Genomic DNA, 72,089 nt, shown 5'->3' with positions numbered 1-72,089 from the left:
CTTTAAGTGGCTTCGTCTTCCTTCTTGATGCTTGAAGACAAAGGTAGTGTACACCCATGAAGAGAGTGTCCAGGTTTTGAGAAGTCAGATTGCGTGTTTGGCTTCCTTTATAATATGTGTGCACACATGTTTGTTCATGTGTGTTTGGAAACTTTTGCAATAGATTTTTTTCTTGGTGGCTAAACGATATAAATTGACAAGCGAATAGATTTTTTTATCATTCTTGTAATGTTTTACGTATGCATAAGATAAACCGATTAATTCTCACGGAAAAGTGAAACCTTTCTATTTTATTTTTGTGAGCCAAATTAGCAAGTAATTCTTTTTTTTGGTAAAGATTTTATCAAACCTACTGGAAATGTATCTCTATAGAGGAATCTTGGTAAGGCAATACCGACCCAAAGTAATGATGATGTCAAAGTGTTGAAAGTGTCTTTAGATCGATGCTTCTCTGTCTGGGCTGCTGGAGAAAATCCAGCCCAGATGAAGGTTATTGTAAATTATGTCCCTGACCACAGTGCGCCCAGAGCTGCAGGACAGTCACAGCTGGTTCACTCCTAGCTCTCCTGAGCTACACTTTGAAATGTTCTCCACTTTTCTCAAATTGTCTTTTTCTTCAGTTCAGTTCAGTCCCTCAGTCGTGTCCCATTCTTTGTGCCCCATGAACCGCAGCACGCCAGGCTTCCCTGTCCATCACGAACTCCCAGAGTCCACCCAAACCCATGTCCATCGAGTCAGTGATGTCATCCAACCATCTCATCCTCTGTCATCCCCTTCCCCTCCTGCCTTCAATCTTTCCCAGCATCAGGGTCTTTTCAAATGAGTCAGCTCTTCCCATCAGGTGGCCAAAGTATTGGAGTTTCAGCTTAACATCAGTCCTTCCAATAAACACCCAGGACTGATCTCCTTTAGGATGGACTGGTTGGATCTCCTTGCAGTCCAAGGGACTCTCAATAGTCTTCTCCAACACCACAGTTCAAAAGCATCAATTCTTTGGCATTCAGCCTTCTTTATAGTCCAACTCTCACATCCATACATGACCACTGGAAAAACCATAGCCTTGACTAGATGGACCTTTGTTGGCAAAGTAATGTCTCTGCTTTTTAATATGCCATCTAATTTGGTCATAACTGTCCTTCCAAGGAGTAAGTGTCTTTTAGTTTCATGGCTGCAATCACCATCTGCAGTGATTTTGGAGCCCAGAAAAATAAAGTCAGCCACTGTGTCCACTGTTTCCCCATCTATTTGCCATGAAGTGATGGGACCAGATGTCATGATCTTCATTTTCTGAATGTTGAGCCTTAAGCCAACTTTTTCACTCTGCTCTTTCACTTTCATCAAGAGGCTCTTTAGTTCTTCTTTGCTTTCTGCCATAGATGTGGTGTCATCTGCATATCTGATCGGTTATTGTGCTTCTTCCAGCCCAGCATTTCTCATGATGTACTCTGCATATAAGTTAAATAAGCAGGGTGACAATATACAGCCTTGACGTACTCCTTTTCCTATTTGGAACCAGTCTGTTGTTCCATGTCCAGTTCTAACTGTTGCTTCCTGACCTGTATACAAATTTCTCAAGAGGCAGGTCAGGTGGTCTGGTATTCCCATCTCTTTGAGAATTTTCCACAGTTTCTTGTGATCCACACAATCAAAGGCTTTGGCATAGTCAATAAAGCAGAAATAGATGTTTTTCTAGAACTCTCTTGCTTTTTCAATGATCCAGCAATGATGGCAATTTGATGTCTGGTTCCTCTGCATTTTCTAAATCCAGCTTGAACATCTGGAAGTTCACAGTTCACGTATTGCTGAAGCCTGGCTTGGAGAATTTTAAGCATTACTTTACTAGCGTGTGAGATGAGTGCAATTGCGTGGTAGTTTGAGCATTCTTTGGCATTGCCTTTCTTTGGGATTGGAATGAAAACTGACCTCTTCCAGTCCTGTGGCCACTGCTGAGTTTTCCAAATGTGCTGGCATATTGAGTGCAGCACTTTCACAGCGTCATCTTTCAGGATTTGAAATAGCTCAACTGGAATTCCAGCACTTCCACTGGCTTTGTTGGTAGTGATGCTTCCTAAGGCCCACTTGACTTCACATTCCAGGATGTCTGGCTCCAGGTGAGTGATCACACCATCGTGATTATCTTGGTCATGAAGATCTTTTTTGTACAGTTCTGTGTATTCTTGCCACCTCTTCTTAATATCTTCTGCTTCTGTTAGGTCCCTACCAATTCTGTCCTTTATTTAGCCCATCTTTGCATGAAATGTTCCCTTGGTATGTCTAATTTTCTTGAAGAGATCTCTAGTGTTTCCCATTCTATTGTTTTCCTCTATTTCTTTGCACTGATCGCTGAGGAAGGCTTTCTTATCTCTCTTTGCTATTCTTTGGAACTCTGCATTCAAATGGGAATATCTTTCCTTTTCTCCTTTGCTTTTCACTTCCCTTCTTTTCACTGCTATTTGTAAGGCTTCCTCAGACAGCCATTTTGCTCTTTTTCATTTCTTTTTCTTGAGGATGGTCTTGATTTCTGTCTCCTGTACCATGTCATGAACCTCCATCCATAGTTCATCAGGCACTCTGTCTATCAAATCTCGTCCCTGAAATCTATTTCTCACTTCCACTGTATAATCATAAGGGATTTGATTTAGGTCATACCTGAATGGTCTAGTGGTTTTCCCCACTTTCTTCAATTTCAGTCTGAATTTGGCAATAAGGAATTCATGATCTGAGCCACAGTCAGCTCCCGGTCTTGTTTTTGCTGACTGTATAGAGCTTCTCCATCTTTGGCTGCAAAGAATATAACCAGTCTGATTTCAGTGTCGACCATTTGGTGATGTCAAATAAAATCTCTCTATGTTAAGACTATTAAGCTCTGATCATATTATTTGCAATCTTTTCCCACGTTCATTTGCCTTCTATTTTAAAAATGTTTTAACTCGTCACAGCAATTCACATTTTCTTTGCTCTCCCCCATTGTTTTGTGTTTTCTCAATCATTCCTTCATTGAGAAAGACAGACAAGATTCTACCCTCATGGAATTTACAGCAAATATAAATGTATAGTCTTTGGTTATTGTTGCTTTAGTTGCTAAGTTGTATCCGACTCTTGTATCTGACTCTTTTATCCGACTCTTTGGGACCCCATTAACTGTAGCCTCCCGGGTCCTCTGTCCATGGAATTCCCCAGGCATGAATATTGAAGTGGGTTGCCATTTCCTTCCCCAGGGGAACCGCCCAACTCAGAGATTGAACCTGTCTCCTGCATTGGCACAGGGATTCTTTATCACTGAGCCACAAGGGAAAGATATATATATATATAAAATTATTTAAAATACTTGCATATTTATTTTTAAATTTTCTTACTGGGTTCACTGAAACCCATCTGGAATTTATTTTTTATACCATATGAAGTGTGCCTGTAACTTATGTCATTTTTTTTACATACACAGGCATTTTCCTAACCCTATTTATTAAATGTCTGTTTCCCATGTTTTTAAATTTTTCCTTTTAGATGAAAAAGTCATTAGTTAACTAAGCCTTTATGACATGGAATGTTTTCCCACATTCTTCTTCTCCTCTTCCAATAATGTGTTAGTTCTTCCTTGTTGTTTATTTTTGAAATAAATTTGGAAGGACTTTGTCAGGTGCCGTAGCAATGCCCTCTGGGATCGCGACTGCATTCGTATTCCTCTTTTAAATTAATTGGGGAAAATATACAGTTTTACTGTATTCCATCTTCCCATCAATGACCATGATCTATTTCTATAAAATGTTTTACTGTCTCTCAGGAAATATTTGTGGTTTTCCTGTTGCAAATTCTGTTCAATTCTTGCTGGGATTTGTCCTTGTATTTTATATTTTGTTTGCTATTAAGAAAGTAACTTCTCCCATTCTGGGGTTCTAATAACTTAGAAATTAATTTTTCTCTATTTAACTTGTTTTTGGCTACTTTACTTAAAACTTGAATTAATTCTAAGAGTTTCTATGCATATATTTCTTGCAAATAAAGATTTTTGTCATTTATAATAGTTCATTTTTCACACGGTACTGCATTGGGAAAAATCTATTGGAACAATAATAAAAAGAACATGGTGTTACTAGACATCTTTGCTTTATTTCTAATTTTAATGGAAATGAATTAAATATTTTTGCATAGCTTCAGTTTTATCATCTAAAATAATGATGATGATATGTACATTGTTCACATGGCTAAGAAACAGAAATAAGGAAATGACTGTCAAACAATATATAAATATAAGGTGGTAATGTGATTTATTACTGAGATAGACTGGATTACTATTCTTAACAATGGAGAAGGCATGTGTTTCTCCAGAAACCACCCACTTCCTGTTTTCACAGATAAACTGAAAACTAATACTGACTTCCCAGATGGAGTTCTTTCCTTCTCTATTAACTGTTTACAAGTGGTGGAGTCCTTCTTAGGTAGGCACAGAAAACCAGGATTAGAGCTTATTAAAGTATCCTCTGATCTTGATCAAATTCAAGTTTACCTTAGCTTCCAAGCCCAATCATCTTTGGGATGTGTATTCTACTTGGTGAGTAACAACAAAAGGAGTTCCTTAAGGTCTTATCCGGCATTCAGTTTCTGCAGAGCTCTTTGTGTGTTTGAGCTTGGGGAAATGTGGCTGGACAGGAGGGAGTGCACAGTCTCTGCTTCATGCTAGAGGATCCTGGAAGGAGAGCTCGTGTGGCTGTAAATAACCTTCTCTGCTCAGCAGTGATCCCTGGGTTGGGAAGATCCCCTCGAGGAGGGCCTGGCACAGCACACTCCAGTATTCTTGCCTGAGAAATCCTCTGGACAGAGGAGCCTGGTGGGTGTCCTCTCTGGTGTCCACAGAGTCTCTGAGAGTCAGACATGACTGAGCATGCACCCGCCCAGGGTGAAGGCCACCCTGCTCTACCAAGTGGGCCACCCCAGTGGAGGTGGGTGGGCAGCACCTCCTGCTGGGACCCACTCACACCTAGCATCCATCCACGGGCAGCTGAACGGACCTCGCCACAATTGCCTGCAACTTCGCCCGTGATTCAGCTTCTAAGCCACTTCTTAGATTGCCATGCTCTTCTTAATGCAGTTTTTCAGCAACTCACCAAATTTGTTCTTGAGCAATTCAGACACTAGTCATTGTTTGTAAAGAAAGTATTTCCAGGAAAAGTCTCTAGAGAGGCACGTAGGGTGAGACCTTCTCATGATGAAATGGGGATGTTGGCCATCAAGGGCTCATGTGTTAGCTTCCTGCCGCTCGTGCAGTCTCATCTGATGCCACTTTCTGTGGTGGTGAGCACGTTGCTCTCTGTGTAAGAACAAGGGCTGTCTCCCCCGCTTCTTAGTGGAGCCAGGAAAGCTGGGGACAATAAAATGAAACAAAGCCTAACAGTCATGGCACCGCTGTGCATCTGAAGTGGGGTCTCTTTCAAGACTTGAGCCCTAAATGGTTTTTAATCCCAAGATGCACTGATTGTGATAATGTGAGTGAGGCCAACCGGCCATCTGTTATAAAATCATTGCAAATATGAGCAGAATAAAAAATGGTTAAAGGGATCTTATTACAGATTCTGTTTATTCCATAAGGACTTGGGGAAAGCAGAGAGGCAGTGATTCTGTTTGGGGCTTGTTCTTGAAAGATTACCTTTTATGTAGGTGAGTCAAAAGGTTAAAGAAGTAAACAGTTTAAATACAGCCAGTTTTAGTAATTTTTCTATTGTTCGACTTAACTGCTTCAGAATGTCATTAAAAAAAAAAACAACCTGTGGTACCTAGCCAAGGACAAAGAATTCTTAAGATAAAAAAGCTGTAAAACCCTGCGAGGGCTTGTCTATAAAATATCATTTTGATTTTGGGTCTAGAGAAGGGCTATAGATCTCAAATTACAATAAATCTCTAAATGTCCGGCAGTGATTTCCGCCAGCTTGTGCTGTAATGGACAACATTGCACCATCTCATGACGCGATGATTAAGGAATTGGGGGGAAAGAGTGAGAGCCATTCTGGACTTTATTTTGGCACCTTGCAGAGCTCAGTGTTACCACAATTATTGGTTTTCTGAAAATATGTCCCTATGCATTATTCTGATCAGATTACTTGCATTGCACAATCCTCTGGTGAATAACAGGACAATAGCACAAAATAAATCTCTCTCTGAAATTTAATCTCCGTGTCTGTACACTGTTAAGAGGAACATCTACAGTCCTCCGATAAGGAGCCGTATATCTTCCCTAACTGGACTGGGGTTTGTTCTTCAATTATCCATAATGGAAATTCACAAACAGGCAAATGACCGCGTGGCTGATGTTTATGTTAGGAAGGCGGTGTTGAAACACAGCGGATGTTCTCACGAGCCCCGTGTGATGAAATCCTAATTTCTTTTGTAAAAATGCCACAGCAGATCGGGTTGGATGGTTCCCGCAAAGCATTACCCTTTCACCTTCAAGAAGTTTCTAGGCTAATTCTTTTGAAAATCTCCCTCCCCAGTGAAGGGTGACTGTGTGTGTGGAACTATCCCATATAATTCTGCACCTTTCCCTTTGCAGCTCCCCGCATTTCAAGGGGGAACATAGACCTGTCTTTGGGTTAGAATTTCTCCTGAGGAGTGGGGAGCACGCCAAGCAGGAGAACACAAGATCCTTGTACCTGGCGGTGACCCTGCCTCTTGTTCCTTGAGCTGGGGGTGGGGTGGGCAGTGGGGCATGGTCTTGCTGAAAATGAGTGATGAGGGTGGGAGAAGTCTGGCACAATATCCTGTCAAAATAGGACTTGTGCTCCCAGCTGAAGCCCCGGAAGCAGCCTGTCTCCAGTTGCCTTTCTTTCACCCCAGCCAGAACCCATATGGCAGGGCCCGCCCGCCAATCACAAGCCAGGAGTTCAGCTCTGGTTGCCCCTTGTTGACGAGGAAGCATCACATCTTGAAGTCATTCCCCTCCCTCCCTCTTTCTAGAAACCCTATTGTCAGAATGTTGCCAGCGCTCCTGATTTGGGTGTGGATCTGTTGGAACAGACTCATATCCTGGGGAAGTATCCAGGAAATGTTTATTCTTTATTTCAAAATTAGTTTAAAAAAAACTATAAAAGAAAGCCATGCTCATTATAAAAGGAAGCGAAGAGTACAAAATAGGCTAAATTAAAATCCGCCCCTCCCTGCCACCAACCAGCCCTTTCTCACGTGTCTGGCTCCTCTCCCCCGAGGGTGTGTGACAAGCACTTTCCTCTCTCCCGACGCAAGTGTGCTCAGGGCCCGTACATAAGAGGAACCGAGTCTTACATTCCCTGTGCCTGCTCTTCTCACCTGATGTATCTCGGACATTTTCTTTTCATTTCTACCCATACCTTCAAGCTGATGAGAATGAAGCCTGCCTCGTACTCCAGAAACAACTTTGTTTAACTTTTCCTCTACTCACAGATGTTGAAGTTGTTTCCAATTTTCCTCTTTTGCAAACAAAAGGAAAGCAAGACAAAGGATACTGCTTCTGAGCATATTTTGTATACAAAAAGACTCTGCTCGATGCTAGCTTTGTCAACAGTCACGTGACACACAGGCTTTAAACCAGTCTTCTCATCTGTAAAACTGGAATCAAAGAAACCCATGTCGGAGCAATAACAGAATCACGTATAACGTCTTCTGTCAACTGGATGAATTCACCACCTAAAAAGCATTTTATATTAAATTAAACTTCAAATATACCCTGTAAGAAACATAATGATGGGAAGTAAAAGTATGCTAACAAAAAATATTAATGATGAGTAAAGCAGCTTTCAGGGCTTCCCTGGTGGCTCAGACGGTAAAGAATCTGCCTGCAACGTGGGAGACCCAGGTTCAATTCCTGGGTTGAGAAGACCCCCTGGAGAAGGGAACGGCTAGAGACGAAGCCTGGTGTTGCGTACCAAAGCTTTCTGTTTACTAAATTGTGCTCTCCGGCAGTGCCCTTCCTCCCACCTGTTTGGCTTATTCTCTTGTTCCTATCCAACTTCTTGAGTTGGAGATTTAGATTATTCTTCTTCAGTTTTAAAACACGTATTCAAGTCTCTCTTTTATCTCCCAATACCACTGTAGCTGTATCCCCAACGATTTCATGTGTTCTTTCTTATTGGTCATTTTAAATATTTTTATAATTTATAATAAATAGTAATGAGTAAATAAAAATTTATAATTACAATTTCCTTTTTCTTTCTCATTCTTTACCTTCTATCTGATTTGTAGCATTTTTTCCTCTGCTCTCTTGGTTTGTAAACATTCATTTTCTGTTATTGTGATGATTACTTCAGCTTTTTAAACCTGTATATTTCTATCTTCCTCCAGAAAAACAGAAGCACTTAAGAACACACAAGTCATTTCTTATGCTGAATAAGTGATATTGGCTCCCAAATGTCGCCCTTAGGTATTCACTGCCTTTTGACTTGGGGGTGTGTGTGTGTGTGTGTGTGCACCATTGAAGGAGGAATATAATCTATTGTCTTTTTTAAAAAGTATTTTTGATGTGGACCGTTTTTTACATCTTTATTGAATTTGTTACAGTGTTGCTTCTATGCTTTGGTTTTTGGTTTTTGGATGTGCACACGTGGTCTTAGCTCCCTGGCCAGGGACTGAACCCACACCCCTTGCCCTGGACGCTGCAGTCTTAACCACCGGACCACCAGGAAGTCCTCTATTCAGCCTTTTTTAAATCAGAGAAGAACTTTCAATTTTATAAACTGTCTTCATGGCTCTGTTTCTCACAGCCTTCTCTTTGATCTACTGACCAAAGGCTGATAGATTTTCTTGCATCAAATCATCTAAATGGTAATTGAAATCATATCCTTTATTTATATTTTGCAAAAAATATTTCATGGGCATCATCCATGTGCTGTTCTAGGCAACAGGGATGAGGAAGACAACCCATCCACCCTCGCCCAGTTTACTTTTGTATCAATACACACCACAGACAAGAAACCACAAGTAAACAGGACGTTTGACAGTTCACCTAGGTAGAAAGCACTTTGAAGGCGGTGAGGAAGGGGGAGTGATGGAGCCCCAGGCGTTGCTGAGAGCATCCTGGGGCCATGTGCGTTCACCGTGAGGTGAAGTCTTTCAGGGTGTCTTGCTTTGAAAACTGCTTTGTTAGTCACTCAGTTGTGTCCAGCTCTCTGCGACTCCATGGACTGTAGCCCACCAGGCTCCTTTGTCCGTGGAATTCTACCAGTACTGGAGTGGGTAGCCATTCCCTTCTCCAGGGGGTCTTCTCAACCCAGGAATTGAACCTGGGTCTCCCACGTTGCAGGCAGATTCTTTACCGTCTGAGCCACCAGGGAAGCCCTGAAAGCTGCTTTACTCACCATTAATATTCTTTTTGTTAGCATACTTTTACTTCCCATCATTATGTTTCTTACAGGGTATGTTTGAAGTTTAATATAAAATGCTTTTTAGGTGGTGAATTCATCCAGTTGACATAAGAGGTTATTCGTGATTCTGCTATTGCTCCTGTTTTTATGCTTCCTTTATGTTCTGCCTTTTGCTCACACAATCTGAGTGTGTGAGAGAGACAGAGAGAAAAATCTAGATAAGAAGGAGAGTCTGTCTAGTACTTGAAAAGGTTAAGTTTCATTTTAGTTTTATGGTGGTCACTTTTGTAACTTAAAAAAAATTGCTTAGATTTCTATCTCTTGTTTGATCAATTTAAAACAATATTGATTTGTCCCAACCCAAGATACATAGGGAAATATTTCTTTGTATTTTCTTTTTCCTCCCCAGCTCTGGATTATTGTTAGTTTGTTATAATTTTGTTGATTAAAATATACCCATATGTACTTTCTCTTTTATCCCCATAATTCTTGTGATCACTTTATCTTGATTCTGTATTTAAATATATGCAATACTCACCTCCAGTTCATATCCTCACTCCTAATTTCCTTACTTGTTTTCCTAGATTTTTCCACAAAGGACTCATGTATGTTATAATCAACAGTTTTCTATGCAGTATAGACACAAACAAATTTGCTGAGTGTGAATCCTTGGAGTCATGTTTCATCCCCCTAGACTTTGGAGACCAGTGTATCTCAAAGGGTGATTTTCGGTGGGACCACCCTCCACACCGCTGGCCTTAGCAACGTCAGAAATATTTGTTTCCTATAGACCAGCAAGTTCATCCTAATGACTCAGAAGTTCCGGATATGTGGTCTTGGGAACTCTGCTTTTTAAAGAGGCCCTCTCCCCTGCAGCTGAGGCTCTGGGATCAGTGCAGCCTGAGTTGTTCTGTGGGTCGCTGGCTCTGAACCTGTGCACAATCTCGGATGGTCCAGGAACTTATCTTTATTAGTTGATTTCCTTGTTCTGATTCCTGTCCTTAAGAGTTACTTATTTATTTATTATTGAAATTTAATTACTTCCTCCAGAAACATCAGTGTTCATATTCTCGTATCATTATTTGCCCTGGATTTGGGGTTCTGGTCTTTCCTTAGTTTAGGGACGTCCCTTCCATGGTATGTTGGGATGATTATCTTCCGCTTCAGGTCCTGTCCCTTTGGGGTCCTCTCCTCCCAGTCCCTGTCTCTCTCCTTCCTCTGGTTGGTTTTGTTTATAGCAGTTGACAGTCTCTGCACTTGATTCATTTTCTTGCTTCTTCCTCCTCTTTGTTATAAACAGTTTTAGGGAGCTGGCAGCTTCCTCACTGCTTATGTCTGGGGTTGGAACGGAGTCTTCACGGAGTCAGAATTTAGTTATGCAAGGATTTTAGAAGGGACAGATGAGTAGCTACGTGGAGAATGAATGAAGCAACTGCATCTGTGTTAGAACCGAGTCTAAATTGGAACCTGATGTCTTTCACATGCGTCGCCTTCTCCTGGTGACTCTCCATCTTTCCACATCATTCTGTGAAGGTTCCACAGGCTTGGCACTGTCTGTTCAGATTCCTGCTGCTTTAGTTGAGGTTTTCACTCCTGCAACAGTCCTATTATCTTAAAGTTTATCCCCTTCTGCTATTCTTCATGCATCTCTATTTTGTGATATTCTCTTTTATCCCTTATAATTCTTCTCCCAAGTATTTCTTCCATATTCCATTTTCTCTTAAATTCATCTGAGAATATAATGCAGCATTTTCCTGGAAGATTTTTTCCCCTTGTCTTTGGAGCAATTCTTTGAAAGCGTGTCCTTTTTTGGCCTTTTCACTGACACTTCTGTTTTCACTTGGGTCATTGTCAGATCTTTATTGAAGAGCGCTGCTCATCTGTGGCTCAGACAGTGAAGAATCTGCCTGCAATGTAGGAGACCTGGGTCGATCCTTGGGTCTGAAGATCCCCTGGAGAAGGGAATGGCAACCCAGTCTAGTATTTTTGCCTGGAGAATCCCATGGACAGTGGAGCCTGGTGGGCTAGAGTCCATAGGATGGCAAAGAGTCGGACATGACTGGGCAACTATCTTCACTTTCACTTTCCCTCTTATCTTCCAGCGGGGACGATCTTGTTGGGCCCTGCTAAAGGAAACCCTGACTTTCCCCCTCTTTATTGGTGCAACTTTGAAAAAGCTGGGTGAAGTCCAGGTGACTTTGGGTGGGACCCAGTGATGGAGCTGCTCCCAGCTCAGCTGCCCCTCTTGTTTGATCCATATGTCCCTGTGTGCATATTAGATGGTTTTGTTAAAATTGGAAAGAAGTTCCAGCCAGCATGAGCATAGTGTTTTTAATGATTTGTTTTGAGTACCTCGCTGGTATTTCAGGACTCAGCAAATGCTGATAATTTGTGAGTAACTACTGGCAGAGAAAATGAACATTTAATGGATACCTACTAGGTGACAATTGCTTTACATCTGTTATCCTTCAATTTAATCTTCACAACAACCCTGTCACCTGGGTATTAGTATCTCCATTCTGTGCCCCAGGAAACTTTCTGGAGGTCGCCTTCCTACTGGGATTGGATTCTGAAGCACGCGCTAGTCCTCTCGAGCCCTGAGGTCCTCTGTGCTGAGGTGTCTCCATTCCCATTCCTTATCCTTCTTAGCAATGTTTGGCCTTATGAGGGCCTAAGTGAATGAAAAGTTTGTCACTGGGCTTATCTCTATGACATCAGGCAGATGGTGCCCAGTGGTCTTACTCATGGGTTAAGGCTGTGGAGTAGAAAGAATTGTCAGCAGTTAAACAGAACACCAGTACTCTTGCCTGGAAAATTCCATGGACTGAGGAGCCTGGTAGGCTACAGTCCATGGGGTTGCAAAGAGTCGGACACAATTGAGCGATTTCAGTTTCAAACAGATCCCCACGTGCCTGTTTCATAGCAGGCGTGGCTGCCCGGCTGTGGGTGCGCTAAGGAGCAGTGGAGGGACCTGCTGTCTGCCTGGCTCCACCTCAGGGCCAGTCCATGTTCCCTTCTCCCCACAGGCTATTGCGTGGGTGGACGACCACCCTCTTATTTGACTCTCACTCCATGGAATACCGAGTGTATCCTGCAGGTTGTGGGTGCTCAGGAGATACTGGTTGAATGAAACAATGAATCAATGACAGGGGAAGTCAGTGCAGGCTCTGATCTCACGACACTCAACCCTGAAGGCCCACCGCTCTTTTAGGACACTACCGCCATTAACTCTGGGCTTCCCTGATGGTTCAGTGGTAAAGAATCTGCCTGCCAGTGAAGGAGATGCAGATTTGATCCATAGGCCAGGAAGACCCCCTAGGAAATGGCAACTGACTCCAAGATTCTTGCCTGGGATATCCCATGGACAGAGGAGCCTGCTTGACTACAGTCCATGGGGTTGGGAAAGAGTTGTGACTTAACAACAACAACAACCCTTAACCCTACAGTTAAGGATTCATTCCTTTTGCTTAACATTTGGTTCCAAGTGTTCATCATAAACATGGTGTGAAGAGCAGATACTCCAAGAAGAGGTAATCAAACCCGCTTTGTTATGTGTTTCTTAGGTGTTAGACTTTCCCCCTGAGAATAGCTCCAGCTTGAGGTAGAGTTATGGGAGGAGGAAGACCTGAAGGAGGTGGGTAAATTCTTACTGGCAGTGTAATGGCCCCCAAAGATGGAACCCGGGAATATGCTATTGTTACATGGTGAAGGGGAATTAATGTTGCAGATGGAATTAAGGTTGCTAATCAGCTGATCTTAAAATAGGGAGAGCATCTTGGATTATCCAGGTGGGCCCAGATAACCACTTTTAAAGTAAAAGTAGAAGAGGGAGGCAGAAGAGATGGTCAGAGTGGCACAGCTTGAGAAGGACTCCATCCACTGTTGCTGACCTTGAAGACAGAGCTCAGGGCCATGAGCCAAGGAATGAAGGTGGCTTCTGGAAGCTGGTAAAGGCAAGGAAGGAGCCCAACCCTGCCGGCATCCCCATTCTAGCTAAGCAAGACCCGTGCAAGGCTTCTAACCTGATAGGACTGTAAAATGGATCCATTGTGTTGCTTGGCCCAGTGGTTTGTGTGATTAATTACAGCAGCAGTGAAACCAGCATGTAAGAGGACATGGCTGGAAAGCCTGGGACTGCAGCTGGGCGCCCACCCCCACGTGACCATGTGGGGCAAAGCATGGGCCTCCTCGCTGTGCCGGCCTGAACTGGGAGCGGGCGTGCATCCGGGTGTCACTGTGATGGCTGAACTGGGAGTGGGCGTGCATCTGGGTGTCGCTGTGCCGGCCTGAACTGGGAGCGGGCGTGCATCTGGGTGTCACTGTGATGGCTGAACTGGGAGCGGGCGTGCATCCGGGTGTCACTGTGCTGGCCTGAACTGGGAGCGGGCGTGCATCTGGGTGTCACTGTGATGGCTGAACTGGGAGCAGGCGTGCATCTGGGTGTCGCTGTGCTGGCCTGAACTGGGAGCGGGCGTGCATCCGGGTGTAGGAGGCTGCTCATTGGTGACCGCACCTGCTGGAGACGTTAAAGTGGAGTCATCAGTCCAGTAAAAGCCCCCAAGAGCAGTTTGGGTGAGTTTGACAGGCAGAAGTGGGCTAAGAGTTGAGAAAAGCCTGCCTCAGCCCTCCATTCAGAGCTTTCAGGCCGTTCAGACTCTTCTCTGAACGTGGAACACATTTTATTTAAATTCCTGACACAGCAGCAAAAGTGAATTTGCATCTTTATTTTGGTTTCAAAGTTTCTTCTTGGTGATGATAGTAGCTCAGCTGGAGAAAACTGCACACAGGCACACGTGCACACATATTCATGCACACACTCACACACACGCACACACATGCATATGCACTTGCATATGCTCACACACGTACACACTCACATGCATACATTGATACATACATGCACCACACATGCTGGTATTCACACGTGCACACACACATGCACACGCATGCACACACACTTGCATATACTCACACACGTACACACTCACATGCACACATTGATACATACATGCACAACACAAGCCTGTACTCACACATGCACAGATACATGCGTACACTCACACACATGTACACACAGAATTTCTAGCAGTTTCCCAAAGTTCTATGCAACAACAGATGGACTGGGTGTGTGTTCACACACACAGGTTTGCCTGTGCTCAGTATTTAGGAGACTGATTGGCTTGTTATAAATATCAAAACAAAATTCAAACTGTTTTTTAGCTGTTAGGTGCTACATGAAGTGTTAACCAAGTTACATGTGTATCTCATTTAATCAATAAAATTGTGCAATATAGATAATATGCCCATTTCACAGATGAGAGAGGAGGTTACAGTCTAAATGAGGTTATGCTTTGTGTCCTACAGATCTGGTCCTCCATCCTGGTCGGCGTGACCCCGAATATGAGCTTGTGGCGCTGCATTCTCCCGATGGCCAGATTGCTGGGTGTGCGCCTGGCTCTGAGGTTACTAACTGGGACCGAGGGCACATTGCTTAACATGGTTGTGTCTCAGTCCTTCATGGAAGATGGTGCAGATGACGCTGCTGGTGAAGAACTCGCCTGCCAGTGCAGAAGATGCGTAACAGACCCAGGTCTGATCCCTGAGTCGGGAAGATCCCCTGGAGGAGGGCACAGCAACCTACTCCAGTATTTTTGCTGACAGAATCCCAAGGACAGAGGAGCCTGGTGGGCTACAGTCCATGGGGTTGCAAAGAGTTGGACACGACTGAAGCCGCTTAGCAATAACATACTTCAAAGTGTTGTTTGTGGACTAAATAAGTCAGTACCAGTTAAGCACTTTGAACACTGTATGCCACCAAAGGTGTCCTCATAAAACGATAGCTATTGTCACCTTAGGGTTGATTTTTTTTTCCTCTAAAATTGTCATGCCGACTAGTGGCTTGGATTAAATATGGTAGTGAATCATTTGTGAACATTGGACAAAGCTGAGTTCACATCAGGCAAAGTTTAAATAAAAAAAAATAAGAAAAGAAATTAAGCCATTGAATATCTTAATAATCCTTCCTTTTTATTACTCAGTATGGTTCTCAGGAAAACCTCAGCGGGGCATTGGGTCTATAATTATTGTATGTTTTGTTAACATTGGGGAAATTGAAACTCAACAAAAATGACTTGATTCATGTCATATGGCGATCAAACAGGAGAGGTCCACCTGCTTCTAGAGGTGATGATGATTCTGCTTCATCTTCCTTCCTCCCTCCTTTCCTTTTCTCCTGTCCACTCATCACCCACCCATCCACCATCCAAATCCATCCACCCATCCATCCTCCCCTCCCTCCTTCTTCCTTCTATTCATCCATCCATTTATCACTTATTACTCAGAATGTACAAAGGAATGTAAGGACCAAATCCATTACAAACAAACGTGGAAATGAACATCTTTATGGAATGTTCTCTAACACGATTATAATGACTTCATTAGGTTTTCTTCTCCTGGGGTCATTTTTATCTTTGTCAGTGACCTGGCTACTCCTGAATATCATGCTTGCTCTTATTCGGAAGCATGCATATTTTAATGTAATTCTATGAGGATTTGCTGCCCACCACTGATGGTGTGAAATAGAGTTTAACATGTGAAGAGCTCAAAAGATATGTTAATAGTCCTGTGTATTGTAATGAATTTAGAAAAATTATGTAATGACCATATTTCACTGATGATGGTGTTTTAGTGATTCTCACTTAGGGTGAAGGTCTAGTAGGGCGCTCCCCTTTAGATGCCAGGAGCAGGTCTCGGTCTTCTCTCTGATCCACAGACGTGGAAAGGATGCTCTGGTGTGACGCCTCCTCCATGAAGCCCACAGGGAGACCCGGTGGGAGTGGGTACTGGAGAGGAGAGTGCAGCAAAGTCATTGAAAGTCAGTCGTGGTAAGAGGAGGCCACTGGCCAGACGGCACTGACTATAGACAACTCCTCTTTAATGCTGAGACTTCTTGGCCTTTTCTTAAAAATTCCCCACTCTATACATGTATGTCAAGAGCTTTCTGGATGAAATCTCCAAACTGTGAGATGCACGATTACAGCTGGCTTTGCAAGTTAGCATATCTCCCAGACATATTAGCTCATGTGGACAATGCACACTCATCCTGAGAAGCGCCTTAAGCCGACATCAGTATTCCACGTGTGGGACAGGAGGAGGCGCCTGTGGCCGGCGGCGGAGTCTTTTCCTGGTTCAGATGACCCGGTGGTGAACTCATCTGAAGATCCCACTAGAAGTATTTCGAATGTGATGAAGACGTACTTGAAAGACTTGTTAAAAGGTATTCATGAGTACTGTCCCCGACTCGAAGGGAGTGGTGAGTGGGACAAAGAACAAACTCTCATCACCTCCAGGATGTGGCTAATCGTTATTCAGAAGAGCAGACTCTGGAGGTCGCCTAAAACCCAAAGTTCCTTACATCATCTGGGTTAAGATTTCAATCTCGGTGTCCAACCTGACCAAGGTGAAACGGTTAACCATTTCTAAGAATGCAAAACTGGAAATTGATTGTCTTGGTACTAACTTGCATTCAGTCTGAAACTGGAATCATCTAGAAGACAGAAATTCATCTCAAAGCAGGGATTCTCAAAGTTCTTAGACCACCAGCCGCCACCACGTGTGAGAATTTATTAAAAGTGCAGCTTCTTATTGAGTCCTGCCCCAAGGTCACAGGTGTGAGGTCTTGCACCAAGGGGCCAGCAGCAGAGCCAGCTGACTGAGCCCCTCTGTAACCTTGCCAAAAGCCCCCTGATCATCACTAACAAGCTTCCTGACCCCAGAGTAGGCAAAGATGTACACTCCAGTGCTCATCCTACAGCACTCTAACCAATCACCTAATGCCAATCTTCCAGCAGGAATTATCTTTGTCTTGAGGCTATAAAAATTGGCTCCTGATCCACAAAAACTGTTGACTTTCCCTGGTCTGTAACGGGTTGTCAGTCTGCTGTGCTCTCAATGCCCACTTTATTTCTGTTCTTGATCAACTCACTCCTTTCTGCAATGCTGTATCTGGAAATTCTTTTCCAACCCATGCTCAGATTGCCTCAACACTTCTCGAACTTTGCCCCAGGCCTACAGGACTGGAAATGTGGGAGGGGGTGGCACCACTCCACACCTGTTTCCACAAGTCTCCCTGGGGGTAGGTGGGGCTGAGCCTGCCCCTTGGAGAGCCTACAGGAAGCCGAGCAGCCCATCATTTATCACTGATGGTGGAGAAGCCCACGCCTTTCACCAAGGATATTACTTTATGGTATGTTTTAGGGGCTTATTTAGATTTATCGTTACCCATATTTCATTTAAAATGTTAACCTTTTAAAATATAAACTATTTTATTTAAATCATGTTCTTATAGATGCTTTCTATTTGTGGTGAGTGATCCTTAGTGTTTCATTAGTGGTAATAATGACTTCATTCAAGAAAAAAAGGATTTTGTAAAAAAGATTGTTAGGTCAGTTTGTAACGGTACAGTTGATGTTATTTGTATCTTCCTCTTTCAATGTTTTTACAGAGAGTCTATATTACCTTTGTCATCAGAAAACATTAAGTGTTCTAAATACAAATAAATCAATAAGCTCTAGCATGTTATGCAGGGTGGTGGGAAAGATGGGATAGGACGCTGATGGGACGCGGTTGTGCTTATTGTTTTTTTTCCATTTTTGCATTTAGTGTTTGAGTGACTTACTAATGGCATTTTAGCATAAAACATGCAGCGTGTGACTACAGAGCTCTGGGATTGCGCTTCAAAACCTTGCTGGAAATGAGCATCCCAAAAGCTAAGTTGGGCTTCCCTGGTGGCTCAGCAGTAAAGAACTCGCCTGCCAATACAGAACATGTGGGTTCGATTCCTGAGTCAGGAAGATCCCCTGGAGAAGGAAATAGCAACCTGCTCCAGTGCTCTTGCCTGGGAAATCCCATGGACAGAGGAGCCTGGAGGGCTGCAGTCCACAGGGTCACAGAGGCAGGACTTGGCAACTGAGCTCACATGAAAGCTATGTTGATAGGAGTGTTTTAATGTCATATTTCTTTTTAAACTTATACACGGTAAAATTCTTTCCTGTGTTGGACCATTCTGACTTTTGACAAATGCTTGCAGTCATGGGACTACCATGATTGAGACCCAGATCTGTTCCATGGACCCCCTCAAAACTCCCTCCTGCTGCCTCTTTGTCATAAATCTCTTCTGCCCCATCCCCTGCCAGCTCCCATTCTGTTCTCTGCCCCATGGTTCTGCCTTTTCCAGAACATCGTATAAATGGAATCGTGCAGGAATGTATAAGGATGGCCTCCGGGTCTGGCTTCTTTCCCTGGCGTCTGAGATACCTCCATTGCGGTTGCATTATCAGTAGCTGTTTTATTATTATTTGGACGGATCAGTTGTTTTCCAGTTGGGAAACAACTGGAAACAACAATCATACGTTTCTCCAAGCAATCAGGGTACAGATTTTTTGTGTGTGTGTGAACATTGTTTTCATTTTTCTTGGGCAAAAACCTAGAATTGAGGCTGTTGGGTCATATGGTAAGTGCATGTTTAAATTTATCAGAAACTATGAACTTATTCTCCAAAGTGGGTGAAGTTTTGCATTCCCACGAGTGACATATCAGACTTCCAATCCCACCCATAGGTGGTATTATCAGCATTTTTTTTTTTAAATTTCGGCTATTCTAACAGCTGTATGCATGCATGCTAAGTCACTTCAGTCATGTCTGACTCTTTGCGATCCCACGGGCTGTAGCCTGCCAGGCTCCCCTGTCCATGGGATTCTCCAGACAAGAATACTAGAGTGGTTGACATGCCCTCCTCCAGGGGATCTTCCCGACCTGGGTATTGAACCTGTGTCTCTCAGGTCTCCTGCATTGGCAGGCAGGTTCTTTACCACTGGCGTGGCCTGGGAAGCCCAATAGCTGTAGAGTAGTTTTAATTTGTATTTCCCTGACAGTTAATGATGTCGAGTATCTGTTTGCCTGTTTATTTTCATTTCTATGTTGTCTTTGATGAAGCATGTGTTCACGTTTCTGGTCCATTTTTATTGAGTTATTTGTTTACTTACAGTTGAGTTTTGAGAGATCTTTGTGTATTCGGGTTAGAGGACTTTATCACATATGTAATTTGCAAACACTTCCTCTGAGTTTGGGATTTGTCCTCTCATCCTCTTAAGATAGAGAGTAAAGTGAATTATCTGAGTCCTTGCATGTCCTTTTTGGAAGTAAATGAAGACCACTCAAACAAGAACAGAGACCACACTTCGCTCTAGCAAGGGGCTCAGCCACCATCATTCGTGTTTGGCAGAGACTCACAGGAGGAGGAGCGGAAAAGCTTTATGGTGGAAAAAGGGTGGGGGCTCCACGGGGGCTCCAGGTGTGAGGCTGCTGGTCTGCGGAAACTGGAGGCAGCTCCCTGGAGACCGAGCATCCCACGGGATGTAACTGTGGCTGGTTTGGCTTCCTGGGCTGGCCACGGCTGGGGTCAGGGGTCAGAGTTCCGCTGTCGTCTGGCCCTTGTCTGTCTATATGCTCAGTCTGTCACTTTATTTAGGGCAACCAGTGTACATTCTGTTGTGAAGAGCACACAGGCCTTGAAAAAGCAGAGTGCACCCGGGCAGGTAAGTGCCATGGTCTGAGAATCACCACAGGCAGGGCTGGCCGGGGCTGTGTGGAACCTGGCTTCTCTGGGGACTATTTGGGCCTGATTATGAGTGACAGGACCCAGAGGGATCAGGGCAGAGTGAGAGCATCCCCATCAGTACTCTGGCAGCCAGAGCACCTCCTGCTGGCCCTGGGGGAGCCCGCGAGCCTTGGGGACCATCCCCTGGGCCAGCGCATGGTAGCCCCAGGCTGGTCTTGCTGCCTGAGCAGCGGGGCAGATCCTTGCCTTGTCTTCCCTGAGCCCATGTCAGCTGGGGGTGCGGTCCTGGATCTTGCTTTTGTGCTGTTGCCACAGCTTCTGTCTGAGCACCCGGGGTGAGCTCAGCCTTGCCCAGCTCAGGATGAGATCCTGGGGAGGGGTGCACAGGGACCCCCGACTCCAGCAGCCGTGGGAGGGAGACGGCGGTGCCAGCAGTGCCATGCCGTGGCCGGGATTGCCCTCCCCCCAGATGTGCAGGCACTTGCTGCTGTCCAGCAGGCGTCCAGCCTGCAGCCAGAGGCCCTGTCCCCTTGTCCACTGGGCCGTGACCGCCTGTGACTAGAGTCACTCAGTGTTTGGCCGAGGGAAGCGGACGCTGGCAGCTGGCAATCAATACTGCAGAAGTGACGGCCTTTTTGCATTTGAAACAATGTCTTTCAGCTTCAGGGGTCAGCGCAGATCCATGGGATTGGGGGCTGCCAGGGTGTGGCAGGAACACTGGAAGGTGAGCCACGCTTTCCGAGAGGGCCTGGGGCAGAGCAGAGGACCCTGTCACAGAGCCTTTTTCTTCGTCTTTGCCTCTCAGGGTCATCGCAGCCACCTCTGTGTCTCTTCTGAGTATCACTTCTTCATGGAGTTTTTGGGAGCATTTGGGTGGATTACAGGTAAATGAAGTAAAGTCTGACTTGCTTCAGTTCAGTTCAGTTCAGTTGCTCAGTCGTGTCCGACTCTGTGACCCCATGGACTACAGCATACCAGGCCTCCCTGTCCATCACCAACTCCTGGAGTTTACTCAAACTCATGCCCATTGAGTCGGTGATGCCATCCAATCATCTCATCCTCTGTCGTCCCCTTCTCCTCCTGCCTTCAATCTTTCCCAGCATCAGGGTCTTTTCCAATGAGTCAGCTCTTCGCATGAGGTGGCCAAAGTACTGGAGTTTCAGCTTCAACATCAGTTCTTCCAATGAACACCCAAGACTGATTTCCTTTAGAATGGACTGGTTGGATCTCCTTGCAGTCCAAGGGACTCTCAAGAGTCTTCTCCAACACCACAGTTCAAAAGCATCAATTCTTTGGTGCTCAGCTTTCTTTATAGTCCAACTCCCACATCCATACATGAGTACTGGAAAAACCATAGTCTTGACTAGACAGATCTTTGTTGACAAAGTAATGTCTCTGCTTTTTAATATGCATCTTGGTTGGTCATAACTTTCCTTCTAAGGAATAAGCGTCTTTTAATTTCATTGCTGCAGTCACCATCTGCAGTGATTTTGGAGCCCAAGAAAATAAAGTTAGCGACTGTTTCCCCATCTATTTGCCATGAAGTGATGGGACCGGATGCCATGATCTTAGTTTTCTGAATGTTGAGCTTTCAGCCAACTTTTTCACTCTCCTCTTTCACTTTCATCAAGAGGCTCTTTAGTTCTTCACTTTCTTTCATAAGGGTGATGTCATCTGCATATCTGAGGCTATTGATATTTCTCCCAGCAATCTTGATTCCAGCTTGTGCTTCATCCAGCCTGGCATTTTGCATGATGTACTCTGCATACTCTGTTAAATAAGCAGGGTGACAATATACAGCCTGGATGTTCTCCTGACTGTTGCCCTGAATTTTAGGGGCATACTTCTTTAGCTTAAAACTTTGCCACCCTCCAAAATGTAAATGCATTTGGGAAAATGTAAGCTATTTTCACCATAGTATGAAGGAGCTTCAAAACTTTTCCCAAGGCAGTTTTCCATGGCTAAACCCTGTGGAGGAGATCGGGAGGTGGGTTAAGGAGGGAGAAGGAGGAGGCTGGCCAGGTCTGAGACCTCAGGACATAGATTTCTCTGCCTCAGTGATTCGTCCAGGTCCCAGTGGGGCCGCGGGCCAGCCGGAGAGGACTAGGAGGGGAAACTTCAGATGTCTGGGACTCTGAGCCATCTTTAGAAAAGGGACTTTTGTTTGTTTCTTCTAACAAAACCCCGCTTTTGGGGAGAAGGATGTGAGGAGAAGGCCCACCAACTTCTGCTGCCCGGTCAGTGTGTGAAATACTGAATCTGGGAACACAGTCTCTTTTCCTTCCTTAAGTCTAAGCTTCCTTCATAGTCAGCTGTGCAGTCCTTCCACTGTTTCCTTGGCCTGCACCACTGTTCAGTGGAACATCTTCACATCCACGCTTTGTTGTTCTTATAGATGTTAATCATGGTGCAAAGAATTCAAGAGAAAACCTCACTCCTTGTGACTGAGATCTCACCTCCTTGCATTTATTGTTATTTATTTTGTGCTAAAGCCCTCTTGCTGGGAAAGACTGAGGGCAGGAGGAGAAGGGGCCGACAGAGCATGAGATGGTTGGATGGCATCATCGACTCAATGGAAATGAGTTTCAGTAAACTCTGGGAGATGGTGAAGGACAGGGAAGCCTGGCATGCTGCAGTCCATGGGGTCGCAAAGAGTCGGACATGCGTTAACTACTGAACAACAATGGCAACAAAATTTCTACAAGGGGCTTAAAGAGCAGAATCCCGTGGACACTTTGTCCTCCTGTTGTAATTCTTTTTGGGGAGTGAGTCCTGGGGCCAGAATCTGGTTAAAGCCAGCATGAGGGTGAGCATGCCTTAATTCAAGGGCAGCTGGCGGTGAGAGGCAGAGCTCTTTGCCTGCGTGTGGTGCCTCATCCGTGGTAGAGGCGATGCTGCCAGAATTCTTAGGCCAGCCGGGGCTGCAGGCGCACCCTGCTCCTTCAAAGATGACCTTGATGGAGTTTATTTGAGGGGAAAGGAAAAGATGAGTCAAGTGAAGAAAGCTCGGCCCTAAGAGACAGACCCTCTGAAATACCAGCTCTGCCAGCTTCTGACTTGCGTCTCCTGTTGGTAAATGGGGTGGACTGTCTTTCCCTGCAAAGTGGCCACTGCGCTCACCATGTTAAATATAATTAAACTCCCTGATGGCTCAGACGGTAAAGCATCTGCCTGCAATGTGGGAGACCTGGGTTCGATTCCTGGGTTGGAAAGGTCCTCTGGAGAAGCAAACGGCAACCCACTCCAGTACCCTTGCCTGGAAAATCCCATGGACCGAGGAACCTTGTATGTTACAATCCATGGGGTCGCTAAGAGCTGGACACGACTGAGCGATTTCACTTTCCTTCTGAGAAAATGTCCCTGTTGTTCCAGAATCTCTGGTTCTGGAGAGCACAGCTGGGTTTCATAAGGAAACTGTTTCGGGTGGTGTCTAAATGCTGCTCGGAAATGCCACTTAGGGGAGAAGTCTGCTCTGGAGCCTCTAATGGGGCTCCTGCTCATCGCTGGTGGCCCACGCGGGACACCAGGAGGGGCCTAGGGTCCCCAGAGAAGCAGCTCTTGGGTCATGCTTCTCTCCTGGTAGTACCCCTGAGCTGGGGGCCAGGCAGGCCCAGCGCAGGGGTCCCTGGGCACACAGCCACTGCCTCTTCAGGCCCTCAGCTTGCCTCTGCCACTGAATCCCACCTGGAGCCCTCGGGCCGGGGCCCTGGTTGTCTCATCACAGAGTCCCTTGCTGGGAACAAGCATGCACTGGGCTTGGCTCTGATGGTCCCCCTCCCATTTCCCTCCCGCTTTCCTATCCCTGCCCCTGAATGACCCTGCCTGCCAGGGTCGCTGCCCCAGGAAAGAAGTGTTAATGCCGACAGGAGGAGTCCCTGTGAGGGCTGGGGCAGGAGCCAATGGGCTGGGCCCACCTCACCCCCAGCCAGGGACCCCCATCTCAGTTTAGAAAAAGAAAGCCTCTAATAGCTCAAGGCCGGTGGGTGGTCCCTTTTTAGAACCTTGGCGGCTTCCCTGCATCCTGGCAGGAGGGCATCAGTCGTGTCCGGCTCTTTGTGACCCCATGGACTGTAGCCGACCAGGCTCCTCTGTCCATGGGATTCTCCAGGCAAGAATACAGGAGTGGGTTGCCTGCCCTCCTCCAAGGGATCTTCCTGACCCAGGGATCAAACCCGCATCTCTTACGTCTCCTGCATTGGCAGGCGGGTTCTTTACCACTAGTGCCACCTGGGAAGCCCAGCGGGAGGCACTGCCTGCCCTGGATTCACAGCTTGACCATGGGGTGGGTGGGTCGCGGGTAAAGGCCTCACATCTTCCCTTTTCTCGTCTCCTCCTTTCCTACAGACGAGGGGGTGTTTGTTGTTCTCTGTTACCCTTGCTCTTAATTGTTCACACGCTGGGGGGTCTCTATCTGGGGCCGACCCATCCCAGGACCAGCTGGGCAGGCAGAAGGTGGCTGCCTTGGTCTCTGTGCCTCTCAGAGGCCAGCACGCCGGCCGCTGGACGGGCCGGAGCTGGGAGAGCTCAGCGTGGTGCAGTAGAGACCCGGCCTCCGCTCATCCAACCCGAGACCTTGGACTTTGTGGACTCCCTGCGCATGCACACATGGTCTCCTTTCCCAGGAGCCCTTTGGTTTGGCGGGATGGCTCCTTTGACTGCCAGATTCAAGAAGGAAAGGCCCATAAAATTCACAAATGCATAGTCGCATGTGTCATTTTTGCTCAGCTGCAGCTCAGAGTGGCTGAAATGTGGGCACTGGGGCCCATCTTTGCTGTTCGATTGTTTATAGCTCGGAAGGGCCCAGATTTTCAGTGCAGGGGATCATCCCAATTCCATGATGGAGCAAAGGGGCTGGGATTTTGGTTAAAGAAAATGCACGCTTAGTCACTCATTCATGTCCAACTCTTTGCAACCCTTTGAACTGTAGCCCGCCAGGTTCCTCTGTCCAGGGGATTTTTTCAGGCCTGAATACTGGAGTGGGTTGCCGTTTCCTTCTCCAGGGCATATTCCAGACCCAGGGATCGAACCTGCAACTCCTTTGTCTTCTGCCTTGCAGGTGGATTCTTTTACCTGCTGAACCATCGGGGAATTTATAAAACGTTATGTTTTCTTTTAGCCAGGACACTTCCTCTGTGCCTATCAGTGAGGGTGGTGGTATTAACAAAGATATGTAACAAAGAGGGCTCAGCCTTCAGTAGGTGGCTGTTTCTTTAGACAGTTTCTTCTCTCAGCCTTTTATATTCTGAATTAGAAAATCTTAAATTACAATTTTGGACTTCCCTAGTGGCTCAGTGGTAAAGAACCCACCTGCTAATGCTGGTGACTTGGGTTCGATCCCTGGGTTGGCAAGATCCTTCAGAGAAGGAACTGGCAACCCACTCTAGTATTCTTGCCTGGGAAATCCCATGGACAGAGAAGCCTGGTGGGTCTGTGGGGTCCATGGTGTCACAAATAGTCAGATACGACTTAGCAACTGAGAAGGCATGCACATAACCTACAATTTCAGTTGTTGAGAATTAGCTGTTCATTGCTCCTGGTTAGGATTAGGCCATATTAATACCTTCACTTGTAACGTGGGCTTCTCTGGTGGCTCAATTGGCAGAGTCCACCTGCAATGTGGGAGACCTGGGTTTGATCCCTGGGTTAGGAAGATCCTCTAGAGAAGGGATGGCAACCCACTCCAGTATTCTTGTGTGGAGAAGCCCATGGACAGAGGAGCCTGGAGGGCTACAGTCCACAGGGTTGCAAAGAGTCAGACACGCCTGAGTGACTGGCACACTTGTAACATGGAGTAGTGATGGCAAGAGCTTCCACGATAGGTTTGTTCGTCAGGTGGAGCGTGGAACCCGACAGTTGAAGGAAAGTGAGTTTTTTCTCGCTGAGGACTCCCAGATTCTCTAGATGCTGGGTCGCTGAGCTAGTGTCTCTCCCAAGTGCAGCCGTACCTCATAGTATAATGCTTCACTTTTTTGCACTTTGCAGACATTGTGTCTTTTACAAATTGAAGATTGTAGCAATCCTGCATTGAACAAGGCCACTGGCGCCTTTTCCCTAACAGCATTATTTTAAAAGGAAAGTATGTCCATTGTTGTTTTAGACAAAAGGCTATTGCACACTTAATAGACTACAGTATGGCAGTGGGGAACCAAAAAATTTGTGTGACTCTCTTTGTTGCAATATTTGCTTTATTGTGCTGGTGTGGAACCAAATCCACAATGCCTCCGAGGTGTTCCTGTAGAAGATTAAACGCTCCAGTTTGGGGAAAAGAGTGGTGAAACCCAGTATCTGGTTGTTTTTGGATCTGAAAAGTATTTTGTCATGCTGTTTCTATATTTACACGTGGTTTTAAAATATGACCCCTAAAATATGTCATTAATTTCTTTTTCTCATAATGCAGAAAAGCATCAAGTATTTGGAAAGACTCAAATTTCTGACAAATAAACTGTTTATCCTTCAGTTTGGTCTTATTGGGAAATTTTAACTTTTTTTTTTTAATAACATGTGGAATTTTAGTTCTAAAGCAATAAGCTTGAGCTATTTAAAATACTGGATATATCCCTCTGTTTTGTTAGGTCATTTCAGTAAGCTTTTTAAAAGCAAACAGTGGTTTTTAATGGCATTTTAATATCACAAAGAAAGGTGTTTTTTTTTTTTATTTCAACCATCATTTGGAAAACGCACATGAAGAGCTTACTGTCCCCTAGTGTGGGAAAACAGGACCCTGCTGTCCATTTCTTTGCATAACACAAATGGTATGCTTCTGTGATTTGATAATATTCATGATTTTTATTATTTTCTTCAAGCTGGAATCAAGACAGAGGTCCCCAGTTTCCTAGGAGTGAACAGTGTATATAAATCAGTCTTCAGATGTGACCTCTTGTTCACCCCAGCAGAGAGGGCGTCCACACTCCTCCTCTGGTCTGTATCACTGCTCACCAGGTAATTATTGCATAAATGGAAAATCTCTTCTCCTGCTGTAAGAGTTCTCAGGATGTCCCTGCTGACTCCAAGTTGTCAATGGAGTGTGGTGTCTTCTGGGGCAGCCTGCTGTCCAGCGCATCTCTCACACGGATGCAGAGTTGGTTTGGCCCAACCATGCGGCAAGACACCTATAAAAGTGCACAGGTCGCTCAGTCATGTGCTACTCTCTGCCAGGGTCCTCTGTCCATGAGATTTTTTATGTAAGAATACTGGAGTGGGTTACCATTTTCCTCCTCCAGGGGATCTTCTGGACCTGGGGATCAGACCCGGGTCTCCTGTGTCTCCTTCACTGCATGAAGATTCTTTACCCACTAAGCCATGAGGAAAGCCCACAGGTGAGGATAATGCCCTATCAGTGACATCCCAGGGTGGTGTCACCAATTTCACTTATTGCTGCTTCTCATAATGTCTAACTAGTGGCCGGATTTACACGTTTCTCAGTAAGTGCAGCATGACCTATTTTTGTAAGGAAACCTGATTTTGAATGCTATTTCTGCAGTTTTGGTCTCTTTTCACCCCCTGATGCCTTCAGGCCACTAATTGTGATCATTTTATCAAAGACCTTGGATGGGCAGATTGGCAGATCAGTTTCAGACAATCCTCATCTTACTTTATAATAGTTCTTTGGATGCTTGCTAGCAATCATCTGTTGCAGATTCATTGTTTATAATGTGTGCTTATGTTGGAGTCTGCTCATTATCAACAATTATTGTGCTGAAATAGGTTATCATTTTCTTATTAAAAGTTTAAACAATGATAGATGTTAAAGTTACTCTTTATTTTAAAAGCAGAATAAAGTTACTTTTCATTTAGTGAATATTAACATATAATTATGAAGATTATTTTGAATTTTGGGGCCGTTGATATATTTTGGGTATTAGGAAGACAACACATCATAATTATAGCAATAAACATCCATGTGAAAATGTAAGCAGCATGGAAATATTTTGAAAACGTCCTGGGTGACGTATGTGGCACTGTTTCCTGAGTGTTAGCTGAGAACTGACCAGGGAGATTCTTCTAGTGCGAGCACTTTAAGAAAACACCCATTAGTAAGAACTTAAGGAGCTTTCCGAGTCAATCACGATCGATATAAATTACAAATTTGTGAAGTGCTGTGTAGGAGATAGTTTCATCACTCTTTCTCTTAAACCACAAGCCATCAGTAGATCACCCGGTTGCTGAGAGGCTTGACCATGAACTTCACATTCGTTAGACTGCATTAATCCTCATGGCAGGCTTTGTGAAAGCCAACATTATCACGGTTTGTAGATAAGAACTGCCAGGACGGCTGGTGACCTCAGAGCAGGGAAAGGCTGAGCTCGCCTCCCAGCCATGCTTGCTGCCTTTGGAAAATCCCTGGCAGGCTTTGGACTCTAAAGGGGAAGATGCAGGGAGGAGGGTTGGATCTTAGGAGGGAAGTTGTGTGGTTTCCCTGGGCATGTCCTTCTCTGTGACCTGAAGGGGGAATGGGGAAAGTGGATTGGATTGCTCTGCTCAAATGCAGCCAGAAATACTCTCCAAGTGTGAGCTGAAACCTGGCTGTCCATCCAGCCCAAAGAGCAAAAACCCTCTGAAGACCTGTGTTTCCTCTTAAAAGTTCATGATTGGGCTTCCCTGGTGGTAAAGAGTCTGCCTGCCAATGCAGGAGACACAGGTTCGATCCCCGATCTGAGAAGATCCCGCAGGCTGCAGAGCAACAAATACTGAGCCTGTGCTCTAAAGCTGGGGAGCCGCAACTACTGAGTCCTACAGCCTGAGCTCTGCAACAAGAGGAGCCCCCAAACGAGACTCCTGCACACCATGCATAGCGCTCGCCACAACTAGAGAAAAAGCCTGCATAGCAACGAAGACCCAGCACTGCCAAAATATATAAAAAATAAAATTGTTAAAGAAAGAAAGGAGAATTCTACATTATCTTGATTTAATAATATCTTTTCAAAAGCTCATGCAATTTTGTTTTCCGTTGCATAGTTTATCTTTGTGGAATTAATGTTAAGATACTTCAGATTACAGTAGATTACAATGGCTGCTTTTAGAATACGTCCGGCTCACAGCCCTGCCCAGCACATCTGTGACGTCTGGGATAAAGACGTCCAGCTCTAGCCCCCTTAGCCCAAAATACGTGATGCGGTGCCCCTGCAGTAGTTCGAAAAGGTTAAAAACAAAATCAATCCGACTTTCTCTTTAATGTTACAGAGTAGCGTGGGCAGTTGACCGGGACTTTCTGGTGTTCGCATGAGTGTCCTAAGTTCTTGAGCCCTCTCAGTCCAGCAAATCAGGGCGACAGGTCAGCCTACAGAGGGTGGGAGGAAAACTGCACGAGTTGGTTTCCTTCTGCCTTGTGACTCTTCCTCTGGAGTCCAGCTCAGGGAGCAGGGAGCCATCTCTTCTTTTCCCAGGGCAGCCGTGCTGGGAGGTTATTTTGAAAGGCAGGCAGTCCACGAAAGACACATAGACCCATGTGATGATAAGGTTAGGGCTTAATACAATGAATAAATTGCTCATTTTTTGAATTGAATAAATATAGTTCATTCTAGGCAAAGCTGCCTCTGTCATGCTGTCGGGGCCTATTAAAATTTGGATTATCACTTGTCTGTGGCAGCTTTGACTTTTCCAGTTACTTTTTTCTAATATTTTAATGTTTAGCATTCATAAACCTGCAGCCCGTCTCGTCTCCTGATGGCTCCTGTCTCTTTTGCATACCCTGCCTGCCCTATTTAGATTATTTTAGCCACTCTTCACACTTCTTCCCCTTCTGTGTGTCCTTGCAGGGGTGGAGGAAGAACTGGAATGTCGGAAGTCACCAGACGCTATGCCATCAGCAAGACCATGTTCTTGGGCAGAACTGTGTGAATTACCCTTAAGTTCCCAGGAAGTTTGAAGTTCCCCACCCCCACCACCCCCTCAGTCTCTTTCTGTCTCAGTCTCATTGCCTCCCAAGATATTAAATCTACTTTTAGTTAATAACTTGTAAGGGCTTAAAGTTTTTTTCCCAGTTGTTGTTCAGTCGCTAAGTCATGTCCAACTGTTTTGCAACCCCCATAGACTGTAGCCTGCCAGGCACCTCTATCCATGGAATTCTCCAGGCAGGAATACCAGAGTGGGTTGCCTTTTCTTTCTCCAGGAGATCTTCCTGACACAGAGATCGAACCAATGTCTCCTGCATTGGCAGGTGGATTCTTTACCATTGAGCCATCTGGGAAGCTCCCTTTTTGCCCCCCCTAGAATCTCCCCTATTTCCTTATTCAGGTCCAGCCACAGATTCAAGCCCAGCTATATGGTCTTCGCATCTGCTCCAACCTCGCAGGTGAAAACTGGAGGCTGTTCTCAGATGTAGGAGACCATTTGGTGATCTTTTTGGTAAATACAGCAGTGAGGAGAGGGAGAAAGAACAATATCTAATAGATCCAACTCCTGAGTCCAAGCAGACAGTTTAACCCTTGGGTCATCGCGTTTGTATTCCACTTATTGGATTGCTAATAGATTTTCTTCATTTGTGTGAGACGTTGCAAATGATGTGCAGAGGCTGGCCGGTTCTCCAGCGCCCGGACCAGAGGTCCACCTGTACGGAGCCGGCGTTAAAAGCTGCAGGAGTTGCTGCCTCCTGACAACATCCCAGCTGTAGACTAGCAATCGCAATCCTCGGGTGGCAGTTTTAATTATCGGCACCGGCGATACCATCAGCAAGTGTGTAATTACGTGTCAGTTTCCTGGCTGTTGGGTATGAAAAGTGGAGCCAGTGAAACGATGATTGTGGAAGCAGTAGAGTCATATTTAAACAATTCAAAATGTGTAACTGGCAGTGTCATTAAACAGAGAGAGTCTGACCCCAGCTGTCACTTACTTTTCCTTATGCAGATTTGTTCATGCTGTCTGTCAAAGAGCTCCATGGGCTGAAATGGGACAGAAGAAGTGACATAATTCTCAGAGCAAAGAGGGCTGCTTGCCTTAACTCCGCAGAGGCGTTCTTTTAGCCTAAACAAATACGACTGCCAAACTGTAAATAAACCAAGACCATTACAGGAAATTCTATAGACTTTTGCTGATGAATACACAAAAGCAGAATATCAAACAGACATCCTAGCTTTAAACAATGTAAGTTAAAGCGGCCTGATTGCCAGATACTTAAAGAATAAGCACTGTGACGATTAGAAGGGTTTCTTTTTAAAGAAGAAAATGAAATGACTCTTAATTGTAGACTAAAATTTTGAGGCCAAGGTGGAAAAAAATCGTGGAGCTCATTTTGAAAAATGCCTGGTAGAGAAAGGTGATTGGATGAAATTATGACACAGATTTCAACTTCAATCTGGCTTATGTTTTAAGTTGTTATGGCCTCAGATGCTTTGAATACAATTGAGAAAATTGAAATACGTATGCTATATAAACGAAGGCTAAAAATAGATCTGAGTGGCTTTCTAAGAAAGGTGGGTTAAGAAGTAAGGAACACTCAAATTTCTGCAAATGTAATTGCATAATTCTGTATCCCACCAATTACACACTTCCAGGAGATGGGAGAAATGCACATTTCCTCTCAAAAACTTCATTTACTGGTATTCGAAAAAAGAGCTGGATAATCAAGGGTTAAGTCTGCATGCATGCAAAAACAAACGAAAGGAGAGTTTATAAAATGAACTGTGGGGGTTAAGTGTGGGGGTTAAACTAACACAATGAACTGTGAACACAAAGAAAAATGTTTCTTTAATTTTTAAAATGTTTTCATTTCTCATAATAAACTGAACTTGCAGTTGCGTACAAACAACATTATTTCATACCCTGAAGACACTGCAATTTAAAGCTTTTGGAACTCAAATTGATTCTGGAAGCAATGCTATAACTACAGAGGCGTCGTGGCAATCGTGATCTTCTGAAGGGCATCAAACCACACCTCGAGTAGCACATTTGAAAGCAAACACTGGCTCGTGCACACACACAGGTAGGAGGCATTTAAAACAGGGTCAACATTGCATTTATTTCTAGTTTCAAAGGCAAAGTTACTGATTTCCTCACAGGCTAATGGAAGCCATATTAATTGCCACGGTACATTCAGATTTGAAAGTAATAAATAGGCACATATTAAATCCTCTAAGGATTAATTTGTATTTTATCAGCTGTGAAAAGGGCAATTTTTTACATATCTCGACTTAAGAGGTAGCCTTATTAGGCGTTCATTGGAAAACAAATTCTGCATATATTTTGTAGCAAGGTTTAAAAAAAAATCATTTTTTCCTCCTCAAAAGTAGTAGGGTGCAACTAGGGAAGCAATTAGTATTTATATCCTAGACAAACACAGTGTTGGAGTGCTCTGACTTTTAAATATTTGTATGGCTGGTTAAAGGAAAGGATGATAGAAAATGATGTATTGTTATATGTTTTATCGTACTGGACACAGGGGTGTTTGTGGGGCTTCAGACAACATTGTGTGCCTGTTGTGTGAATTGTCAAGGTATGGTGACAGTTCTTATTTATTTTCATGTGGAGAGCACCCAGAAATGCTAATGTTCCTGTTGGGTTGGCCGTGAAGCAGCAGGTGGAAGGTGTGGTGCGTGCGGTCCCATGGCCAAATTGCTTGGTAGCTGGTGGAGAGGCCTGGGCCTTGGCTGGTGTTGGTGAGATCTCTCTCTGCCTTCTGTGTGCATGGCTGGTGGTCCCTGACTCTCATTATCTCAGGGAAGTGGGGCCATCTGAGAAGAGCCCACTTTCCTATGTTTAAGCAAGGGATAAGAGCTGAAAAGTATTCAACAAACCCATATTTCTGATCACTCTTTCTTTTAGTAAGAGGACTGGGTATCATATTTTCACCCCCAAATGTTAAGTGGTCCAGTTAAATTAAGGAACTAGGTGAAAAAACTGCCAGACTTCTCTGGTGGTCCAGGGCTTAAGAATCGGCCTGCCATTGCAGGGAACATGGGTCTGATCCCCGATCCGGTGGATTCCGCATGCCTCAGAGCAACTAAGCCCAAGAGCCACAACTACTGAGCCCACATGCCTAGAGCCTGTGCCCCGCTCCAAGAGAAGCCGCTGCAACGAGAAACCCACACGCGGCAACTAGAGAGCGGCCGCTGCTCTCCGCAACTAGAAAAATCCGCCATGCGGCAATGAAGATCCAACACAGCCAGAAAATTAAAAAGAAAATTGTCCTCTGCAACATGCATCCTCGAATGGCTTGTCTGGTTTTATTTGAAAGTTCCCTAGAGAGATCACTCCCACAACTTCTTCTGGAAGTCTGTTCTGCAGTCTAATAGATCTTATTGTCAAATGCTTTGTTAAACTTTTACTGAAAGATGTGTATTGCACTCAGCATTGGCGGTTCTTGAAATTCTATCAGGGAAGCGCAATCAAATTGGTCTCCCATGACTTGCTCTTTGGTTGACGTGGAGTGGGTTCCCCTCTGCTTCTGGCATTTTCCACGGAGAGAGTGATGGACTTGCCTCCCCTTCCCTTCCCTTAAGCCTCCTACAGGCACCCTGCTTGTCATCAGGAAGCTCGTGTCTCAGGGAGCATGGCCCGTGATTTTGTTTCAATTTTGCAAAATCGTGCCACATGAATTTAACTTCTAGAGATGGAACGTGTCTAGTCTTTCGTGCTAGAAATCCTTAATTTGAGCAGTGGTACCCATTTGCTGGGGTTCAGCTTCTGTGCCCTGTGGTCTGGCCCTCTCTTCCCTTTTGAATGACTTTGTGTGACTGAGCTATTTTAAATGGTTCTCCTCTGCTTTCAGTTTTGACTTTTCACTTTCATGCATTGGAGAAGGAGATGGCAACCCACTCCAGTGTTCTTGCCTGGAGAATCCCAGGGATGGGGGAGCCTGGTGGGCTGCCGTCTAAGGGGTTGCACAGAGTCGGACACGACTGAAGCAATTTAGCAGCAGTAGCAGCAGCTGCTTCCAGTTTGTTGCTGAACTGAAAAAGTTTTTATTTGCAAATAAATAGCTTACTCCCCTGGCTCTTCCAGGAATTTGCAGCATCTTCTATGTTCCTTTCCTCTGGAAGCTCCAGCAGCCTTTTGACTAATGAGGTGACCTTAAGAGAAGTCCTTGCCTGGATGTCCAGTGTGGCTGGCTGTGGTGGTGACAAGTGTGAATTGCAGGCAAGGCAAATGGTCTCACACAGTTGCTTCTGCTTGGCCGGTAAGCTTGTCCTGCTCAGGCTCAGGCCACAGATAGCTTCTATCACCACAGATTAACGGGATTCCAGCAAAGTGTTAACTGTCCATTATCAGGTGTCATCACACAATTAAGAGTTACTCAGTACTAATGATCTTAGGTGTTGGTACTTGACTATCCTTTGTAAGGAGTATATAGGTTTAAAATGAGTGAGTTTCAATTCTGCCTCTTTGAGGCAAATTCCTGCCAATCTACAGAAAAGGGCATGTGACATATTCGACCCATGGGTTCCCTAGATTATTTTTCAATGAAAGATTTAAAGGAGAAATAAACAAACAAAAAAGGGGAAAATCTCAATAACTCTTCCATAAACACCAGGCTTTCTCAAGAACCCAGTGGCTTATAGACTCTTCATCTCAAAGTGTGGTCAGACCACCTGGGTGCCTCCTTCTCTGTCATTTCTACTTCCCAGTCTCCCTGGCCTCCACCTGTGCCCCCAGCTCCTCAGGACTCAGGTTCTGATATCCTCAGGAACTGACTCCTCCTGAACGTGGGGTCCCAGGGAGCAGCAGGAGCCAGTAGGGTGCCCAGGGGCCCAGGTGATGGGGTTCTAGAGGGATGCGGCCTTATCTGCTGACCCCGGAGACCCATGTCTGAGACATGACTGTCTAGGAGTCTCAGCAGCAGCTGTAGTACCTGAACTATTTTCTTCTGGCTGGGAAATTGGCATAATCATGTGGTTCATTCATTTCATTTCTGGCATTACTACTCTGTGGGAACAATAACAAACCCCACTGGAGCAAACTGAGGTGGTCACGATGAACTCCCTAGACTGGACGTCTTCATGGGGTCTATTGACTTACCCATGAATTGTATGAGAATTACTGAAGCCACTGAATAGAACGAGTGTTGCCAGCCATGTCACCAGGACCTCGTCTGGGACCTGAAACAGTATTTCAGCTGAGACTCATTAACCAGAAGGGTGGCCATCATGTCTCAGCGGCGTTCTCCCCGCAGCAGACCTCCAGGGCTGAGAAAAGACGTGTTTCCCACTGCTGAAACACTTGGTCACCTTTCCCATGAGAGCCTGCCATCGTAAGGCACAGTTGTGTACAAGATAGCATGCATTTTGAGTTACATATTCTTTTTCATTTCTGTATCAAACAGGATATCTGGTATCCGGTCTATTTAATTGATGAGATGAAGCTGGGTTCACCGTCCCTCTTTATTACACCTTGGGTTTTCCTCATCACGCGCTTCCTCAGAGGACAGAGACAAATAACTACCTTCTCACAAGGACAAGGTGTGAGTTGAATGCATTTGAAATGCTACCCTCAGTGACCGCAGTCAATGTTTTAAGTGTGGAGTAATTGCACACTAAGATGACACAAGAAGCACACTTTCTAGCGAGCTTGCTATTGCTTCTCTATGGCAGTTGTAATGTTTAGAAAGAAGCAGGCTTCCCTGAAACTTTACCCACTTGTATGCATGTAAAACAATTTTCACCCTGGAAATCCATATCCTGGGGGGATATTGCCACCTGTGCGTGTGCTGAGTCGCTTCAGTCGTGTCCACCTCTGTGGCCCTGTGAAGCGTAGCCTGCCAGGCTCCTCTGTCCATGGGATTCTCAAGGCAAGAGTACTGGAGTGGGTGGCCATGCCCTCCTCCAGGGGACCTTCCTGACCCGGGGATTGAAGCCCTGTCTCCTGTGTGTCCTGAATGGGCAGGCGGGGTCTTGACCACTAGTGCCTCCTGGGAAGCCCATAGCATCACCTAAGTATTGCTAAGTTTTCTTCCAAGTTGTGTGAGTCTTAGCATCATTAGCGTTTTATAATTTAAGGAAGCTTTGCAATTAATTTTCGTTTTTTTCCCCTGCTTACAAGGAAAATTCAGGCTTCTCACAGAAAATTCTCTAAATACAGAAAAGTAAGAAGAAGCAGCACTTGCCCTCAATTCTACCCACCGAAGGCTGTCTGGCAGAGGGTTGTATTTTTGGCTAATGTGATGAGCTTTTAAAGTTTCAAAAATGATGTTTCAAACTAGTCCAGTTTTTATCCTCTCATTTTAAGATATTTGTAAGTTCATTCTAAAAGCGTTCCATATGATTGATGAAGTGCCCGAGATTTACTGCGAATACCTTTATTCATCCATCTTTAACGTTTCCTGAGAAGCCTGAATTTAAGCTCTGTGTGAGTGCTGACACCATTTTTCATTTCATCAGGAATCTGTCTTTGTTTAGCTTCCATCCGGGCTGACATATCTGCACCAGATGAAGGGAGTGGAAGACCCCAGGCCCACCCAGTGCCAGAAGGGTACCGAGGTCCGACGGAGGTTGCCAGCCCGGGCCCGTGTGCCTGTTGTCTGGGCCGCGCAGAGGGAGCCCTGCATGGATTTCCACACGGCAGCAGGCCGCGGTTGTAGTCAGCTATGAGGCCACTGTGTCTGCTTGCCAGCCCCACACCTAAACCTCAGATAGGGTTTACCACTTAATTGTGTGCATTTTGGTTTCCAAGAAATTTGTAAGGAATTGTGGCTGGTCTGGCCAAAGGCATGGATGTGTTTTACAAGAATATTTTTAGAAATAACTTGGATGAAAGAGACTCCTTTAAGACTATTGTCATCTCTCTTATCAGCCACCCGAAGTCCTGCCCATCAGTTTGGGGGCTTTTACTGAAATCTCAGAACGCATCGTCTAACAAAAAAAGTCAACTGCAGGGGAAAGCTGTGCCAGTGGTGTGGGTATGTGAAGAGGTGACAGGTCTGGAAGAAAAGTCAGAGGGTTGGGTCTCCAGGCCCACCAGGCAGGTTCTTCCAGGGGTGAGTCGTGGCCGAGGGAGTGACCATGGGCGTGATGTGGGCTGCGTGTCATTGCCTCCAGGGACATGTGTGTTCAGTAACATCGGCGAGTACACACTTGGACTTGGGGGTGCGTGCAGGAAGGACTGAGTGATGCTCCGTTTTCAGGGAGGTTGGGAGCAGACACGAGGACCCAGAGCAGAAAACCTGGGCCTTCTCTGCATTCAGGGGCAGGATTCTGCTCCATCTAGGGTCTCCATCAAGGAGTGTGAGGTCAGAGGTGTCAACCCCCGGTCACTGCAGCGGCTGTCCACATTTTAAATGGGCTGTGTGTCTGGAATCTGAGCACCTGTCACCAGCTGTCCACACACCTGGGGAGAGGAAGCGGGATTGCTTGGACCCAGGCTGCTGCAGGGCGCCCATCGGGCCCTGACTTGGTACCGCGTTTAGACCAGAGCATCGTGGGATGCAGGGGGGATGGGGGGACAGACTCCGGGCAGCAGGTGCAGGGCCCCAGCAGCACTGAGCTGCCATCGGGCCCTGGGGTCTGAAGCCAGGAGAAAGCCCCTGGGGTCGTCCAACCGGAAGGAAGGAAGCTGAAGGCGAACGTGGAAGCAGCTCAGTGCGAACAGAAGGTGTGCCTGTGTCTGTGTATGCATGCGGTGTACACGTATGTGTGTGCGTGTGTATATGCATGCATGTGTGTGAGTAAGGAGAACAGTGTGTGCATGAGACTGAGAGGGGACAGGTACACACGTTGTTTTCTGCAGAGGTCTGTTGACTATGTGTTATTTTGGAAGAAATATTTATCCTTCAGGGGTTTGAAGAGGTTGTGAGAGCAGCATTTTCACAGCACGTGCACGCATACACACAATGTATGTGTGTGAACGCATGCGTGTGTGTGTGTAGGTGGGCATGTAACTGTGCTCCTATTTTTATAGAAGTAGGGACAGCTTATTAAGAAAAGTTAAAAATAAACAATGCAAGGTCTTACTATATAGCACAGGAACTATATTCAATATTTTGGGATAAACTGTAATGGAAAAGAATATTAAAAAGAATTGTATACATGTATAATTGAGTCACTTTGCTGTACAGCAGAAATTAACACAGCATTATAAATCAAATATGCTTCAGTTAAAAAAAAGTTAAAAAAGAAAAGTTAAATGCTGCTCTCACAATTTCTTCAAACCCCTGAAGCATATATATTTCTTCTAAAATAATGCGTACTCAAAAGACATCCGTTGAAAGCCACATGGGTACTTGTCCCGCTCAGTCACGTATACACACGGTTCTCCTTCTCCAGACCCTGACTCCCAGGTCCGAGGGTGGCAGCTGGTGCACAGCCATGTCCTAATACGTGTCACACACGTGTAACTCCCCTCAAACCTTCTGATCGGCCTCTCCGAGGTTCCCCACTTTAATTTTCTCAGAAGGGAAAATCGGTTCCACGGAGGAGAGGCGAACCTCGCAGAGACCTTTAACAGCCTCAGCACAAATGATTTAGTCACTTACACGAGTTTCCTTGTAAAGCTCTTGCCTGGTTCCAGTCTCTTGCCCAGCACTTCGATCAATAAGGTGCTATTCGCTTCTGCAGCCTCGGCCAGTGGTTTCCTGCTTTTGAGTTAGTTGTTGAATCAAACATCGGTGGGCAGCCACCCACTTCTCCGTCCACTTTTGACTTGTGGACATGGAGTACCAGCAGCCCTGGGGGAATCTCTGTCTGTCCGGGGTAGGTTCAGGATAAACCTTCTGATCTGCCATTTTCATCTGATTCTTCTTGCCTTCCCTTCGCCTATATCTTTCCTTCTCTGCGATGTCTTGTCTATGACACCCACAGATAAACTATAACACATGGCCTTCTGTCTCCAGTCTGGGATGGCCTCTGCCCTTTTCCCCGGCTCAAGTCACCTCTTTGCTGCTCTCCGTACACCTCAGGGCATAGTTTCGGGAAAACAATGTGCTTCAAGACCTGGGGGGCAAGTTCTCGCATCAACATCCTGCCAAGTCCCCAAATTTGGAGCCTCTGGTTCAATTGTGTCCCCAACACCAAAGGGCAAATGCTAGCCTCATAACATACCCCTTGTTCTGTTAAGATTTAATTTACTTTACATTTCAGCTTTTTAAGAACATAAATTTGATAAGCTGTCATAAAATCTAACACCCTTTGTAATTTACAGTTACGCTCTTCCCCTGCTTGCTTAAGAAAGCAGTGTACTTGGGTTTCTTGATGGTTATTGCCATTAATCGAGCTGGTGACTTAAAAAAGCAGGTGTGTTAATTATTGGGTCACTGACTTTTATGGAATTGTGAAAGAAGCTGGAGAGAGAACGGTTACAGCTGTAACCTCTCTGTCCGAAAGGACAGCATTCGGCCAGGATCCTTTCAATTGCAAGTGACTGAATCCTATGTAGTAAATCCTTACAGGATAGTAGGAATTCAACAGGATTGGTCAAGGAATTTGGCTGGATCTGAGTTGAGCCTATGTCACTGGAGATCTTTGCCTTTTTCATCTGTGGGTTTTCTTCTACTTGACATCATTCCCCCTGCTCCAGTTTAATAGAAAATATGGCCACTCATCAAAGACTGATAGCTTCAGAGAGAGGAGAGCTAACATCTTGGAGAGAGCTCCAATCAGCCTGGCTTGGGTACCACAGCTAATCACAGGACCAGTTATAATGCTGGGGGACATGGTGCTCTGATGGCCTGGGCCTGCTGGGGGCATCCCTGTGCTGGTGGGGAAGGGGTTAGACCTGGACACCCCATGGACTGATGCTGAAGCTCTAATACTTTGGCCGCGTGATGAAAAGAATCAGCTCATTGGAAAAGATCATGATACTGGGAAAGATTGAGGGCAGGAGGAGGATGGATAGTTAGATAGCATCACTGACTCAAAGCACATTGATTTGAGCAAGCTCTGGGAGGTGGCAGAGAACAGAGGAGCCTGGTGTGCTGCAGTCCATGGGGTCGCAATGAGTCGGACACGACTTAGCAACCGAACAACAACAACCCCAAGGAATAGATCCTGTAGGAAAAAGGAATTCTGTTCTCAAAACACAATCTCTTCTAGCTGATGGGGAAACTGACTGGAGATCAACCCTCCAGGCATCAAGGGTCAGGAGAGAGGCAGCCTTTGCCTCTGAAGATTCTGAGACCTGGGCAACACAAGGACTTCTGCTCCACTTGGTTCTTATATGAAGTGGGTGTACTTAACAGCCCTTTATTTGAATGTCATCCGTACCTTATGACTTGGATTAACACCTTCATTTACCTAAATTCTGAAGACACCTGGTTGCATTGTACCACATTTGACCTTGGCTAATGGCATCTACTCATTAGTGCCTCATGGATCTAGTCAATAAATAATGAGATATGTTACATCGACTCCTGAGAAAATCATGTTTTCTTTCATTAAATACTGGAGCAGGAAATTGTCACATCAGCTGTTACAGGTTGAACATAATCCCTTGTAAACTCAACAGGTAAATCTCTGCATTCTCAAGTTCACCCAATATTAAACCAAATCAAAACCAAATCAAAGGATTCCTTAGCAACGGTTGTGAATGTTTTTGTTCACGAGTATTACAAGGACCCACACCTGTGCTTGTGGGCAGGTGAACATGCATACCTGTACATCCATGTTCCAGGTGAACTTCTAAATAGATTTGACAATTTTTGAGTCTTCCTAACATTTTTTGTTTCAAAACTCTGCAATGCTATGAATTTCCCCCCTCCTTTTATACAGAAAAGAGGGGTTTCCCTTTGCCTGCCTGTGAGCTGGATTAATAGTTAATGAAGGCTTGGGAGGAGGAACAGAGTCGGTGGGGTGTGATCAGAGATTAGTCTTTAAAACATAGCTAAACATTTTGTCCTGATTTAGCTACTCACTGGGCTCCTGCTGGGCCTCCTGTAGAGACCACGGTGTCAAAGCCCAGTCCCACCGCTGCCCTGGGCTGAGGAGCTGAGCTGGTGGCTGGTGGCCGTGGGTGGTGTGTGGGGTGGGAGGCCTCCCTGGGCCAGAGCCTTCTGCTGATCAGATGGTGTCCTGGGCTCTGATCCCCAGGGGCTTTACTCTCCTTCCTTGGAAAGGAAGGCGCAGGTCCTCTGAAGGAGGCGGGTCAGAAAGGGAAGCCATGGGAATGTCTTCCTGGTGGCAAAGTCATGGGAGGAGCCTGGGTGGAGGGGCCACTGACAGGAGAATATAGACCTGCCAGGGGCTTCCCTGGTGGCTCAGCAGTAAAAGAATCCACCTGCAATACAGGAGCCACAGGAGATGTGGGTTCGATTCCTGGGTTGGGAAGATCCCTTGGAGGAAGGCATAGCAACCCACTCCTGTATTCTTGCCTGGAGAAACCCATGGACAGAGGAGCCTGGCAGGCTATAGTCCATGGGATCACAAAGAGTTGGATGCAACTCAAGCGACTTAGCACGTACGCACGCATAGACCTGCCAGGCACAGGAAGCCCGTGTCCTGCTAGTAAAGGGCGTATAGGCAGAAGCAGCAGAAAAGGGGCCTGGAGCCTGAAATGGACTGTGTGGCTGTGGGCCTGGTGAGGCTCCCAGCAGCTGTTGGAAAGGGGTTTTGGGGACTTGGTGCGACTTCAAGTTGCCTTGAGACACAGGCTCTGCAGAGGACACGGGTCAGGCTGTAGGTAGCAGAACCAGGAGAAGCAGGAGGTCTCTGTCCCTGCATGAAGTTCAGACACAGAGGATGCCCAGCTGCCCGCTTACCAGGAAGCTTACAGCGGAGAAGAGGTGCCCAGGCAGCCACAGAGAGCATGGCTTCTCTAGTTGAAAGTGAGAAAAAGCAGCTCTGGCGCCCAAAGGCAAAAAGCAAATTTCTTGGCAGGACCTGGGGGGCCCCAGGGATCTGATGGGAAGGCTGGAGGATAAACCGGTTTCCTCAGAAACCTAGAAATGAGGAGTCTGGGGTGTTCTCCCAGCAGGGCCTCCCAGCAGGACGTGATGCAGAGACCACTGTCCTCAGGAAAAAAGTCCAGAGCCCCTGCTCACAGGTTTCTGGGAAGGAGGGTGACTGTCCTCTGGGGGGAGGGAGGCAGTGGTTCTAAAGGAAATCTGGGCACTGCAGGGAAGGGTGTGGGGAGTGGCAGCCCAAAGCCCTGGGTCCACCCAGCTGCATTTGAAGTCGCCTTCCTGCAGGCCCCTCTGGAAGGCTTATTTTTCTTAAATCCTTTTCTGTTGTGTTTTTCCCCCTTGAATTTGGCTTTGGACTCTCCGTCAGGGTGCTTGTAGATCTGTTAGGCAGGAAGTTGGCTGAGAGCAAGGAGAGGAGTCTCCTTCAGATAAATGTCCAATGACCACCTAATCCCACCCAGCTGTTCACCAGCCCCGCCCCAAATACTCCCCATCTGTGCTCCAAAACAGTCAGGGAACTGGAAACAGCCCACGCCCACCCTGGCACTGGCTGACTGGTGGGCTTCCCCTACTCTGGCACATGTGCACACCTCACACTATCCTGCACTAAAGTAACCTTTGGTGCCTACTGGACTCATTCACCGCTCATAAATATTCCGTGAATTGTTGTTGTTCAATCGGTGAGTCATGTCCGACTCTTTGTGAGCCTATGGCCTGTAGCCCACCAGGCTCCTCTGGCCTCCACTATTTCCCATGTTTGCTCAAACTCATGTCCACTGAGTTGGTCATGCCATCCAACCATCTCATCCTCTGTCATCCCCTTCTCCTCCTGCCCCTCAAACTTCCCAGCATCAGGGTCTTTTCCAGAGTCAGCTCTTTGCATCAAGTGGCCAAAGTATTGGAGCTTCAGCTTCAGCATCAGTCCTTCCAATGAACATTCAAGGTTGACTTCCTTTCAGATTGACTGGTTTGATCTCCTTGCTGTCCAAGAGACTCTCAAAGAATCTTCTCCAGCACTACAATTTGAAAGCATCAATTCTGGTACTCAGCCTTCTTTATGGTCCAACTCTCACATCCATACACGACTACTGGAAATTATTTGTTGTTAGTTGCTAAGTCATATCCAACTCTTTTGATCCCCATGATTGTAACCCACCAGGCTCCTCTGTCCATGGAATTCTCCAGGCACCAATACTGGAGTGGTTTGCCATTCCCTTCTCCAGGGGATCTTCCTGACCCAGGGATGGAACCTGTGTCTCCTGTATTGCAGGTAGATTCATTGCCACCAGGGAAGCCCACTGGAAATTATAACAGACTGAATTGTGGGATGGATACATGCAGTAGAGCATCTTGTTATATAACCTGCAGCTATCGTTCAAGACTGTCAATCAACTGACCATCCATGATTATGCAAATGACCTTGCCTTAAAAACTCTATAACCCAATCTTCTGGGACCATTGCTTCCCCTAGCCTCTCTCTTGAGGTGTTCTTTCTGTTATTTCTTTCCTTATCTTCAATAGACTTTTTTTTGCAACTGGTAAGACCTCAGATTCTTCTTTGCGGCCTTACCAAGAATGGAGGCCCAAAAGAGGAGGGGTCTCCAGACTCTTCTTTGCTAAGAGATCCAGATGGCCTGACTCCTCAAGCGGGGCCAGGAAGCCGTTGCCCACACAGAGCACGATGTTTCCTGCATTCCCCAGGAGCCGGGTGGGAGGCTCAGGCGCGCCCGTGATATGCTGACGGTCAATGGTGCTGAGCTGTGGCTGCTGGGCCGGAAAGGAGAGGCCCCTCTCTGTGGTCTGCTGCATCCAGGCTGATGTGTTGAAGAAAGGTCGTCCTGACTCTAGCTCAGAGCAGGTCCATGTCAGCCTTCAGGTGGAGCACCCTTCACTCCTTCAGGCGGGCCCTGTCTCTGGAGGTTGAATGCTCTGCTTTGTTGGTTTTCATCACTGTTTACGGCTGCGCACAGGCTTCCGCGGTGGCTCAGATGATAAAGACTCTGCTTACGATGCAGGAGAGCTGGGTTTAGTCCTAGAATCAGAAAAATCCCCTCGAGAAGAGAATGGCTCTCTACTCCAGTATTCTTGTCTGGAAGATTCCATGGACAGAGGAGCCTGGCGGGCTACAGTCCATGGGATTGCAGAGAGTCAGACACAACAGTACCAAGGCACAGAGGGGAAAACTCACCATGAGGCGCTATGGGACTTTGGGAGGGATTTTGGCTTTCTCTGCTTCCTCCTCAATAGAATCAACAGTCTTAAGGGGATGAATAGGCACTCTGTGTCACCTGCTCGTCCCTGGCCTCCCCAGCACGTCCCACCAGCCCCGTGGATGGATGGACTGGAGGCAGCAGAAGCCTCAGATCTTATCAAGCAACCTAATCCCATTGGAGCAGACACGAGAAACTTGTTTGTGAGCAAAACCAAATGTCATTTAACTCTAACCTGTGACACAGCCATAGGACGAGTAAGGAACGTGTCTTGTCGGGATCCAGATGAAAACACACTGGCCCACTCTATTCCATGTCAACATTTCATCGGAAATACGTAAGGAGGGATTTTGTGCCAACAGATGATGGAAGGAGACAGACCTTAAATCACTGGCCTCTATTTGAACTTGCAAATCTTTTTAATTTTAAAAGTATCTAAGCCAGTAAGGTTCATAAATGTACTCATGACAGTTTGACAGAAGAGAGAAGTCACCGAGCAGGACAAATATTTTCATAATGGTTTTGCTTTTTTTTTATTCCTTTAAATACCAAGTAATAATATTTTTTAATGTTTTTGTAAACATGAGATGTTTTAATGCTTGAAAAATTGTATCTCATAAATAAGCTTTATTATCTGTCAAAAAGGATGAAAATATAACTTTACATTTCTGTTTTAAAGTAATTTTAGTGCCTATTAGCTATAAAGTAACAGTTATATATAATTTAGAGTATGTAGTCACTCGAAACAACTTGACATTTTCACACAAACAGAGAACCGTAATAATAGTCCTGGGATTTCATTGGAAGTATGCACGACTACAGGATATTAAAATAACTTACGGTGCACTGTAATTCTTGTTTTGTATTTGTCCAAGTAGTTGTGGAGCAGGCTATAAAGTAGTAAAATAAAAACCTACGCTCTGACTCCAGTCCTGCCGCTTTCTTAAAGTTATAGTCGCCTTTTCAAATTAAGTGTGATTAACCTCGTTGACATTTCTGGGTGTCATCTTTGACTTTTTCTTTCTTAATATTTTCTGTTTCAGTGGCCAATTCTATTTACCTTAGCTCCTTATTTGAGACTCTGTAATTACTTCTTGAAGACTAAAGTGCTGATGGCGGGTAGTGGTGATTCTGCTCGTAATTGACCGAGGGTAAATTACTTGTTGCTTTGAAGAGGTAGACGACATAGAAAGGAATTTTCGCTGCGAACGAAACAAACAGGCAAAAGCAGAACTCTTAGGAGTGATCTTGCCTGTTGGTTTTTAATTTGCACATGTAAAGAAGATTCAACAGATCAGTGCAAAGCTGGAAATGTTCAGTTAGCAAGCTGAAATACAGACAGGGGGTATGCCCGTAAATGAAATGAGGGAATATTAAATCTTCTGCTAGCTTAAAGGATGTGGTGCATTTTAAAGTGTATCTTTGAGGAATCTGTGAGAAGAGTATTCTGTGACTATTTTAATCCAGATGTAAGGACAATATTTAACCTACTTAAGAGAAAAAACCATTTACTGCATCATTTATAGAGCTGACATATAATTATGCTTGCCTCATTAAAGCATGCCCAACATTATCCTCTTTCTGGCAACGCATATCACCGTCTGCCCTTGAATGGAATGAAAAGGCATTTCTTTAAAATACTCCTTAATTGTACTTTTGCATTAATTTTGATTGGCTTTTTGCCCACTGCTAAGGTCTCAGTATCATTTGGAGCCGAAACACAATAAATGAAAATTCTTCCACAATAACTAACCCTGTGCCTCAATATTATTCCTGAGAGAGAGGCCAAGGAAGAAATCGTTTTTGTGTGGTTAAAGATGGGTGCCATTTATAATCTACATATTGCAATTAAAACCACTCAAGGATTCGACTTCCGTTAATTTTAATTGAAGTGGTATGTGGGTAGGGATTAGGTGAATCGCAGATGTGCACAAAAATTAATATGAACCTGGAGAAACGTCTTTTTTCCATAAAAGGACTGACCAAATGTTCACAGATGGAATTTGAGAGGACCCTTATTGAATAAACCAGTAGGGCTCACTTGGGCCATTTCTGTAGCAATTCCACATACTTTATGTTGGAAAAGACATGCCCCTTTCTTTTTCTTTATAAATTATTCTCAAGCCTGATTAGTTAATGTCTTTAATTTGCATTAGTGCACCTAAATGAAAGTAAAAACAAATTAGTCCTATAAATGTACTTTATAGACGGTGGTTTAGGAGGTCGGTAATTCTCAGCTAACAGATATTAATTAGGAATATTAACCACAGAAGTCTCTGGTGTCAACTGAAATGCTAAGGATAAATGTAAAACAGAAAAGAGAGAAGAGGAAACTGTTTTTGGAGTTGAATATAACTTTTCAAATATAAGAGGTTATGAAAAGTTTGGGACTGTGAGGCAAAAAAAAAAAAAAAAAAAAGCTTTGATAAAAAGCATGTATTTCTTTCTAGTATTTCTGAAAATTAATGCAGTGACTGTCTCAGAACAGGTGTGCAATAAAACATGCTGAATAAACAAAGAAAGATGAATTTATATATTACATTTTTAATTTTAACACAGATGTTTCAATACCTCTAAATAAATAATAAAGCAGTGATATACAAGCTCAAAAGCACACCGCCTTAAATTTCAATAATAATTTACAAGTTTTAAGCCTAGTATCTGATTCTCCGCAGCATTCCTTATAAAGAAAAGAGGCAAAACTGAAAATTAAAATGGAGTCCCACAGTAGCCGCTCTGAAAGGGTTTTAATTCTTAAAGTGGGTCTGATAAAAAATTTGAAGGTAGGGAAATACAATATAGCACAGAAGCTTAATAAAGATCATAATTAAAAGCTTCCTGTAGGGAGATGCGCTTTGATATCTCCACCGCCTACAGTTCATTCATAGGGCCACTGAAATGTCTGTGGCGGAGGGGAGCCTTTTGTCTGGATAAATCCTTGGGCCCAGCACTTGGAAGGGGACCAGGCCTTGGATGGAGGCTTTAAGATCTGCCCTTTGTCACTGTCAGGAGAGACTCCTGTCTTTGTCGCCTAAAGAATCCATCAGCCTAGAAGCAGCATGCCTTACCTTCAGGGGATAACCATGTAATACCTATAATTCTTCAATAGGTGTTTTCTTGGAAGGCGTACCCTGGTTACTGAGTCACTGATGCAGGCCTGGGAAGGGGAGAAGGCTATGGCACAGTTCAGTAACTGAAGACTTCGGGACGAGAAATAGGGCTCAACTTTCTGGCTCCCTGGCCAATGCTCAGGCTACTGGACTAATTAACTTATCTGTTAAAGATGACATTTTCTCATCCTCAAATATAGGTGGTTTGGATACATCTAGATATACTTGGCATAATTATGAAGAGTTTCAAATATATCTTTTATGAATTTCACAATTCTCCCGAATTCTCCGGTTGAAATATCATTAACTTAGGCACAGGGGTCTGAGATGGTAGATTTGACATTGGCAAAGTTGATGAATTGAATTCCAAAGGGATCACGGAAGTCAGAAAAATCCAAAAATGGTTCATTTCTACCCATATATTTTACTAATTGGATGAATGTTTTAATTTGATTTTTTTTTTCCTCTGAAATTCTATCATGTAAAAGTGAACTGACAGAGACTCTCTTGACTTTCCTGCCATCTGCCAGGACTTGGATGGTTCTCGCTTTACAACTCCCAGAAATGAGCAAACCAGATCCTGCCAGGAAAAGAAGTGTACCCCAGGTCAGGGGATGTGGGAGATGAACAGTGAACTCTGGGCATTGCTGTATGAATTCAGTCATTTGTGTGAACAGTGGTCCCTGGAGCTTTCCTCTGCAGGGGCGAAACAGGTTGATGACATCACACTGTGTGTGTGTGTTAGTCACTCAGGCGTGTCCAACTCTTTGTGACCCCATGGACTGTACTCAGCCAGGCTCCTCTGTCCATGGGCTTCTCCAGGCAAGAATACTGGAGTGGGTTGCTATTTCTTTCTCCAGGGGATCTTCCCAACCCAGGGATGGAACTGGAGTCTCCTGCATTGCAGGCAGATTCTTTTATGTGTTCATAACTCTGGGGGTGGAGTGGTATCCCTCTCCCTTGACATGACTTCAGGTTCTGAGAAGAATCATAGGAATAACTTTTAGTCTGCTCTTGTTTATATGAATAATCACAGCATTTGCAGAGTTCAGTGAGTGTGAAAGTGTTAGGTATTTAGTTGTGTCTGACTCTTTGCGACCCCTTGAACTGTAGCCCACCAGGCTCCTCTGTCCATGGGCTTCTCAGGCAAGAATACCATAGTGGGTTGCCACTTCCTTCTCCAAGGGATCTTCCCAGCCCGAGGATTGAACCCTCCTCTCCTGAATTGCAAGCAGATTTTTACTGTCTGAACCACCTATTTGCAATCACTCTGCTCATTCAAGAAAACAGGCTGCTGTGGCCCCAGGTCAGTCATAGAGACAGAGCACCGGGGGTCAGCGAAGGCCAGTCATACAGCTGGAAACATCAGCCACCTCATCTCCAGTTCTCACTCCAGTTCTGCCAGGGAGGTCCTGTCGCTTCTTCTCAGTTAGAATATTGAAGAGTAAGAGTCCCCCTTCCGTGACTAATTTGTTATGTTCCTCATTTTCTCCTCTAAAAATCCAGGCAAGGTAATTCTGAGATCAAGCCCCAGCTCCTGATCAGTTCAGTTCAGTCACTCTGTCATGTCTGACTCTTTGCCAACCCATGGACTGCAGCATGCCAGGCTTCCCTGTCCATCACCAACTCCAAGAGCATACTCAAACTCATGTCCATTGCACTGGTGATGCCATCCCACCATCTCATCCTCTGCTGTCCCCTGCTCCTCCCACCTTCAATCTTTCCCAGTATCAGGGTCTTTTCCAATGAGTCGGTTCTTTGCATCAGGTGGCCAAAGTACTGGAGTTTCAGCTTCAGCATCAGTCCTTCCAATGAATATTCAGGAATGATTTCCTTTAAGCTTGACTGGTTGGATCTCCTTGCAGTCCAAGGGACTCTCAAGAGCCTTCTCCAACACCACAGTTCAAAAGCATCAATCCTTTGGTGCTCAGATTTCTTTATAGTCCAACTCTCACATCCATACATACTACTGGAAAAACCACACCTTTAACTAGATCGACCTTTGTTGATAAAGTAATGTCTCTACTTTTTAATATGCTGTCTACATTGGTCATAGCTTTTCTTCCAAGGAGCAAGTGTCTTTTAATTTTATGGTTGCAGTTACCATCAGCAGTGAGTTTGGAGCCCCAAAAAATAAAGTCTGACACTGTTTCCTTTGTTTCCCCATCTATTTCCCATGAAGTGATGGGACCAGATGCCATGATCTTCGTTTTCTGAATGTTGAGCTTTGAGCCAACTCTTTCACTCTCCTCTTTCACTTTCATCGAAAGGCTTTTTAGTTCTTCTTCACTTTCTGCCATAAGGATGGTGTCATCTGCATATCTGAGGTTATTGATATTTCTCCCAGCAATCTTGATTCCAGCTTGTGCTTCATCCAGCCCAGCGTTTCTCATGATGTACTCTGCATAGAAGTTAAATAAGCTAGGTGACAATATACAACCTTGACGTACTCTTTTTCCTATTTGGAACCAGTCTGTTGTTCCATGTCCAGTTCTAACTGTTGCTTCCTGACCTGCATACAGGTTTCTCAAGAGTCAGGTCAGGTGGTCTGGTATTCCCATCTTTCAGAAATTTCCACAGTTTATTGTGATCCACACAGTCAAAGGCTTTGGCACAGTCAATAAAGCAGAAATAGATGTTTTTCTGGAACTCTCTTGCTTTTTCAATGATCCAGCAGATGTTGGCAATTTGATCTCTGGTTCCTCTGACTTTTCTAAAACTTTTTCTAAAACAAGCTTGAACATCTGGAAGTTCATGGTTCACATATTGCTGAAGCCTGGCTTGGAGAATTTTGAGCATTACTTTGCTAGCGTGTGAGATGAGTGCAATTGTGTGGTAGTTTGAGCATTCTTTGGCATTGCCTTTCTTTGGGATTGGAATGAAAACTGACCTTTTCCAGTCATGTGGCCACACTGCTGAGTTAATTTGCTGGCATATTGAGTGCAGCACTTTCACAGCATCATCTTTTAGGATTTGAAATAGCTCAACTGGAATTCCATCACCTCCACTAGCTTTGTTGGTAGTGAAGCTTCCTAAGGCCCACTTGACTTTGCATTCAAGTATGTCTGGCTCTAGGTGAGTGATCACATCATTATGATTATCTGGGTCATGAAGATCTTTTTTGTACAGTTCTTCTGTGTTTTCTTGCCCCCTCTTCTTAATATCTTCTGCTTCTATTAGGTCCATACCATTCTGTCCTTTACTGAGCCCATCTTTGCATGAAATGTTCCCTTGGTATCTCTAATTTTGTTGAAGAGACCTCCGGTCTTTTCCATTCTATTGTTTTCCTTTATTTCTTTGCGTTGATCCCTGAGGAAGGCTTTCTTATCTTTCCTTGCTATTCTTTGGAACTCTGCATTCAAATAGGTATATCTTTCCTTTTCTCCTTTGCCTCTAGCTTCTCTTCTTTTCTCAACTATTTGTAAGGCCATGTCAGACAACCATTTTGCCTTTTTGCATTTCTTTCCCATGGGGATGGTCTTGATCCCTGCCTCCTGTACCGTGTCATGAACCTCTGTCCATAGTTCATCAAGCATTCTATCAGATCTAGTCCCTTAAATCTATTTGTCACTTCCACTATATAATTATAAGGGATTTGATTTAGGTCATATCTGAATGGTCTAATGGTTTTCCCTACTTTCTTCAATTTAAGTCTGAATTTGGCAATAAGGAATTCATGATCTGAGCCAGAGTCAGCTCCCAGTCTTGTTTTTGCTGACTGTATAGGGCTTCTCCATCTTTGGCTGCAAAGAATATAATCAATTTGATTTTGGTATTGACCATCTGGTGATGTCCATGTATAGAGTCTTCTCTTGTGTTCTTGGAAGAGAGTGTTTGCTATGATCAACGCATTCTTTTGGCAAAACTCTATTAATCTTTGATGTGCTTAGTTTTGCCTTCCAAAGCCAAATTTGCTTCTTATTCCAGGTGTTTCTTAACTTCCTACTTTTGCATTCCAGTCCCCTATAATGAAGAGGACATCTTTTTTGGGTGTTAGTTCTAGAAAGTCTTGTATGTCTTCATAGAACCGTTCAACTTCAGCTTCTTGAGCATTACTGGTTGGGGCATAGACTTGGATTACTGTGATATTTAATAGTTTTCCTTGGAAATGAACAGAGATCATTCTGTTGTTTTTGAGATTGCATTCAAGTACTACATTTCGGATTGTTTTGGTGACTATGTTGGCTACTTCATTTCTTCTAAGGGATCCTTGCCTACAGTGGTAGATATAATGGTCGTCTGAGTTAAATTCACCCATTCCAGTCCATTTTAGGTCACTGATTCCTAAAATGTCAATGTTCATTCTTGCCATCTCCTGTTTGATCACTTCCAATTTGCCTTGATTCGTGGACCTAACATTCCAGGTTCCTGTGCAATATTGCTCTTTGCAGCATTGGACTTTACTTCCGTCACCTGTCACATCCCCAACTGGGTGTTGTTTTTGCTTTGGCTCCATCCTTTCATTCTTTCTGGAGTTATTTCTCCACTAATCTCCAGTAGCATATTGGGCATCTACCAACCTGGGGAGTTCATCTTTCAGTGTCATATGTTTTTGCCTTTTCATACTGTTCACGGGGTTCTCAAAGCAAGAATACTGAAGTGGTTTGCCATTCCCTTTTCTAGTGGGCCACTGTTTGTCAGAACTCTCCGCCATGACCCATCTGTCTTGGGTGGCCTTACATGGCATGCCTCATAGTTTCAGTGAGTCAGACAAGGCTGTGTTCCATGTGATCAGATTGGTTAGTTTCCTGTGATTGTGGTTTTCAGTCTGTCTGCCCTCTGATGGATGAGGTTGAGAGGCTTATGGAAGCTTCCTCATGGGAGAGACTGATTGAGGGGAAAGCTGGGTCTTGTTCTGATGGGCGGGGCCATGCTCAGTAAATCTTTAATCCAATTTTCTGTTGATGGGCAGGGCTGTGTTCCCTCCCTGTGTTTGACGGGAAGCCAAACTATGGTGGAGGTAATGAAGACAATGGCGACCTCCTTCCAAAGGTCCCATGATGCACTGCTGCACTCAGTGCCCCGACCCTGCAGCAGGCCACCACCGACCCACACCTCTACCAGAGACTCCTGGACACTGCGGGGGGCAGCTCCACACAGGGGGAGGACCTGTGCTTGGCAAATGGCCATTTCTTAGGCATGTAGCATTCTGTGTGGTCTTGCAGAACTCTACTTTTCAGGAGATTTAAGCAAGAGTAGAAAGTAGGAGCTGAGAGTCCAACTGCGGCGCGTCTTTTCCTCTTTACAGCATTCTTCCAGTAAGCATGAGCCAGTATTTTCAATAACATAGCCCGTACTGGCAAAATTGCATTTCTCTCTCTCCCTCTTTGCTCTCTTCCCCAAGTAGGTTATAAGCAACTGGAGGGGAGAGACCACCCTACCACTATCCTAGAAGTTCCAGCTGGCATCTCTCGTGCACTGGGTACCCCAAACTTGTTGAATAAATGCTATTTTTCCTTGATGCTGTATGTTTTCTTTTATCTCACTGTAAATGTGCCAAGCTTCCTTGCCAGAATTATTTGGAGTTGAAGGTGATGACACCACTTATTACAGACGTGCACCATCCATGAGCAATATATCCATCACCTGAGTCCTGGCTGAGAGGGCACTTCGTGGCCCCACAGTAAGGTTCACAGAGGAAATGCTGCTTTGACAGACTCAAAGTCATCTTCTGTCTTTTCTTTGAAAAGATACCAAATGGTTTATGTTTCCCAGGATTCTGTTTAGGGTAGGAATATCTGGAAACTTGATAACAAAAAATTATCACAAAAATAGGGATTTTTTTTTTTTTTTTGGTTTTCTGTATATAAAAGTAAACCATCTTCATTGTAAAAGTTCTGCACTTCATAAGGAAGACATAGCCACTTGTGGTTATATTTGTTCTTCAATGCATGGGTGTGGTCATTATTTCACCCACTTGGAATTATGTTTTTTGTTCTGTCTTATAACCTGTGATTCACATTTAGCAACAGACTGTGACTATTTCACATGTGAATACATGTTCCTAACATAAATCTAAAAGGCAGAATACATGCCAGTCTAGCAGAGAGAAGAGACAAACTTCATTTAACCAGCCCTAGTTGGACATTTAGGTCATTTAAAGTTTTTTGCCATTATAAATAGCATTGTGATGAGCGACAAGGCATGTAATTATTTGCAATTGCCTTTGCATGCTCCCTTAGGAAGAGTTCTTAGAAGTGGAATTCCCTGGTCAAAGGTTGTGCCCAATTTAAAACATTTTATGAAATTGCATTTCAGAAAGATTGCACATATAATAACACTCATAAGTAGTGCATCAAAGTACCCATTTCCCCAATCCTCACCCACACTGGGCATTTGTGTTCTTTAATTTTTGTAGATTTGATGTCATAGAAATGATGTTTTGTTGTTCTTTTAATTTGCATTTCTTTGATTACAAGAGGTAGAACTTTTTTTACCACCACACATCACTGGCTCTCTGGTTTTCTTCTCTTGTGAATTGTCTGATGCCGGTCTTGGCCTATTTCTCTAAAGGAGTGCTTTTTTTTTTCCTATTAATTTTTAAGAGTCTTTTTATAGACGAATGATACACTCTTATTATATATTTTTGAGTGGTTACCTCTGTTTATTATTCATTTTATCTCTTGTATATAAAATTTGTGTGTTGAAAGCTATCATTTTTAAAGTCTCCTTCTGCTTATGTGTTCATTAACACTATCATTCCTCCCCTAAGTTCAGATATTTTCTGTGTTTTACTCTTTTTCTACAGTTTATTTTCACCTTTTACTTCAAAAAAACTCCTTTAGGAATTAATTTTAATGTTTTCTGAGAAAGATTTGACTTAATTTTTTCTAATTAGTCATTCAAACTTATCATTTATTAAGGCTTTATCCTGTGCTTTGAAATACACCTTCATCATAATGAATTTCTATACACATGCAGATGAGTTTTTAATTTTTGCCCATAGACTGGTCTGTTCTCTTGCCTCACTGTTTTAACTATTGTAGCTTTGGAGTTCATTTTATCAAGTTTCTTTCATACTAGCCCAAACATTTTCTGATTCTTCATCCTTATTTATTTCCTAGATTAATTTTGCAATCGTTTTACAAGGGAAAAATCCTATTTGGAGTACAAATGGAATTAAATGTATAGTTTGGGCGTGTTATCATATTTATGTTATTAACTTTCCCATACATGATAAGACTTGATAGTCTTCTTGTTTGACCCTCAATAGATTTTGTACTCAACTTTAAGCATTTTTATTAAAATCATTCTTTGGTATTCTAAGAAACAATATTAATTTTCTATACTTATTTCTGTCTCACTTTCTGACTTAGTCATAATAGTGATACAGCTCATTATCCTCTAATGCAGACAATCCACAAATAATATTTTTTCTCATCTCTTCCAAAATTTATTCCTGTTTTTTATTGAATTGACTAGAAAGGCATCAATGTTTCTGATTTTTAAAAATATCAGTTTATGATTTAACTACCAAGTATGTTAATATGTCTTTTTAGTATGCCAAGGAAATATCCTTTTATTTCTGTTTTATCTATCATTTTAAAGTCATTTACTGAAGTAAATACATTATTTTCTCTCTTGATATACTGATATGATTATTATTCATATTATATTATATATATCATATAATATGATATTATTATTACCAGCTTTTCTGGAATTAAAACATCCTTGCCTCCTGGAATAAGTGCTATTTGATTATTTGTTTTATATTTTGTTTAGATTTTTAAAGTTAATTCACAAGTTTTAATTTTTTTTCTTTTTTAATTCATAAGTTTTTATACAGAATGGTCTCTTACTATTTCTGCAAAGCCTTATTTGCGGTTGTCTCCTTTCTCCTTCCGAAAGTGATGTGTTTGCATTTTTCTATTTTATTAGTGTTTATATATCTAATTTCTGTTATTAAATTAGAACAACTAAGAAATGTAAAATTATCCAGAGAGTCAGTAGTCGTCCCTGCTCCTGCTTCTCCTCTCTTCCCCCTTTAAGTAACTGGATAATCAATATTGCTTCATGGTGGCGCAGCCTGCACCCTTGTCATATCCATATATTCATCTCTACCTATCCAGGACACACATTACATACGTCCTGATTCTGATATTTTTCTTACAGAGATGAGATTATGCTGTAACTTTATATTTGTAAGCTAATGATGTATTATGACTATCCCCTGGGCTAATAAATAATGCAAAACACAGTCTTTAAAATAACCCTTTAATATTCCACTGTGCTTTGTTATATAGGAGAGTTTATTTAAGCGTGTGTCTACTGGCGAGCATCAGGTTGTTGCCAGGTTTTTTTCTTTTTTTCAAACAAAGCTCCATAGTTACATGGATGAATATGCACGCTGGAATGTTTATTTTATAGAGAAAGTTTCCAGAAGTAAAAATGTCTGTTTAAAAGAAGATGTAAATTTCATATTGAATGGATAATGCTAGAGTATTTTCTGAAAGTTTTCAATGAGTCATTCCCGGGTTGGCATTGTGGGAGACTCCCTCTCCAGTGTCTCTGCTGTACCAAAGGTTACCCTCAGCTGTGATTTGGGCCAGTGTAGGGAGGAAGGACACAGCTGAGCGACTTCACTTTCACTTTTCACTTTCATGCATTGGAGAAGGAAATGGCAACCCACTCCAGTGCTCTTGCCTGGAGAATCCCAGGGACGGGGGAGCCTGGTGGGGAGGTGTCTGTGGGGTCGCACAGAGTCGGACATGACTGAAGCGACTTAGCAGCAGCAGTAGGGAGGAAGGAAGAGGTTTGTCTCATTTTTCAGTGTATGTGGCCTTGATCACACGTTCACTAGTTATTTAACTTTTCTCTTCTATTAATTGTAGACCCAGATGTTTGTCCATTTCCCTGTTTGCTCTTCACTCTTCTACTTACGAATTTGTGGAAGACTTTAGTATCTCAGGGATACTGATATTTGTCTGTCATATAGGTAAGTGAAGTGGTTAATCATCTGTATTTTTATTTTGTGGGTATTATTACTGGGCATGCTGTTTCAAAACTATTTCAAGGTGAAATTTACCACTCCTTTCCTTTCCTGCACCTGGTTCTGGTATCATATGGGACAGTTTTCCAGCCTGTCTGCTATCCACGTACTATTTGCACTACAAAATGTAGTGCAGCATTTGGGACACTGATTTATTCATTTATTTATTCATTATCAGATGAAACCGACCAATGTGACCTACCCATCTCATAGCACTTTAAATTACATTTCAGATGAATTGTAATTTAAAAAAGTAAAAAATAGTCTTAATAAAGAACTAGACTTTGGAATTGTCATATAAATTTTTATGTGTTCTAATTCACTGATACCTGGTTTATTTAGAACACTAAGTGTTGGCTATGTTTTCTGGTTTCTAAGTTAAAGACTCAGTCATCAGTTTTTATTAATTGTTGCTTAGTAATTAAACCACTAGGCTATGAATTGCTCTTGGAATTGCTTCACAAATGGAAACTAACTTGGCCAGGTCATATATTTAGGTCCCAACTGTCCCCTCCTCTGACATCTGCAGATGCTGCTCCTGGCCTGGCATTTCTCATCCCAGAGGATGAGTCTGAGGCTGAGTTTCACTGTTCTCCTGTGCAGATCAACTTGGGGTTATCTTGCTGACAGCGGGGTGTTCTTTTCCCCTCTTCCTTGCAATTTTTCATCACGCGCTAAAGAATATATAAATATGCCTTTCATCTATGGTTCTTTACATGAAAAACTGTGAACTTTCTCAATCAGCAAATCCAGATGCTTTTGGTTATGTTGTTTTACTTGTAGAAAGTAATGTAGTTGATAATTACACCTGTTCTTTGTAGGTTGGGAGGGGCAGGGAACAGAGCTCTTCTAGACTACCAGTTTGGTGTGTGTGTGTGTGTGTGTATGTGTGCACGCTTAGACTGTTTTATGTTCTCATTTCTCATGTCCTTCTTCAAAATTATCATTTTCTTTTCTTTGTCCTCTTCCTCTCCGCTGAAAAGAGAATCTCAAATTTGTTACAGCTCCTGTTGTTCACTGTCTGTAGCATGGATTTGAATCCTGTTGTTGCATTTTTAATCTTTTTTTGTCTCCCTTTCTTAACTGATTTCTCTCTCTCTGTTCATCTCTTCCTTTCATCTTCTTGTTTTCTGGCCTCTCTCCTTTTGATTGCCGTCGTTTCTCCTTGAAGATGGTGTGTGAGCTCTTTGAGCATGCTAAATAGTTCCAAGAGTTTACTTGAAGATGGAGTGTGAGCTCTTTGAGCATGCTAAATAGTTCCAAGAGTTTACTTCTGACATTGGCGTCACTTCACACCCAGCGTCTTCTTTCTTTGAGTTGACAACATTCACGTTGTCTTATTGTGTTGTCCTTTTGAAGTTGCCTCATGCTGTATTTTTTCCTTTTTATTCATTCTTGGAAAAAAAAGATAAAAGAAAAAAAGAGCTCCTGATCTCAGTGTTTTGGCTGCCTTGAGAAGTGAGTGGAGGCAGATAACTCTCTCCACTGGTGGCGGGAGGGGGTGTGCCCAGGGTTCAGAGTGGTTGCTGGCTATTGCAGACAGCACCTGGTGTACTTCTGACCTCTTGGCCCATCACTGTCTTCTTGAAAAGTGAAAGAAAGTGAAGTCGTTGAGTTGTGTCTGACCCTCTGTGACCCCATGGACTGTAGCCTACCAGGTTCCTCTGTCCATGGCATTTTCCAGGCAGGAGTAGTGGAGTGGGGTGCCATCACCTTCTCCAGGAGACCTGCCCGACCCAGGGATTGAACCCGGGTCTCCTGCATTATAGGCAGACACTTTCCCGTCTGAGCCAGCAGGGAAGTTCAAGTGTCTTCTTGGCTGCTATGCAGAATGGACACAGTGTCTGAGGAAACCTGGCCCTTGGCTGGCAGGGCTGCTCAGTCTCGTCCTGCTCCTGCTGCTGGGTTTTATCTACCAGGGTAGCATGTGCACCCGGGTCCCACAGCCTCTGTCCTGCCATTTTGGGGGAATTCCCATCTTTCAGTCTCTATTGAAGAGCTGCCTGGCTTCTGGCTGGGGTTGTGCGTGGGCTCTTCCTCCCCTTTGTGCAGCTGCTCCCCCTTGAATCACAGTCTGGGTTGGCCATGAAACTCAGCCTGAAAGAGGGGATTGTGATTCTTTATTTTTTATGTAGCGCTCCATTTGCATCACATTTTGTGGAGATTTGGCCCAGATTCTGCCGTTAAGCTCTTAATCAATCTTAACTTTCAGTAGCAGTTTTGTGGTCTTAGTGTATTTTTAAATCACCTTGTATCTTCATAGGTTTAAGTCATTTATTTAAGACAGTTTTGGAAACTCATTGTGTACTAGTATATGGGAATAATATCTTTTCAAAACAGGATTAAAAATGAATCCAGGCTATATTGGGGCTGCTGGCTAAGCACCATTTTAAATCAGAAGAATAAAATAGTGGTATATTTAGAATACTTAGAACGCGACCTGGTATCGTGTGGTAGGTACAAAATATTCTTTCCTCCTCTCCTACCCAAGCCCTTTTGTGTTAATTTGAGGAAGGCAGACTGCACTCTTTTCACACGCTCACAACCGGAGAGTGGGAGACAGCACACTGCCCTCAGGCAGATAAAAACATGGGTGGCTGCGGCGAGGCCAGGGCACGTGTTCTGATTCCAACAGAAAGTCCATTTACAGGAGCAACCCCCTGATGTGACCACACTAAACTGACCAGTAAATCTGAAGTCTTCATGAAAAATAGCAATGTTTTTGTTTTTTTTTTTTGGTAAAGGGAGAGAGCAAACCAAAGGATTCTACTTATTAAATCTATTTTTATCGAAGTATAGTTGAATCACAAGATTCTAGGTTTTAACATCAAAAAGTTTCCAAACAGCACAACCCAGGGTTAGTTTTGTCTAAATAACGAATGAGCGTACTCGTTGAAGGCGTAAGTGCTGGGACTAGAAAAGCAAGTAGGCCGGTTGTCAGCTGAAATGCGATAAGAGAATCCATGTTTTAAAGATACGGTGTTGTAGTTCTTAAAGGTAGCAGTTAGATAAAGAAAGGATGGAAGCAAGACCCGCTCCCTTTGGGATTCCGGATGACAATGTAACAGATGACTCCAGATGACAGTGTAAGAGGAGGAATGGAAAGAAATTATATTAACAAACTGTTGTTGATGGTTATAATAAGATTTAAGCAACCAAATAACCGAACCTGAAAGACCAACATATTTTTCAAGATGATTTAGAAGGATGCTAACGTGGAGGATGTCAAAAGCTGCAATTATGTCTGAACTCATCTCAGGAATGGATTCCTGGCATCGGATACACACAGTGTGTTATCACATGCCCTGATGAAGGCGTTTTAGTACACGGCCAAAATTGGACTCAACTCTTCGAAACCCATTATTGTCATTTAGATTCATTTCCTCCATATTGCTATTACCAATTTGAATTAGATTAGCAATTTTTTTTTATAATGGAGATTAGCAGTTTTTAAAAATCCAATATACTTAAAAGGAACTATTTTTAGAGAGCTTGTCATTGTCTATAGGATAGATAACAGCACAAAGTAACAGAGAATATTTAGAAAGCTTAAAATATTTTAATCGTAGATATTAAGATTCAAAGACAAAAACGTTGAATCCTGGTTTCTGGCTAATTGCTTTTCCTTTCTAAAGTAGCTATAGAGGTGTATTCAATCTGTAACTACAGGAAAAGTGTGCGAAGCTTGCATTCTGTATGGGCCTTCAGTGAAAGCTGGGAAGATTCTTTTGTTCTTAAATCAGAAGCATTGCCCTGCTTTTTGATGAATCTTTGTTGTCATCAGCCTTGAAAATGACAAGAATTGTGAATTCGTGATATATTCTCAGGCTTTATGAAACTGTTTTAATTTATGAAATTAAATTTTATTAAATTCAATCTTCTAACCACATCGTTGTTGAAAATCGATTGTTCCGCTCTGGGTTTCTCATCCTTAGTTCCTGGACCGGTGACTCTCGAGGTCGGGGCTCTGGGTGTGGGATGTTTATCAGCATCCCTGGCCGCTGATTGGATGTCAATAGTGATACTTGACTGTCCCCACCCAAGTGCCGCAACAGAAATGTCACCAGACAGACATCCCAGGATGTCAGCCCTGGTTGAAAACCACTGGAGTAGCTCAGTGGATTCTCCGTGGATTTACATTCACGGGCAAGTGTGTGAGTCCACCTTGGCTCCTGCTTGGGCACAAACGGCGCCCGAGGCTCACGTTCTCACTGCGTCCAGTGCCCTTACTGACGCTCTTGGCTCGCCTCGGAGTTTACGTACTTCACTAGTTTTCTTTCACTTTGTAGTATTTTTTTCTAACTTTTACTTGATGTAATTTCCAATTTATAGAGGAGAGGCAACAGTACAATGAACCCTCATTTACCCAGTTACTGATAGCTAATGTTTCCCCACTTTGAATTTTTCTTTTATTTCACACACACACACACACACACACACATACATACATATATACAAGTATGCAAACATATATAATTATTTTCCCAGATGAATTGAGAGTAAGTGGCATATGGCATGCACACTTTACTCCTAAATATTGTAAAGAAAATTTCTGAAGAACAAGAGGACTCTGTTACATCATAGCAATATAGTTATTAAAATGAGTAACTTTAACACAAGTGCATAGTCTGTTTGGAACCCTAGCCACTGTCCTCTGACCCCCTTCTGGAGTCACACCTCATTTCCCAGAAACAGTCTAAGAACTTGACTTTCACCTGGCTGTTTCCTCAGTTTTCTTTGTCTTCTTGACCTTGATATTTTTGAAGCATGTAGACCAGTTGTCTTGTAAAATGTCTCTCAATTTATGTTTGTCTGATGTTTTTTTCTTGCTTAAAATCAGTTTGCATTTTTGGCAGGAACGCCACCCCCATCCCCAAAGTACCTTGTATCAGTAGACATGTGAGGTTACTTTGTGTCAATGTAGACAGTTGGCCTTCCTTACTTTCTAAGGGTGGTGTCTGCCAGATATCTCCACTGAAAATTTAGGGTTTTTTTTCCTGTTGGTAATAAATAATTTGGTGGAAGATATTTTGAGAGGATGTCTCTATTATCTTCCTCATCAAAATTTCATTGGTCAGTCTTTGCATCCACTGAGGACACACGCCTTAAACAATGATCACAATGACAGTGGCAAAACGGACATTTCCTAGCACTTCTGTCGGGCAATCTGTAGTGAGCAAAAGCTGCTCTTTCTTTCCATTTATTTATTCATTAATTTACACCTGTACAGGCTCATCTTTCCCTGCTCCAGTCCTGGAATCAGCCATCTCTTGAAAGAGCCCTGGTTCCTTTAAGTGGAGAGAGCATTTAAACCCCCGATCTGGATGTTCAGTGTGTGTGTGTGTGTTAGTTGCTCAGTTGTGGCTGGCTCTTTGCAACCCCATGGACTTCAATTCACCAGGCTCCTCTGTCCATGGAATTCTCCAGGCAAGAATATTGGAGTGGGTTGCCATTCCCTTCTCCAGGGGTTCAGTGTGGTAACTGGTAATTTAAAATATACTCATGCAAGAGCTTGGGGAGCACTCCCACATAAATCATCGGGAAGAGAATTCAAGATTCAACGAATGAGGGAGAGGAGGTATTTTGGAAGTTGGTCCTCTCTCGGATTTGCTTGATGAATGGCCTCATGCAAATCCATTCCCTTCAGAGGTTCATTTGCAAGCTCATGGTGATCTGGAGATGCTGGTTGTGCCCGCGTCTCTCAAGAGTTGACTTGGAAAGAGTTTGACCAGGGAGCTTCAGCCCCTTGGTGCTTGGAGAAGTATCACACTGGACTCCCCCTCTGTGCTGCTGAAAGGAGGGGCTCCGTGGGGGCAGCAGAAATGACAAAGTGCCAGGGCAGCTGGAACCTCCACCCAGGCCTGGAGCCCTTTGGACTTGGCAAGGTGATTGACTTCTTGGGGGGCTCAGAGCATGGAGGGGAGGGGCTCAGTAGGAGCGCGCCTCACTAATTGCATTACGATCGCATGAGATGGTGCAAGGTTTCCTATGAACTCTTGGCTTGAGAACAGCTGGTGAGCTTTGGGAGCAGTTGGAAGCAGGAGAGGAAAAAATGACAATCACCTGAAGAGTGAGCTCCGTGGCGAAGCCAGAGCATGTGTGCTTGCACCGGCACTCTGACTTCGACTGAGGTGTATGCTCTGTGAAAGAGTCTCCCCGGTTAAAACGTGGGCAGATTCCAGGAGGCATCTTCTCCTCCTTTTGTCTGCTTTTGATTGCAATAGGTTGGGAAACTGGCAACCAGCTTGGTTTTGTTCTGAATATTTTTGGCTGGGACCCTAAGCCATTTCTTTCTTCTAAGTGATTTGAACTTGAACCAATAATCAGGTAGTTCATCAAGATAATTCATTAAGCCCAAATCACAATAAAATTATGAAGTTTTTGAAGCTGGCTTTAAAAAAAAATCTGTTTCTTTATTTGACTGTGCTGAGTCTTAGTTGCGGCATACAGGATCTCCTGTCTTTGTTGCAGCAAGGCACGTGGTGTCTTTAACTGGGGCACACAAACTCTTAGTTGCAGGAAGTGGGATCTAGTTCCCTGACCAGGGATCAAACCCAGACCTCTGCATTGAGAGTGCAGAGTCCCAGCCACTGGGCCAGCACAGCTGACTTTTGCTCTGATCATTAGACCGACTACTTACAAATGCCTGAACTAATAGATACTTGCCTCTTGGTCCTGGGTCCCCTTGTCACACACCTTCTTAGTCATTTCAGACTACACTCACATTGTCCCTTTAACCAGCAGTCCTGGAGTTTCTAAATAGGAGTTTGATTCACTTTGACTCAAGACGACAAAGCTTTTCTCTTAGGCAGAGAGATTTTCCTATTACATCTCTATAAATGTACATGGACGGACTCTTCCGGCGCTCTGGGAGAAGAGCTGTTTCACGGTGCACGTGGTGATGTGCTGGCCCTTCCCACGAGCCAGCGGGACTCTTAGAAGATCTTTGGCTCCAAGGAAAAGTCCAGAATGGTTGGTCTCCTTAGACCCAGATGAACTTCTTATCTTCCTGATGTGCATAGTGCTGTGATAAATTCAATAATGGATCTAAGTTAGCTTATAATGTTAAATGCTTATATAAGATAAAAATTCAGTATTGACTCTGTCCTAAGGAAAAACTGAATACACTTGTTTTCAGATGACATTGATTACTTTGTGGATGGAAAAATATCTTAAGGTCTTGCGAATGAACCAGATGCACTCTTGTTGCATTTACGTACATTTTGGAAAAGAGAATAAAACTTCTGATAATCCTGAAAATAAGAAACAATAATTAAGTTGGTAAACTTTCAGATAAGCATCACTTTTATTGTTAATTTATTCATGTATTTAAAATAGTTAATCAGAAAAATATAATTAACATCCCGCGTCTCTACAGTGATGGCCCAGGGATAAAGAAAGATAAAAATAGCGATACTCTGTGATCTAAAGTGTGTACTATTAATATAAATGTGTTATTCACATAAAAGTTCCTGATTACTCTAAATTGATATTAACTCTTCAGCTGTGTCACAGCCAATTGAGTTAAAGAATTTTCTAGATGATCGATGTAGAAAGCAGTTACGTCTCAAAAAAGACAAAATGCCAGCAAAATAATTGCCTGATGGCAACTTACGTCTATTATTTCATTTGTATTTAATTAAATGTGGTCAAAACCATTGCTGGGACTATAGCTGGCCTTTGGAAATAATCTGGAATATCTTTTACAAGCAAACCATTGCCAGTGATATTCCTGCTGGTATTTCTTTCGGGGGGACAACTTCATATTATGATTCAGCATGTCTCACTGACATGCTACAATGGCTGGAGTTGGACTCAAGCTCTTTTCTGGTCACTGGTCACCAGGTGGGCTTCCTGGATCATCTTCAGGCAGTTACCTAGTTGTAGCTCCGGGTTGGTATGGGCTTCCCGGGTGGCTCAATGTTAGAGAATCCACCTGTAAAGCAGGAGACCTGGGTTGGGAAGATCCCCTGGAGAAGGGAATGGCAACTCACTCCAGTGCACTTGCCTGGAGAATTCCATGGACACAGGAGCCTGGTGGGCTGCCATCCGTGGAGTTGCAAAGAATCAGACATGACTAAGGGATGAACACACACGGAGAAAATAGTAAGGCAGTATGAGGCAACAGGAAAGTAGGAAGGACGATGAGATGAGAACAATAGAGTTATCTCTACTGACCACAGAAAAGGTGACCAAAGTCAGAATATGCTGGTCACTTGAAAGATTTTTACCAGTATGGAGGAGTGGACATTTTCCTTTCGTGATCCATCATCGCAGCACTGGAGGCTTCAGGCGATTCCTACCTGCTCTTCCTTTCCTTCGTGGACCACTCTTAACTGAGAGAGAAAATCTCACATCAGGAAGAGTAAGCCTATCTCCTGTACCAAACATCCCCAAGCTGTCAGTGGGTTAGCACAATAAGCGCGTCTTTCTTTCTCAGGGCTGAGGCAGTTGGTTGCCTGCTCCAAACTGCTCTGCCCCAAGTGGCAATTCAGGGACCCAAGAGGCTCATGGGTTCTGCATATCATAGCTGCCTTGGTATCATCCATTGGCATAAGGGAAAAATGGGGACAGAAGTGAAAAGGAGAGGTAAGAGGAGGAGAAGAGTGGGTGGGGAAGGTACATTGCATTTTTAACTACTTTGGTCTAAAGGTGACGAACCCCATGAGGCTCAGGTTCCATTGACCAGAACTACTTACCTGGCTATTCCAGTGGCAAAAGAACCTCATCACTTTAGAGAGATGATCATCTCTCCGAGAGATCATCATCATCATTGCACATGGATAGCGGTGATTGCCAACAGTCTCTGCCAGGATGGTCACCCACAACTAATCATTTAGGGCTTTAGTACATTATGTGTTGTGCTCCAACCGATTTGCTACTCCTTGAGCTTTCTCAGTGATGTGTGAGAAGTAAACAAGCCACATACGAAAAATGATCAAAACAGGATCCTAAATCGTCTTTAAGTTGATGCAGAGTATCTAAAAACCTACTTAAATGGCAGATGGGTAAAAGCTGTTCTATTGAGATTGGAAACAAGACTGGGATGTCCGTTTTCACCACTTATATTTAACCCTGTATTGTTGTGTTCAGTCACTCAGTTGTCTCCTACTCTTTGGACCCCAGGACTGCAGCACACCAGGCTTCCCTGTCCTTCACCATCTCCTGGAGCTTGCTCAAATTCATGTCCATCCAAGCAGTGATGCCATCCAACCATCTCATCCTCTGTCATCCCCTTCTCCTCCTGCCTTCAATCCTTCCCAGCATCAGGGTCTTTTCAAATGAGTCAGTTCTTCGCATCAGGTGGCCAAAGGATCAGAGCTACAGCTTCAGCATCAGTCCTCTTAATGAATATTCAGGACTGATTTCCTTTAGGATGGACTGGTTGAATCTCCTTGCAGTCCAAGGGACCCTCAAGAGTCTTCTCCAACACCTCAGTTCAAAAGCATCAATTATTTAGCGGTCAGCTTTCCTTATGGTCCAACTCTCACATCCATACGTGACTACTGGTAAAACCATAGCTTTGATTAGATGGACCTTGGTCAGCAAGGATTGAAGGCAAAAGGAGAAGAGGGCAGTAGAGGATGAGATGGTTAGATAGCATAATTGACTCAATGGACATGAATCTGAGCAAGGTCTGGGAGATAGTGAAGGACAGGGAAGCCTGGTGTGCTGCAGTCCATGGAGTCTCAAAGAGTCTGACATGACTTAGTGACTGAACAATGAAAACAAGCAATCCATGATAGAAATAAGAGTTTTAAATGCATCAATTTGTGTAAGTTTTCAATGCTGGACCAAAAGTTATCGCAAACTTAGTAGCTTAAAGAAACAAAGATTTACCATGTCACACTTTCTGTGAGTCAGAGCCTGGTTATGACTCAGCTGGATTTTCAACAGACTTCAATCAAGGTGAGAGCTGGGGCTGGGGTTTCTTCAGGAGACCCAGCTGGGCAAGGTCTACCCTCAAGCTCGCTCAACTCTTTGGCAGGATTCCTATCTTTGAGGCCGTAGGACTCATGGAGGTTTGCTTCTTCAAAGCCAGTAAGTGAGCAAGAGGGACGCTAGTTCTGCCAGCAAGAGGGAAGCTTCCTTGTGATGAGATTCGTAAGATGTAACGCACTCGTGAAAGCGAGGTTCTAACATCCCTGCCTCCTCTACTGGGCTTCCCTGGTAGCTCAGCTGGTAAAGAATACACCTGCAATGCCTACTCTATTGGTTAGAAATAAATTACCAGTCGTGCCCACATTCAAGTTGAGGGGATTATATAAAGGCTGAACCCCAGGAGGTGAGTATCAGGACACCTGCCTTAACGTTTGTCTGCCAAGTCATTAAACTGCATGGAAAACATCCACTGTTTAGGAATATGCATAAGAAAAGATGTGTAAGATGGCTACACAGAAATTAAAAGTCTTAAAAATCTGAAGAAGGCTTAAATAATTGAAGGGATATCAAGACTCAATATCTTAAAGATGTCCATCTGCCTCCACCCTCTGATCTATAGATTCAATATAATCATACAAAGTTTCAGTAGCATTTTAATGTATTTTAATAAATAAAGCAATTTTAAAATTTAATATTAAAATGCAGAAGACCAGGAATAAGAAAAGTTAATTGTATTTTTATATTCTAAGAACAACCAAAACTGTAGTTCTATACTGTAGCATTAAAAAATGGAAAATAGAGCCTAGAGATCATCATACTAAGTAAGTCAGAAAGAGAAACACCATATGATATCGCCTATATGTGGAATCTAAAAAAAATGATACAAATGAACTTACGAAACAAAAGCAGACTCACTGACTAACCAAAACAAACTATGGTTACGGAAAGGGGAAAAGAGGTAGGGATAAATTAGAGCTTGGGATTCACAGATACACACCACGATATGTAAACAGTAACAGATAAATGATAAGGTCCTACTTATAACAGAGAGCTATATTCAATATCCTGTAGTAAACCATCATGGAAAACAATATAAAAAAGAATACATAAATATAAAGAGAATATATATATATTTATATATATATATCTATGTATGTATGCATAACTTAATTGGAGCCTCCCTGGTGGTTCAGATGGTAAAGAATCTGCCTGCAATGTAGGAGACCCAGGTTTGAATCACTTTGCTAAATGACTTTGTTGTACACTAGACTGACAAACCCTTGCAAATCAACCATACTTCAATTAACCGACTTCAGTTAACCTCGGGGTTGTGTGGGCCAGGCTTCCCCCTTCTCAGGCTGGGGGAAGAGACACAGCAGACACAGGTCTGGGGTCACCAGTCCATTGTGACTTCCTCCTTGGCTCTGCTTACCGCGAGCAGATTGTGTGTGCTCCAACTTCAGGCTTCCCACGCACTCCACCAACTCCACCGGGCAAGGTAGGCCAAGAAACCCCATGCCTTCCCCTCTGTGTCCATTAGCAGGACTTTCCAGGCAGAAAGGGCATCCCTGGTGGCTCAGCAGTAAGGAACCTGCCTGTGACGAAGAGGATGCAGGAGACACCGAGGGTTTGATTCCTGGGTTGAGAAGGTCCCCTGGAGGAGGCCTTGGCAACCCACTCCAGTATTCTTGCCTGGATAATCCCATGAACAAACCAGCCTGGCGGGCTTCAGTCCATAGCGTCGCAGAGAATCAGGCATGACTGAAGCAACTGAGCACTTCCAGGCAGGAAATTAGCTGGAACCTGAGAGTAGCTGACAGCCAGCATCGACGAGTAACACTGGACGTGCAGCAGGGCAGCCTGGGAGGGTTCTGATACTCATCATTGCTGCTGTCTGCTCAGGTGTTGCTCAGTCACAGGCTTTGTGACCCTATGGACTGTAGCCCTCCAGGCTCCTCTGTCCATGGGATTCTCCAGGCAAGAATACTGGAGTGGGTTGCTATACCCTCCTCCAGGGGATCTTCCTGACCCAGAGATCAAACCCACATCTCCTGACTTTCCTGCATCGCAGGTGGATTCTCTATCACTGAACCACCGGGGAAGCCCCAGAGTTGCTGAACTGACCCCTTTAACACCATTCTTGTAAAATTTTGAGAACTACCTGTGTCACTGATGACATGGATGTAATCATAGAAGTAATATTAACAATAACAAACTTGGATGCAGCCCTTACTACAGGAGATGACGATTCTACATGCCTTTAGTGAGTGAATTCTCTCATCTTACAATAGCCCTGTAAGGCAGGGACTAACAGTATCTCCCTTTATGCCAAAGGAAATGGGCTTCTGAGAGGTGGGTAAGCTGTGAAGATCACACACTTTCTGGCAGTAAAGGAGGCCCGCAGAAAATAGAATTCATCCACCCAAAGGAGGTGATGTCTCCTAGGCTGGCTACTCCACTTCTTGCTTTGAAGGTGAGGGGCGGGTGGGTTTGAGCAGGTGAGTCCCATGTCCCTCCAACTCTGCTGCCTTTGGCCTGAACTAGCAGGACTCTCATGGAAGAAGAACCCCTTGCTCTTAGGATTGCAGTTCCTGGGCGAGGCTGGCCTCTGATGAATTAGGTTGTTTTCTGTGACTCTTCAAGTTTAGCTTGAGGGTCCAAGCTCCTTGGTGAATGCATGCATTTGAAACCACTTGGAAGTTTTCTGCCCCATGTACATGGTCCTTCTTTGGACTTCAGGAAGGGGATGGAAGTAGTGCCCCTCACTCTGCCAGAGACGTGGTTTCAGAACATTTTTCTTCTAAGAGAACTAAATAAAATCCCAGAAGGAATGGAAAGAGTCAGGAAAAAGAAAACAGAAGAAATGGATGACAGAATGTTTTCATCACTGTTTGAGGATAATTTAAACATACTAGAGAACCTCGGATTTCACTGCATTACAACTACTGCCCATGGGCACCCTTAATCCTGAACCTGACACCTGATCAGAAAAACATTTACTTCTGCTTTATTGACTATGTCAAAGGCTTTGATTGTGTGGATCACAACAAATTGTGGAAAATTCTTCAAGAGATGGGAATACCAGACCACCTGACCTGACTCTTGAGAAATCTGTATGCAGGTCAAGAAGTAACAGTTAGAACTGGACATGGAACAATAGACTTGTTCCAAAAGGAAAAGGAGTACTCAAGGCTATATATTGTCACCCTGTTTATTTAACTTATATGCAGAGTACATCATGCAAAAGGTCAGGCTAGATGGAACACAAGCTGGAATCAAGATTGCTGGGAGAAATATCAATAACCTCAGATATGTAGATGACACCACCCTTATGGCAGAGAGCTCAAAGAGGAACTAAAGATCCTCTTGATGAAAGTGAAAGAGGAGAGTGAAAAAGTTGGCTTAAAGCTTAATATTCAGAAAACTAAGATCATGGAACCTGGTCCCATCACTTCATGGCAAAGAGATGGGGAAACAATGGAAACAGTGAGAGACTTTATTTTTGGGGCTCCACAACTGCAGCCATGAAATTAAAAGACACTTGCTCCTTGGAAGAAAAGCTATGACCAACCTAGACAGCATATTAAAAAACAGAGACATTATTTTGCCAACAAAGTTCCATATAGTCAAAGCTATGGTTTTTCCAGTGGTCAGGTATGGATGTGAGAGTTGGACTATAAAGAAAGCTGAGCACCAAAGAATTGATGCTTTTGAACTGTGGTGTTGGAGAAGACTCTTGAGAGTCCCCTGGACTGCAAGGTGATCCAACCAGTCCACCCTAAAGGAAATCAGTCCTGAATAATCATTGGAAGGACTGATGCTGAAGTTGAAACTGCAATACTCTGGTCACCTGATGGGAAGAACTGACTCATTTGAAAAGACCCTGATGCTGGGAAGGATTGAAGGCAAGAGGAGAAGGGGACAATAGAGGATGAGATGGCTGGATGGCACCACCAACTCGATGGGCATGAGTTTGAGCAAACTCTGGCAGTTGGTGATAGATAGGGAAGACTGGCGTGCTCCCATCCATGGGGTCGCAAAAAGTTAGGCACGACTGAGAAACTGAACTGAAATGACATCTGATACAGAGGAAATTTCAAGCAACTGCGCCGAGGTCCCTCGCATCTTCTTCCTCCACGTTCATCTTAGATTTGTTTGCCGTGCTGTGTGCTAGTATTTTATGCGATACATTTTGCATAGAGTGTTCAGCACAACTTTACAATTTTAAAAAATGGAATAAAAATAAGTTAACATATCCGTGTTCCTGGTCGAACACAGTGATGAACAGTGGTTTACCCGGGAGATGTCCCTCGTCACAATTTTTAGTGTAGCACCAACTGCTTGTGCATTAGTTCTCTGTGGACGGGGATCCATGGCACAAACACAAACGAAAGGTTCTCCCATTTCGGTTTCTTGTAAAGGTGTCACAGGTAAGTTGCCCTTGTCATGTCATCCGAAGGGGACATCTGGTATCTTCAGCTGTTTATGCAAGAGCAATGATACTTTTACCCCACTCCAGACACCCCTAACACATCCTGGTTATAAAAATTGTGTCTTCTCCTGTCATTCTAGTGTCTTCACATGGAGAAATTGAATTTTAATTTTTGCCCAATGTCTTGAACTTCTAGTGTTTGACTATTCATTTAAAAGTATCCATTAACACAGCAGAGCGAACCCTGTTTTATTACCAGCAGGCCAAGGCTGAGCCTGTGGCAGGCTGTGGGGCCAGACCATGCCCAAATGATGATTCTGTGTCATCTCTCTAGGAGTGCACACCAAATTACTTTTCTCTGCCCACTAAGCTTTTAGCAACTGAGTATCTATGGCCTCCTGATTTTTAATGCAGCTAATTCAAACCTTCATAATCTTTGCAAGTCATTTGTAATGTATTTATAGGAAACCTTCACTCCGTCGTGTTCTGAATTTCCTGCTTAGGATGCAATGGCAAAAGTCATTAAACATTAGCAGTAATAGTATTTTCACTGTAATAAAGTGTTAATTACGTCCACATGTTAATAGAGTGAGGGGAGGGGGTTTTTGCTATTGTTACTCTGCCTAAAATAATTTCCATGTGATAATTTTCCAGGATATCAAAAATGGAATAATTATGCACTAATTAAGAAAGTAGGGCCTGCTCTCGGAGTTAAGACTGCATTAATTTTAATGTTTTTACAGTCCTTTAATTGGGGAAAGGGCTGTAAATTGGGAGCCGACGCACTGTTCCTCCTTAAGTAGGCCTGCCTTTGCAATCTGCCTCCTATAGACCGCAACCCAAGGTCAACACAAGTTTGCAAAATCCCTCTGCTCTTCATGGGGAATGTGTCGGTGGCGAAACGTGCATCGATCACTCTGACAAGCATTTAACTCTCCAAGAGCACGCGCGCTCGCTTCTTCAATTATTAATTGCATTAAATACATTTTCATATTGTGGACGGTTGGCTCCAAACTGCTCCGTGCTAGGGAGGTGCTGCCCCCGCAGTGGGGACCGCGCCCCTCCTGCGGCTTCGGAGGACTCAGGGACAGGTTGTAGGAGCCTGCAGAGGGGTGTGTCTGTTGATCCGGGCATGGCCCAAGGGAGTGACCTTGGTGGCCTTGGACAGTTTCCTCGTGGCAAAAATAAGCTGCAGCGGGCAGACTGGCTGGAGCACATGCAGCTCTGACTGTAAAAGCATGATTGTTGTTACTGTGTTCAGTCGCTCAGCCGTGTCCGACTCTGCAACGCCATGGACTGCAGCACGCCAGGCCTCCCTCTCCTTCACTATCTCCCAGAGTTTGCTCAAACTCATGTCCTTTGAGTCGGTGATGCCATCCAACCATCTCATTCTCTGCCATCCCCTTCTCCTTTTGCCTTCAATCTTTCCCAGCATCAGGGTCTTTTCCAATAAGTTTGCTCTTCATATCAGGTGGCCAAAGGATTAGAGCTTCAGCTTCAGCATCAGTCCTTCCAATGAATAAATATTCAGGGTTGATTTCCTTTAGAACTGACTGGTTTGATATCCTTGTAGTCCAAGGGACTCTCAAGAGTCTTATCCAGCACCACAGTTTGAAAGCATCAATTCTTGGGTGCTGAGCCCTCGTGATGGCCCAACTCTCACATCCGTACATGACCACTCAGAGCGGTAGTCTGGGCTAGCATGCGGAGTGTAGGAGTGCCAGTGTTGCTGGTCTTTCTGGTCTCCAGAACCCAGGTCCTGAAA

General features: G+C 44.1%; 1 long non-coding RNA gene across 1 annotated transcript; it reads left to right on the top strand.

Moving 5' to 3' along the window:
• Positions 1–55,592: 55,592 nt before the first annotated feature.
• LOC147344548 (uncharacterized) lies at positions 55,593–56,300 on the top strand. Its single transcript, XR_015155344.1, has 2 exons — positions 55,593–55,773; positions 55,853–56,300. It is a non-coding gene; the product is annotated as an uncharacterized LOC147344548 (long non-coding RNA).
• Positions 56,301–72,089: the final 15,789 nt, after the last annotated feature.

Source organism: Bos grunniens, chromosome 26 (genome assembly GCF_055505025.1).
Source record: "Bos grunniens cultivar Pamir isolate PY7600 chromosome 26, Bosgru_T2T1.0, whole genome shotgun sequence".
NCBI lineage: Eukaryota > Metazoa > Chordata > Mammalia > Artiodactyla > Bovidae > Bos > Bos grunniens.
The sequence above is the reverse complement of the archived record's forward strand: the minus strand, read 5'-3'. Positions and strand labels throughout refer to the sequence as shown.